Genomic DNA, 59,485 nt, shown 5'->3' with positions numbered 1-59,485 from the left:
AATGGACACTTATTAAGGGACAGCCCAAAATGGAATAATGGACTCTAAAAAAGGGACGGAGGGAGTACAATATAATTAACAGAGATTGACATATTACACTAAAGTCCTCTGATTACAAGAATATGGCCCTTTAGGGCTTCTTCCTATCATTCCCCACCCCCATAAAAGAGATTTGACATATTACACTAAAGTCCTCTTATTAGAAGAATATGACCCTTTAGGGTTTCTTCCCATCATTCCCCACCCTATAAAAGAGACATTGTCCGCAAGGTGGTAAACGAGGAAAGGGATTCGACAAGTCAAATCAAGATTCTCTAGTTGCATCTCAAAAATGGCATTGAACCACTTCACCAAGACCATAGTATGAGCATAACTCTTTATTCACCAATATCTTGTCTAAAATAGCTACTAGTTCCAATAGAACAAGTCCTTCAGCCTCAGTATGTGGTAGTTTGTGTAGAGACCCATAATAAATTTTGTTAAATTTTAATGTTCGAAATGTGTTTGAGGCATTTAAATGTGTAACAATATTGTGGAAATGCATTTGGGGTTTTAGTAAAATTGTATGGAAATTGTGGGAATGAGTATAATGTATTACTCCTTCCGTCCCTTTTTAAGTGTCCTGCTTCGTAATTCCAACTTATTAAAAAGACATCATCATTATACCTTTCACATCAACTTTTTCCTCTACTTTTCTTACTTACCCATCATCATTACACTTTTACTCACTTACTTTTTAAAATGGAATCTACTTTTAGGGACAAAATAGACAATTCACCAACTTTTACCCACTAACTTTACAAAATGGACACTTATTAAGAGACAGCCCAAAATGGAATACCGGACTATAAATAAGGGACGGAGGGAGTATTAGTTTAGGGTGCAATGTGTATTTGGTCCTATAAAAGTGATGAAAATGGTCCATCAGGAGGAAGTATTACACTTTCCCCTTTTCCCCACCTAACACCCACGTCCCTCTCTCATCTTGGACGCTCTCTCTCATACTCTCTCACTCTCACTCTCACTTGTATTCTCAGCAAACATCTCAAACCCACACCACAAAGATGTACTTCCTCTCCACCATATACTCACATTCTAGACCTTGAGATTCGCTCATTCAAGTTTGGTGGAGGTGTTTTTGGTTGCAATCAAATTTGGGATTCTAAGGCTTGCTTGATCTTGGAGTTTGGCTCTTTGAGGTTAGAGGTAGGGATTTTTCACCTATGTCATGTGTTTACGAGTAGATTTGGTACTTATGGTCTTTAAAGATGCATGGTTTTGGATGGTCTCAAAGGGTGCTCCGTTGTCAAAGAGTGTCGACCCTCTTGCCAACCCATTATAAGTGACAATTGAGTGACTCCCTTTTTGATATACCACTGAGGTACTGGTGATTGTGGAGTTTTGCTTGAACCCTTAAAATAGACATGCCGGGATATTAGGTGAATTAAACGTCGGTTGCCCGTTCGATGCACATGCAAAGAATTGAACTTTCCCTTGAATAAAACAACAATTAATTTTATGTTGAATTTTTTGCTTATGGCTCTCATGTCCCCAGCAGAGTCGCCAAAACTGTGGACACCCCCTCAGAGAGGAATCTCCACACATTGGTCTTGGGGAAATTTATATAAATGGTCCTCCTAATTTCATCTGAGTCTCATTTTCTTCCTCCAAATATCAATTACAACTCTTTTGATTTTAAAGTTTGGTTTTCGTACCAAATTGGTCCAATTGATAACTTCTATTAGCCAAACTAGACGGAAAAAATCAAATTGAAAGCAGACGTCAATTGAATTGAACCAACTTGGTACGAACTGCAACGTCCAAACTGCCATCAATTTGATTTTTTCCATCCAGTTTGACTGATAGATGTTATCAATTAGACCAACTTGGTACAAAAACCAAATTTAAATGTCAAAAGAGTTGCAATTGATATTTGAAGGACAAAAATGAGACTCCGGTGAAACTAGGAGAATCATTTCTATAAATTTCCCTTGATCTTGCTACGTGTTTCTTTGATTTGACCAAAACCAAGGATATTCTCATTGTCATGCCCTTGATTTTCAGCATGAATATAAATAGTTTTCCATGATAAAGTCGTCAAAGTAGACCATATGATACCCCAAAAGAGTTTGTCATTTCCATGTCAGTGAAACACAATTCCAAACCTAGGGATTTCAAAGTATTACATCAATGCCACACCGGCCCAAAATAACATAGTGTGGGTTAAGGAAAAGAGTTAAGTGTTTACATATATCCTTAGTCAAAAGAATGATAAAAAGTTACATTACATCTTCAAAATGAAATTTACAAAAGATGCTAAGTAACTCCTCTTGTCAGCTTTCAAAAGAATTGTGACTCTATGCACATCAACCACACAATGCTACTATCTAAGGCTCGCACCTGAAATGGATGAAGGGATGAACGGGTCAACCAGTAGAGAAATCATACCCAATCTATGTGTTAATGCGATGATCAATGCACCAAGAGGACTTGAATTCAACAAAGACACCTCAAGTAAATATAAAGTTATACCAAAGAGCGAAAGTATCCCATGGCAAGATAGAATAAGCAAATATCAAGTTCTCAATCATCTACATGGTGTCATGCATTTCATTTCCAACGTGTCATGTGTTTCAAGTACGATTTCTGGGTATTTGGGACCCTGTGCGTCCCCTGCTAGCATCACACTGATTGGTGGACCCGTTCATCCCTCAGGTATTTGGGACCCTGTGCGTTCCCTGCCAGCATCACACCGATTAGTGGACCTGTTAATGTTCGTTATATCGTTTGATTATTTGTTCTTTTTCAATTTCCAATGAACAACCAATCATTCCATCACGTGTGTCATTTAACAAGTCCATATCATCCATATTAACATGTCACAATGTTCCACATAACTAGCCAAACACATAAGTAAAGTATCGGTACAATTCCTTTCAAAGATAAACTAGGATTCCAAATAACGAGAGCCAAAGGGATGGGGCAATAATTGAATCATAGGGACACGAATAACCATGTTTGGAGGTGGTTTAGAGATGTTTAGAATGTGTTAAAAGTGATCGAGAGTCCAAACAATTAAAATTAAAATGTTTCTAAAATTTCAAAATTGATTTCAGAAGTCCAAAAAAGCAGTTTTGAAAGGGAACAAACAGACCCAGTTAGTTCTAGAAGTCCAAAAATGTGGACGCGATTCCAAAAGAGAACAAACAGACCCAGTTAGTTCCGAAAGCCCAAAAAAATGGACGCAGGTCCGAAAGAGAACAAACAGACCCAGTTCTGAGAGTCCAAAAATGCAGTTCTGGAATTGAATGACAGATTTTGGGCGATTTTTCATATTTTGACAAATTTGATCAAGGCTCAAAATAAACAATCAAACGCAACTTATTGGCACCAAATTAACTCAAAAACATGTAGAGAAGGCAAGATATCCCTACCTCAAGTCCAAGGGCCAAAATCAAGAGTTCCAAGCAAGCCCTAAACCCGAAAGCTCAAATCCACCAAAAATACTCCACTCCAAACTCAAACCCACGAGATTTAAGGCTTGTTAACGGTATGGTCAATTTTGGTTGTTTCTTTTATCGTTTAAGCTCGTGTCAAGCATTTGTTGAGATGGCTGCAGATTGACGATTGGGAGGTGATGGGCATATCTTAGCTGTTGTTTATTTGTTTCTGTTGTAGCTAAGGTTTGCCACACGCTCATGTGCTTTGATTTGTATTATGTAAGTTGAAACCCTTCTTATACTCTTTTCTTTTCATATTTATGAGCCTCCTCTTCTCTTTTTTCCTTGTTTTTCTTTCCTTTTTTCCCTTTTTCCTTTGCTTTCTCTCCTAATAATGCTAAGCCCTATCATCGTTCGCCGTCAAGATTGACGCATTGTTTGAAGATGGTGCCAATGACGTCGATGGTATTGACGTCTCTAATGGCTCGAATCTTGTTGACGGCATCATCATCTGTCCGGCTAACAGCGTCGACACCTGTGACGAGGGGTTTGATCTCGGGTTCACTGTTCACCTATCTCTGATCCCAGCCCAACCCTCCGCTCTAGTAGAATCGCTCACAATCTGGTCGTACCAGCCATGCATGTTCCCCTCTTCTCCTACTGCTCGATTCCCCTCCCTTCGAGCAACAAGGTTCTTCCCCCCTCTGGTATCCCTTTCCCTTGTCCTATTGGTTGTCCTTTTCTATCCCAATTGACCCCTCTTTTCTGGCTTCCTCCTCCCCGTTCGATTAGGACTCTCTTTGTTCTTCCCTCTCCATTCTTTCCTTTCCGATCGGATCTGGCTTCCCTCTCCATTCTCCCCTTCCCTGTCTGATCCGATCCGATTGGCTTTCTCAGGTCTTGTCTGCTTATGCTGTGGGTTTGCTTGGTTTTGTGTTGCAGGTTGAAGTTCGGGCCTCTTGTCACCGGTGTTTGATGCTGGTGAGGTTTTTTGCTAGTGGGCTTGGTTTTCTCACAATGGTGAACTGATCTGTGTCAGCCGCCGTTAAAAATGGGCGTGATCCAGCCAGAGGTATGATCGATTTTGGTTGTTTATTTTACCGTTTAAGCTCCTGTCAAGCGTTTGTTGAGATGGCTACAGATTGACGATTAGGAGGCGATGCGCGTAGCTTAGTTGTTGTTTATTTGTTTCTGTTGTAGCTTAGGTTTGTCGCATGCTCATGTGCTTTGATTTGTATTATGTAAGAGCATCCACAGTAGAATAACCAAAATCATAAGGTTGCTACAGTTAGCAATGTTTCCTAAAAAAAAGTGCTCACAGTAGCATAACCAAATGTAATAACCTCTTAGTAACTTATCAAATTTTGGCCCTTGGATAATCAAAACCAATAACTTTTGCCAATAACCAAAACCTTCTCTCTCTCTCTCTCTCAACAATGTTTCTAAGAAAAATGTCACGTCCTCGATTTTTAACATAAATATAAAAGATTTTTCATAAATAAATCCTCACAATATTCCATACAATACCCCAAAAGATTACTGTATATCTATTTTCATAATAATACTTCCAAGTCCATAAGATTTCAAAATATTACATCATCGGCTCAACGCCCCAAATTAACATAAGTAATCCAATGTCATAAGAGTTTAGAGTTACAAATATTTTGAAGTCAAAAGGATTATAATTTAAGCTACAAATACATCTTTTAAAAGAAATTTACAAAGATGAAATAGTAACTCCTTTAGATAGCTTTCAAATGGGTATGTCTGCTTCGTTCTTCGATATATCAAATAAGATCACCCCAAGCGTAGGGTATAAGTGTCCAATTGAAGCATAATAATCCGGAAGACCGGAATCGTACCCACGGGAAGAATTAATACGGCTTGGTTGGATTTGTAGAAGTAAGCAAGGTTTTCGACTTTTAGTCAGCTAACTTTGTTTTACGTATGCGGTGGAAAGTAAAAAGGCTAAATTAAACGGGAATAAACTAGGATAAAAAGCAGGTTAGGTTTAGGAATTACTAACACCCACGACTTGAGTTAAATCACATTTTCACCCAATTACGCTGTTTAAGATACTCAATTAATGTTCCTAAATCGGAAGATAAGATGGTTCAATTACCAAGCTAGCTCCAGAACTTATTTAGCAAACGCCTCGTGCGACAGAGCTCCAAGCATCATGTGTGGTAAGTAGGCGATGCTCTTACCTACACATGATCAAGGAGGTTAACACCTTAGCAATTTGACAAACAAACCCGAACCCCACATCAATTTTCGAAACAAAGATTCAAACTTTATGGTGAAAAACGCAATTTTACTAGAGCCATAAGGTGCTAATCACTCCATGACCTAACCTTGAAAAACTACTCACACATATCTATGAAGATAAGAGCAAGCAAAAATCTACTAAGCATAATGAAATAACAACACTAGAAGAAAACTAGATTAAACGATAGATCGGAGTAGCGGCTACAACTTTAATGAAGACAAAAATAGCAAAAACTAATTAACTAAAGCAGAAAATTAGAATTAAAGTGCTGGAAATGAAGAACGATCAAGAACAATTCAAAAAGCAAACAAATCTAATTCTAGATCTAAAAATGGGTAAATTTCAATCCAAATTGTGCAAATGTGACATAATGGGGTATTTATATTCCCCAAGGTTTGCGCACGAAATATCCCAAAGATGTTCTGAAGATTCTGCTCTAAAGGCCCTCGGTACTGATAGAATGGATCAGGTGGTACCGGTACCGAGCTTGATAACTGCTGTCATTGAGGTCCTGCTAATGTACTCGATACCGATAGAAGAAAACAATAGGTACCGATACCGAGATCTTTAGGTCCAGCTTCAGCTTCACAGCTCCCATCAACTTCCACAGCACCCAATAGCTTTCACAGCATCTTATTTTCATTCTCTAAACTTAAGTAAAGATTGTATTTTAAACTTTTTTTTTACATTTTCTTTACTTTAATTTATTTAATGAAAATAAGGAAGTACCCCCCATTTGGAAACAATGGCATTACCAGAATTTTGAGATTTCAATCCAATCAAAATGTTGACCCCCAGCTTTTAGTGTAAAACAAAAAACAACATGCTTTTCTATAGATGAAATGGATCAAAACATGACCTTACTCTTCGAAAAAAACCTTGCAAATTTGAAGATGCTCTTAGAAAAATTCAATGATCAATTACCGCCATTTTTTTATCTTGAAAATTGATACTTTTTTGAAAAGTCATTTTTCCATACTTATACAGATTTTCGGGGGCTGATAGGGTCTTCATTGATTCATCGGGTACTTGGACGCACTCAGGCCATCCATGATGTCAAAATATGCCTTATTCACACGATTTACCTGAAAGCACTAAAAACATACCTTACGTGTAAAAGTAAATAAAAATAACTAAATTAACTACGAAATTGAAGAAAACTAGATAACTAGCGCACCCTACGTTGCATTATCAAGTGCTTATCAATGTCCACACTCCAAGCATTCCAATCATGCAAGCTACTGTTCCGGGGTAGTATCTGAAAATGATATAAGGCTTGAGTTATACTAGCCCAGTAGAAAAGTCTACACAAACTCTATATGCAAATGAGCAATACGGATGAACAAATGATAGAAACCAAATAACAACAGAGATAAGCATAACTATCATGATCAAGTATCCAACTATCGTCAATCCATATTCTTATACAGTATCACGTTCTTTCTCATTTCCCCTTCGTTCGTCGTCGAACCCTTCATCAAGAAACTTTTTCTTTTGATATCAAACAATTTAGAGAAAACTCAAGACCAATGTAGGTCGAGCTCCGTTGATTCGGGCTGAATACCGGAGTCCGTGATTTGTGCCCAAATATCGAAAGATTTTCATCAAAATACTTTAACCAAAACTAAAATCCTTTCATTAACTTCATAAACCAATTACGTATCGTTAAGAGTCTGAGCCGATGCTCCTGTCAGACACTTACTCGATAACGAGCCCTGAAGACAAATGATATGAGCATTTAGCTTCTGCCAGGCATTTACTCATTTAAGAGCCCTGAAGTATATGATATGAGCATTTAGCTCCTGCCAGGCATTTACTCATTCAAGAGTCCTGAAAGTATATGATATGAGCATTTAGCTCTTGCCAGGCATTTACTCATTCAAGAGCCCTTAAAGTATTCCTTGTGTCTATTTGTTACCCACATTTATTCCATGTTCCCACTTCATAAACATCCAATCATTCAATCGAGTCCAAAGCCATTTATTTAATCACATGATATTATGAAATCAACAATCTACTACAATGCATACAAGCAAATACACACATTCTCACCGTACCTCGAAGTACACCCCCGTATCTTCACATATCACATATCAACTCACGACGAGACTCTGCGATGTCCGATCTTCTAGTTTCTATACTTGGAGTCCGCGAATTGTACGCTAAAGAAATCAAAAGATCCTACGTGTCGAGAGTTCTACCCATTGGATCACCAGGCATGCTCATGTGTGTCGTTCGTGTTTCAACATGCAATAACTTGTATTCCTCATCTCTTAACTCAATGAGTTCATTCTAGTCCACTGGATACCACTCTAGGTGTGAAACAAGTAATACTCTCCAAAACACTTAGAAGAATGCATAAATAAACTCATTAGAGTCGACGAGAAGCTTCAAAAGTGATTTGGAAGAACGTAGGATAAGCTGCTGAAAGACACTGCAGCAACTCAATCACCTATTGGTAGGTGAATGAGTTCTACCGGTAGGAGAGGAGAATTCTGCACTCCTACCGGTAGAAACTAGAGACAGAAAAGCCAATAATTTTCATGGAACAACTAAGCCAATAATTTTCATGGAACATATCATCGTATCGTTAATGATCTTTTGAATTATATATAATAAGCAGAATCTATTTTTTCAGTTCTATGGGGCTAGAACTAAAAAAAATTTATCCTAAAAACCCGTGGAGGTACCAAAAAATGCCAAAAATTGGAAAAATACTACAGGCGATAGCCAGCTGGATCAATATCAACCAAAAGGAAATATTGAAAGTCCTATGGACTATAGTCCTATGGAGTCGCGGACTAATCGTAATTTCTTTTATTTTGGTTTTTAATTACATATCAATGAATTTGTCGAATCGCTCCTCATACAAATTAATCCTGCGTCAGGAACCAGATTTGAACTGGCGACACGAGAATTTTCAGTCCTCTGCTCTACCAGCTGAGCTATCCTGACCATTCCCGATGCATCATTCTCATTTTACTAGTGATTTGGGTCTATGTCAATTAAAAGAATGAAAAGGGTATTCCAAAGTCTTATACAGGCCTTGGAATTTCTTGGATTTGCAAAAATAAAACTTGTTTTGAGTTTCAGTTCGAATTCCGAATAATGATATAGATCATGAATCATTCAAATGTAGATTCGTTGCTCAAAGATGTAGCTTGTTCTACTGGTAGGTGGATGAATATGCTTGAGCTTGTCCTACCGGTGGGTGAAAAGTTCTTACGGCAGGTGAATGAATACGTTTGAGCTGCTGCTGCTGTACGTTTGAGCTGGTTATATCGGTAAAGGTTCCTACCGGTAGAAACTGGAGACAGAGAAAAGCTGCACGTTTGAGCTGGTTATATCGGTAAAGGTTCCTACCGGTAGAAACTGGAGACAGAGAAGCCAATGATTTTCATGGAACAACTTTGTACTCGTCCGACCGGTAGGTGGATGAACTGCTTTTGAGCTGCTGCAGTACGTTTGAGCTGGTTATAAAGAATTTCTCACTTGTCCTATCGGTAGGTGAAAGGTTTCTACCAGTAGGGGAAATACGTTTTCTGGCGATTTGACAGAATATTTTTAGATTTCGATCCGATCTCAATAATAATCAATACAAGCTCAAAGATGGTATAAGAACACTCAAATAACCTATAAAGAGAGGTAGAATTTCCTACCTCATGGGTTTTGAGTAAAACCCAACTGTTTGTCTAAGTCAACCGAAGCTCCACGTGGTTCGATCATGAATTTTCTTGGATTTTCTGAAAGCCCGTGCTCCGTATAGCAACTTTAATCCTCGGACTTCGTTCGGAATCACGCTCTAAGGTGTTGAGATTGAAGAGAGGAGAGAAGAGGGAGTTTTGGAGAGTGAGATGAGAGAATTTGGAGAGAGAGCCGAGAGAGAGAAAGTGAGAGAATAGTCTCTCCTGGGAAAATTATTGAGGTGGGGGAGTAATCCCCTACTTCTCGCACCACACACTCTCACGTGCACCTCTCGCTCAATTACCCTTATATCCTTCCACGAATACGCCACACCAAATATCCGCACCGTCTATCTCGACGGGCCGTACGTTTACAAGAGACAAATTCGGCCTAAAAAATATGGGTCTCTACAAAAAATATTTTTAAAAGAAGTTTTCTTTTTTGCAAAAATAGTTAAACTATTTTTCAAAAATTGTTTTTTACTAAAAATTGTTTTTTTAAACTTGTCTTTTTTTTTTTTTCAAAAACTATTTTTTAAAACTTTTTTGGAAAAGTGTTTTTTCAAAATTAAAGTTTTCAAAAATTTATTTTCTATTTCTAATATTTTTATTAGTTTGAAAACTATTTAAAAAATTATTTTATATGGTAACAATTTTTAGATTTTTACAGGTTGAAAAGGTGGTTTGATAAGTTTTGATTATTCAATATTGATTATATCACTGTGGACATCTACATTTCTAATCTTAGCAACCCCTTAATTAAATGGATAATCAAAAGGTGATGTGATAACTTTTGATTATCTAATTGGCAAAAGTACATAACACCCTCTCAACCATCACTTTTTTCCATGGAGACCCCCTCACATTTAAAAGCGCTCATACAGACCCCCTCAATTACTGAAGACGAAAAAAATGCTAACTCCGTTAACGGAATGGATGAAATGACTAAGGTGCCATTTTTTTATAAGGTGAAAGTATATAAACATCCCCATCAACTATCACTTTATTCTACGTAGAACCCCTAATATTTATATTATACCCTTATTCTATTAGTCGTTGTTTTAATCATTTTTTTTGTTTTATACAATTACTTTTTTCCTTACATCAATCATTTTAAAGAGAACCTTATGTATATAACCATAAAAAATAGCTCGAAAACTGTGGCGCGATGGCGGCAGGTGCCGCGGTGGTTCTTTTGCTGATAAGAAATGAGAAGGGAAGAAGACGAGGGAAAGGAGAGAGGTGTGGGAGAAGAGAAGTCAAGGAGAATGGTGGTGGCAGTTGACAGCAGCTGCTGTGTTGCTTTTCCCATATCTATTTTTTTAATTTTTCTTTAGAGAGAGTGTGTGTATGTATTGGAGGAAAGAGAAAAATAGCTCACCAGAACCAGCGGTTAGTTTATTAGGGTATAGAGAGAGAATAGCTTGGATGGAGAGGGAGAGATTACTTGTGATTGAGAGGGGGGAAGAGAATACAGTCTTTTTAAGTTTTAATCCAACCATTGATTTTAATAGTTGAGATGGAGTGTTTTTTAAAAAAAAATTGTGTGGGTGGAACCGGCCCATATATATATAAACTAAAGTTTCAAATCTGTTTGCTGATTTTGGGTTTTGATTGGAGGCTGTTTGTAGAGGGAAGAAAGAGAAGGGTTAGAGGGGTATATGTATGTAATGCAATAAGGGTATTTTTGTCCGATTTATGGATGAGGGGGTTCATCACAAACGGTTTAGAGACGGAAGGGTGTCACTTGGGTAACGGAGATTAGTTGATGGGGTCTGTATGGGCGCTTTTAAATGTGATGGGGTCTTCATGAGAAAAAATGATAGTTGAGAGGTGTTTATGTACTTTCATCAATCCAATTTTAATTAGGCCACCGTGGATGCTCTAAGTTGAAACCCTTTTTGTACTCTTTTCTATCTATATTATAAAACGGAGAGGGTGTTTTTTTTTTTGAAAATGTCTAGGCATACAAGTGAAACCAACATTTATATCTATCAAATTATTCTTCATTAAAATAGTAGCTATTTTATTAGAAAATCTATATTATAAAACAGAGGGGTTTTTTTTTTTAATGTATAAGCATACAAGTTAGAGCAACATTTATATATATATATATATATATATATATATCTATATATATCAGATTACTCTTTATTAAGATAGTAGCTATGTGATTAGAAAATGAACAAAAAAGAAAAACCTAATTATTGCTTTCATTTATCTTTGTCATTTTTTTCGTAATATTTATTAATTTTTCCCCTCTATCTCTATCTTTATCAAGTTGGATTACTCTTTGTTAAAATAGTAGTTATTTGATTAGAAAATAAACAAAAAAGAAAAACCTAAATTATTATTTTTCTAAGTTTTTTTTACCAAATCTCTCTCTCTCTCTCTCTCTCTCTCTCTCTCTCTCTCTCTCTCTCTCTCTTTGTTTTCATAACATTTGCTTCCCCTCTCTCTAACTTGATTTTTTCATAACATTTGCTTCCCCTCTCTCCAACTTGATAAAGATAGAGACAGAGAGGGAAATCAAATATTACGGAAAAAAAGAAGAGAGAGATTTAATAAGAAAAGCATAATTAGTTTTTTTTTCTAATTAAATGGCTACTATTTTAATGAAAAATGATTCGATAGCGATAAATGTTGCTCTCATTTGTATGCCCATTGTTTGCCCATAAATAGAGAAATTTCCTTTGAAAATGTATATGCATACAAGTGAGAGCAACATTTATTGCTATCGAATTATTTTTTTGTTAAAATAGTAAATAAAGTAGTTTTCTTTGAAAATGCCTATAAATAGAGCATTTTCTTTGAATATGTCTAGGCATATAAATGAGAGCAACATTTATAGCCGTTGAATTATTTTTTGTTAAAATAGTAGCCATGTGACTTGAAAAGAAACAAAAAAGAAAAAGAAAAAGAAAACTAATTATTGCTTTCCTTACCAAATCTCTCTCTCTTTTTTAGTAATATCTATTAATTTTTTTCTCTCTATCTCTATCTTTATCAAGTTGGATTAATACTATCTTTTTTATCGACAAAAGCAACATTTTATTGAGGAGAGGGGGAAAGACATTTCCAACCAAGGTTGAAAAGTACAGCCAGATGAGACAAGCCCATACACTCTGAAGGGCAAAGTTCAAAATACCAAAAGGCCTCAAAGTCCAGATATTACAAATGAAGCTCAAAAACACCAGATGGCCAAAAGCCTAAATATTATAATTAAGCACAGACAAAAGAACCTAACCAACTAAAGTGGGCCAAGTTCAGTCCCTAAAACCCAAAACAAACCCTAATGATGCAAATCTTCATACAGCAGCCAAACCCAAACTGCCGATCATGCGCCACCGATCACCACCAAGCCACCTCTAGCCAACCCAAACGGAGAGAGAGCAAGTTGGATTACTCTTCGTTAAAATAGTTGCCATGTGATTAGAAAAGAAACAAAAAAGAAAAACCTAATTATTGCTTTCCGTACCAAATTTTTCTCCCCTTTTTTTTTGTAACATTTTCTTCCTCTCTCAATTTCTCTCAAATGTTATAGAGATTGGGAGAAAGAGAGTAAATATTATGGGAAAAAAGAGATAGATTTAGTAAGGAAAGCAATAATTAGATTTTTTTTTGTTTATTTTTCTAATCACATGACTATTATTTTAGTGAAAAAAAATCAATGGCGATAAATGTTGCTCTTATTTGTATTTTTAGACATTTTTAATTTGTATATTTAGACATTTTTAAAGAAAACCACTCTTTTTATAACAGATTTAGGATAATGTATTAATGTGTGCGGAAATTAAAAAAATGAGATGATTATTAGAAGTGTCTTTAGGCATCAGTAGATGTGTTATTTTTAAACATTCTTTAATGTTGCATTGAATTGATGTGTATCATTGTTATTTAATTTATTTTAAAACATTCTTTAATGTAACTTCAAAGAGACGTCAATTTGGTTGGCGGAACAGCCAACAATAGAGAAGGAGAATTCATTCAAACTGTATTCAGAACTTGTTACGTCGTGTATTTAAGCACGGACAATCACTAGTTCATATATATGATGTTCTTCTTTGATGCTAAAAAATAAATTTCTAATCAATTCTGTTCAACTTTCTACCGAAGCGGCTTCTAATTTTTGCCAAGTATTAATGCAAATCTGTGATTATTAGTTTTTCAGGGTTTTGGTTTGGTCTGAGAGTGTAGGTGAAAGAGAAGCAAGAATGGAGGTGTAATGTCAGGAGCTTCTCCGTTCAGCTTCTGGCCTTCTAAACGGCGTCGTTTTGTCGAAAAAAAGGAGTACCGGATTGACAACCGTTGGATCCTTTCATTAAGGGAGTTTATAAATGCAACTGCGAATTTACTGCACGTAACATTTTACTAACTTAAACCACAAATCTTATAAAAATTGTTATCATACAACCCCAAAATAGGCATGAACTTCCAAAATTATCCCTCCCCAATCCATCGGCCAATTTTTTTTGAAAACCCTCCATTCCCCTCTCGGCCTCTCTCTGTTTTCTGAAAAACCCACAACCCTCGCTCCAATTCTGAAACCCACCCAAAACACCATCACTTCCCTTCCCCCTTCTCCCCGTTCTTCTCCCTCACTACCTCTGTTGTCTCCATTGTCGAACCACCACCGCTACACATCAGCAAGCACCACCACGGTGGCATCCCTTCCGTCGTCCAACCCAACTCCTTGAAAAGGTAATTTTTGAATCCCTAACTGATACAATCAGATATTAGAACTTGATTTTAGGTTTTCTGTTCAATTATTAGAGTCCGAAAATCTGGTGCCATATTCAGACATATAAACTTGAAATTTTCAATTTATTTCAGATGTTTGAAATTGATTTCTGTGACAGATTTCGAACTTAAGAATCTGATTTTTTAAATTTATTTGAGATGTTTGAATCTGAAACAGATTGAAAATTATAGTGGTTCCTCTATGTTCGTTTTATATGTTTCTAATCAACTGTAAATAACTTTGAACACCATGTGTTCGCTGAAATTCCTGAGAGAAAAACCAATGTAGAAAAGAGGACTAGTTGATCCGATTAGTTTCTATCAAAGAGTTTCGCTAAAGGACGGAGTGCATTTATCAAAGAAGGGATTGGAAATCACTACCTTTGTTTGTTTTTCTTAATAACTCTATTGAATAGGCGTTGGTTCTATAGCAATTGTAATTCAGCAGCTCATTGTTCCAAACTTTAGGAGTTAGTTTCTCATTAATGGATAATCTAGCTGCGATTAAAAATGTAGTAATGATGATCGGTACTTTAGTTGTATAATCATCCGTAGTTATATGTGAAAACCTTTAGGCGGGAAAAAACCCAATTCTCATGTTAATCTTTAGTCCACTGCACTCCAGTTCAAACATTCAATCTCTAAAAGTTGTACATGGAGCAAATTTGGAATATAAAGGTTCTCTCACACTAAGACACATTGTGGAAGTTTACATTTCTTACGTTGGGTCGTTTGACTCATTTGTGTTTGGTCCTGGAAGTACTTATTTGACAACTTTGTTGCTATTTGAGCAATACCTAAATCTTATGGAATGTTGTTAACTTAGGATATTATTGTCTTTTCTTTTTTCAAATTTTTGTTAGCATGTTGAAAAGCCTAGTTACTATGGTGCTTGGGAGAGTGATAGAATGAATAACCATTTTGGTAATTGTTGCTTGTGAGTCATGCATGGGAATTATGATGGAGAGCATAAAAATAAACATGTTGCAATCTAGTCATCCACATTATTCAGTTCCTAAGATGGATTAGATGGAAAGAATTACAGCTACGAAGTGGATAGATAAAACACTATGGAAATAAGTTACGTGACTGTCCAACTTTTCATGGGTTTCAGCCTAAGCCTAGAACACATCCTAGGTTGGGAAAACACAAAGAAGGCAAACGAATCCACCAACGTCATGCAATCTAAAAATGCATTGTGCGTAAGATAGATTCACAGACGATATCCACATTCGGAAATTCAAAGAATAATGAAAGTAAACAATAGAGCAGTAAGATACGAAGTCTAATGGTATGAAGGCAATAATATTGCTTGTGAGTTTCATATTATTTATTTTTTCCTTTTCATGGTATAACACTTATATGCGCAAATTATTTTTTTTGGACAATAAATAAAGGTCTTTTCCACTTGAGTACTGGTTTTTCTATGTTTCTTTCTTATAATATTTTTTCAAGAATGGGTCTTATTTGCTTATACTATGTGAGATGTTCTATCATTTTAGATGTTTAAAATCGATTTTTTTTGACAGAAAATGTAGAGGAATCCATGTGCTAAAGGTTGATTGCTCTGAATTGGTGAATACAAGGAAATGAAGAGGACTCGTCCTACTATTTCAGCAAGAAAGAGGAAGGCTGACCAAACTTTAACTTCAGAAGTTGGAGAAGTTGGAGGGAGAGGACGACGACAAAGGCAGAAGAAGGTTGTTAGAGAGGTCGGGGAGGAGGGGAACAGGCCTGAGGCAGAGCAACAAGTGGAGGAGAATGCTATAGAGGCGGAGGAGGAGGCTAGGCATAATGCACAGGCGGAGGAGGTCCAGGAGGAGGCCAGGCCGGATGCACAGGCGGAAGAGGATGGTCGTGTATTAACTCAAGCGGTAGGGGGATATTTTTCGTCTTGCAAGGAGCAATCTCATGAGCGCAAGGTAAACCATGGGTGTACCTCAAAGCACATTCGCACACATGGTTCGATTCCACAATCCATTCCACTTGACGAGACGCGGCCAGAACATGTGTCATGCCATTCTTCGAAACAACTCCCCTCAAAATCTCAAATAGAGGACTCCTAAATTCATGTGGGATAGAAGTAAGACTCTTCTCCATAGAAGCTTTGACTTCAGTTTCTTGTAACAAAATAAGTCGGTGCATTTTCTCCCATATATTGTCAAAGTTACATTGGGAGTGCTCTAGCTGATGTTTTAGTGCAGCATGTGCACTCTCCGCCCTACGAAAAAATAAATATATCTAGACATTAGCCATATCAAATAACATATATGGATTTTACTTGAAATGCAAAAAGAAAGTGCTTAAATTGCGAATAAAACATTTACCTATTACTTGTTAGGTTACCAAAATGCATGACTTTATCTGTCCAAGCTCCAACAAACCTCTCCTTATAAGGTATTAACCAATTTTTCTCCACATAATCAAGTGCTGCAGGAAACATTTGAAAATCACGCTTCAAAGCACGAAGGCGCTCCTCATACTGTGTAACACTCGCTGAAAGGACAACTAGGCCCCAGCTACAACTAAACTCCTCCCACGTCTTGTCATCAAACATCTTCCTACACTTAGCTAAGACGTTCTTTGAGATATGAAACCTACATAGGAGATTGGTAGCATGAGGGAAAACACTTCTGATGGCATTCATAAGCGCCAACTCCCTATCCGTAACTATAACAACCGAAAGTGCATCAGCATCCATCATTCCCTTTAACTTCTCCAACACCCAAGTGTAGTTTTCCTCCTTTTCACACTCAATGAAAGCAAAGGCTACATTAAAAGTCAACTCCGTACATGTTACGCCAACAATTTGCAGCAATGGAAACCTGTACCTATTTGTCTTGTACGTGCAATCCATCATTAACACTCGAGGGAAAGCACGTAACATCTCGCCAGCGCAAGGGGGAGCCCAAAACAAGTCTGTGACATTCCCATCCTTGTTCGAACGATCCCAATTCACATAGCTAAAATGTTGTAGCCGAGCCATTAGATGTTGCATTTGAGTTCTCCCGGCTTTCTCTATCACTCGGTACTTATGTCGTGCATTGTACACATGTCTGATTGTCGTGACGTTCGAAGGATCATTGCCCTTTAATTGACTTAGAATTTGTTTGGGTTTAACCATAGCGACTGACAAATCCACCAACGTGGCAGTTTGCTCCGCCGACAACCTTCCAGGATACGAATGCCCCTCCAAGTACACCGCTGGGGGATGATTGTGAGTGCCATTATGGACAGAGACAGTCCAACCATCATTGCCCTTTACACCTTTCAATAGAAATGGGCATTCAATTTTCTTTGTGCCCGTGGAACGCGTCGCCCTTTTCTTCACAGCCACCTCCTCCCCCAAATACTTCTTCACAAACTTCCTATACTTCCCGCTCCTTTCGCATGAAAACCTCATCCTCGGTTTGCGATTCTTAATAAACTTCTCCGAGGCCTTAATGATAATGACAAAGCCGTATCGTTTACCCGTAGATCTTGTCCACTCTACCAATTCTTTCTCGGACAAAAATACCTGTACAAAAGTAAAAAAAAAATAATCATAACCTGCACCATAAGGTTGAACATGAAAAAAACTCCATGGTTTGAAACACTCACCTTGTCCGTTGTGAAATGCTCCGTATAATCATATATTGTAGGAGTGGGAGTAGGATTAGTTGCGGGTCCTACATGACTACCAAATGTTGAAGTGTCACCCTAGAACACCAAAAGAAAAATCAATTAAACACACTCTGCACAATATTCGAACTCTAAAGTTTAAAAGTTTGGCAACATTTCAAGTTTTAGAATATGATATTATCAGCAAGTCTCGAACTCATTTTGTGATAAGTTCAAGATTTAGAATATGATATAAGTTTCAAACTTTAGAGTTTACAAATTTAGCATAATTTTGAATTTTAGAATCTGAACACATCGGGACAAAACCAGCTTAAAAATGGGAGAGTGATTATTGTCTACAAATTCAAACTCTAGAGTTTGAAATTTTGGCAACATTTCGAGTTTTAGAATATGATATATCTGCAATTTTCAAATTCTAGAGTTTGAAATGTTGGCCTAATTTCAAGTTTTATAATCTGACAATGTCGTGCCAGAACCAAATTTAAAATGGAGGAGTGATAATTGTCGACAAGTTTCGAACTCTAGAGTTTGAAATTTTGGCATAATTTCGAGTTTTAGAATATGATATTGTTTTCAATTTTCAAACTCTAGAGTTTGAAATTGTGGTGTAATTTCAATTTTTAGAATATGATAATGTCGGGACAGAACCAGGCTTAGGAGTGATGAGTTACCTCGTGCTGTGATTTTGGCTCTGAAACTGCAACATCGATGGCTCCCTCTTCCTTGTCAACTTCCATTTCCATTGCACAATCTTCCAATCCCCAATCAAAATGCACATTGCTCTCATATGTTGGGCTCAAGACTTCTTCTTTACCAATGGAGGGAGAGGAAGCAATGGAGGTTTCCATTGAGAGTTAGAAGATGTGAAGCGAGAGTTCGAAGGCAGATGTCGACTGGGTTTATGATGGCAACAATGGTGGGAGCTCAACAATGGTGGTTTGGAATGGAACCAGAGAACCAGATGGTTTCCCCTGGAAGGAGATGGAAAAAAATGGAGGGAAACGTGGGTGGGTTATGGACTTACGTGGTTGTATGTTTGTGGTTGTATGTAATAAAAGTAGGGGTATTTTTGTCCATTTTTATAAGGGCATTTTTGTCCGAATATTATTTACTTAAAAACAAGTTACATGCAGTAAATTCGCAGTTGTATTTATAAACTCCCTTCATTAATGAGACTACACTTCCACGTGAAAAACCTCACACGATTCCTTAAGGCTCCGTTCAGCTGCCAGGACAGTACAGGAAAAGATGGAAAAATCAATTTTCCCATAACTTTCCTAATGTTTAGTTGGCAGGAAAATTCTAGGACTTACCAATTTAAGTTTTCCTGCAATAATTACTTTCCTGCAAAAGTGATCCTGCAAAAAACACATGATTTTGAATCGCGGGAAAAGGAAATGGGTGAACACTCACAAAATTTTTCCGAAAGTTTCTTTTTCCTGACAAATGAACAACTAAACCTTAATTTTTTTTGCAAAATTCTTTTGTTAAATGAACACTCACAGGAAAATAATTTTTTTTTTCTTTTACTTCACCTCACTTCACTTGTTCTGGGAACCAATTTCTCACACAACTTTCTCGACAACTGAACGGAGCCTAAGAAAATCCGATTCTTTGGGAAAATTTTCACAGAAAATCCGGATCCAATGAAATGAGATAGGATTACACACACTGGATACAACCCCCCATGGACGTATTAAAACAATATTGTACCGAGTTGATAAGGGAGTCCAGATGCAGATGCAGATGCGGACGACGCGGATAATTGACATCTATCTATAAATGTACAGTAATTGGAGTGATCTCCAGTAAAAACGCAGAGAGAGAGAGAGAGAGAGAGAGATATGGCTACAGAGGTGGTGGTGCTGAAATATGGATCGATCGAAGAGGAGGAGGTGAAAGGGAAAAATGGGTGCTGCAAACAAGGGGGACCTGGCTACGCAACTCCACTCGAGGCCATGTCTGGTCCCAGGGAATCTCTCATCTATGTCACTTGTGTCTACTCTGGTACGTTCTCTCTCTCTCTCACTCTCTCTCTCTCTCTCTCTCTCTCTCTCTCTCTCTCTCTCTCTCTCTCTCCAGTTTCCTGTATCCACCAAATCGCCCAATGTGTGCTCTGTCATCTACATCGCAGTTTACCATGAAATTCTGTCCCCGTGTTTGATTTACAAGTTTAAACTAGTAATAAATTCCTGTATTACTCGGAAGAAATTTCTTGGTGAAGTTACTCATAAAGGTGAAAAAAATATTAACCCTGATTCTGACTTGGCTGGCGTCCCAATTTAGCCCTCTTGATGGTCAAATCTTTGAGAATAAAGCAAAATATTTTGCAACTATGAATTTTGAATTAGCACATTTTTTTGAGGAGGCTCTTTTGTTGCGTCTATACTCCAGTGTTCTATTGATCTCCCGTATCGCCTTCCTACTAAGAGCATTGACATTAATCTCTACAAATTTTGAGCTAAATTATACCTCGAAAGCCTCATTTTCTACTTTAACTAGTAAGTTTTTTGAAATTCTTATTTTGCTCTCCAATCAGTCAACAAGCAAAATACTAATAGGAAACAAAGAACAACATCGCACACACCGACATACGCGGAAAACCCCTGTATGGGTAAAAACCACGGGAAAGTATGAAAGATCGTGCAGTTACAAACGGCCTTAAAAAAAATATGTGAATCCTCATTGATTCACCAAAGACCGATTTGTCAAGGATTCGACACCGCACTAAGTGTTTGATTGCCGAACGCCTTGAATCCTCAGGCCTTCCGAGATACTTCAGAAATCCACCGGAAGCAAAACACTAACTTGAATCAATGTTTGGAGGAACTTCTTGGAGTTGTAATTCTTGCTCAAAGATCCTTTGATATCATGGGTTGTAGATTGATTCGGTTCCCGTTTTATTGGAAGATTTTCCTTTCAAGTCCTCATTCATCATTGTGTTATTGGGTTGCTGCAAGGACAGCACACTTCAGAACGGGATGGTCAAATTATGGTTTGATCACTTTCCAACTAATTCCCATAATTGTTAGCCCCAACCAAGCCATCAAGATTACTTGGTCTTGCAAAGCCCTTTTTGATTGCTAGGATTGCATGTGAAATGCCAACATAAAAAGGAAAATAAGAGGGAAAGAGCTTATTCCCGATAAGTTACATTGTGTACAAAAGTCAGTAAGGTTCTTAATTGGGGTCAGAAGACAAAGAACTCAGAAGTAGTATTCTGTTCTCTAATGTTTTTTCCCTTCCTTTCGGGTTTACCGAGTTTTGCTGGGTTGTTCCTTGGACTCAGGGTCCACATCAGAATCCCGATAGTAGTTATCTCTCCAATGAAATCTGAAGTGATCTTGCTCATGTTGATTCATCTTCATGTTAGATTTGTTTTACTTCAATAAAGGTAAGGAAATGAAGGACTTAGATTCTCATGACTAAGGATCAAACCTTCAGCATATGTATGTTAACTTGAACCAAGCATTTTGATGGCCTCCTAAAATTTGACATATAGAGAGGAACGTACGGTTATTCATGCATAATCGCGCTGCTTTATTTATGATCAACTGACTTCGGCATGCTTTCTTTTATTTGTCCACCACTGTTGCTGGAAGATTTCTTCCATGTTTGTCTTATTCTATATTCTCATGATGATTTATTGTACAGGAACAGGGCGGGAGAAGCCTGACTACCTTGCCACTGTGGATGTAGATCCAAACTCTCCAACTTTTTCAAAAGTCATCCACCGGCTGCCGGTGCCTTATCTTGGTGATGAGTTACATCACTCTGGGTGGAATGCATGTAGCTCTTGCTATGGAGATCCATCAGCAGCTCGGCGTTACCTTGTCTTGCCCTGTCTAATGTGAGTCAATATCATGTTGCCTAGACTCTGATGATGTTTATTTGACCTCAGTTATTGTGATACTGCCAACAATATATGGGTTGACATCTAAAACTTAATGTTAAATAAGGATTTTGTATTTTGGGTTTCCGCCAAATGCATTTGACGCCGCACCACCCTTCATGGTGACTCATCAAAAACACTGATATGTCCGTTTTGTGCCGACAAACAAATCATCATATAGTCCAATTACATAACTACACAAAAGGGGCATATAATCAACTATTCTACTCTCTTTCCCCACCGTAGCATTCCATTTATTTATTTCTATTGAAGCGCTTTTGTCATTAATTTCCACCGATTGTCCCCAATAATGTCTACTTGGAATGACACCATGCTTGTGTAAAGATCTTTTTTATTAACGTGCTGTCGATTTGTTTTTTATTTTTATTTTGTGGCAATTACATGGTTACCCTTCATTTGAAGGGAGGGTTTTTGGTCTGATATAGGTAAAAGCCCAATGTGGCATATGATCTACTTTGATCAGATCCTTTAAATGCCCTCAGTTTGATAGTTTGTCATTAGATCGTTGGTAAACTTTGATAGATAGTTCATCCATTTGCTAAAATACCTCAGATTTTGATTGTGTACTCCAGTAGTTCAGTTTATGAGGACAAAGAAACTCATGCACCCTGATTGTCGTTACCTTTTTTAACTACTTTAGATCAGGGCGTATATATGCAATTGATACAAAACAAAATCCAAGGGCCCCCAGTTTGCATAAAGTTGTTGAGCCGTCAGATATTTTACAGAAGACTGGATTAGCATATCCACACACAGCACATTGTCTTGCTTCGGGTGATATGATGGTCTCATGCCTCGGAGATAAAGATGGAAAAGCTGAGGGAAATGGATTTCTTCTTCTTGACTCAGACTTTAACGTAAAAGGAAGGTAATGCCATTATCTCATTGGTGTACTCCTGCAAATCATATCGGTAGAAAATTTATAGAGAGTTCTGCCAATTTCATGCCTTCTTTCACTGCATAGTTGCTTCTAACAAAATATGGAAAACATAAATGTTCTTCGTAGTAGTCAAGGATCAGGGATATCATATGGTTAAGAGATTTGGTGATAGTTGATCAATATGCATGCTCGTATTTGATTGTTGATTGTTAGCTATAGTGTCATCTTTCACTATAATGGAAGTATCTCAAATATAGGGCTCTCAATTTGGATTGATTGGAATTTCCATAGCAATACTTGTCAAAAAAAAAAAAAAAAAATCTATAGCAATACATTCTCGAAGGGAAGTTCAATGTACATTAAGTCTTTCTATTTCATATCCATCAGAACCATGTGGGTGATTTGGCGTGAAAGGAATTCAAGATGCTTTGAAGGGGTTGAAAAGCCTTTATTTAGAATCAAAAGTTTTTTGTTAAATAGCTTGTATAGTTGGGACAAGAATGATTGTTTTCTATCTCTTGACCAATTCTTAGATTGGTTTGAGCTTTTTCAGTCGCATAGGAGTGCAAGTGTATAGGGCCTTTTTGTCTTGTGGCCTTTTACTATATACGGGTGGCATTCCCTTAATGCTTTTTGGTAATATAATCTTTTACTTATAAAAAGAGAGAGAGAGATATGGTTCTGATGGATGTGATATGTGTTTTCAGATCATGTTGTAGTGTCACATCAATTTGCAGATTAATTCTCCAATCTCGACTTTTTTGGTCAATTAATTCATGTTGGAGCTCAAAATGCGAGTAATGACGTGCAAATATTATCATATTCTTTTCGAGTGCCCAATGAGATGAGAACAATTACTTTTTATGAGTTTAAAATCTTATCGATAGCCAAAAGTCGTGTCTCAGAATTTATTTTTGCAATCATTCTACAACCACGAACACTTACACAAACCCACTCACATTGGGGCCCACACACACTACACCTCCAGTGTGTGGGCCCCACCAAAAGATGTCAGTGTGTGTGTAAAGTGTTTGTGGTTATATAATTATTGTTATTTTTGGGGATCAACCTATTGAATCTAATCTGCAAACTGTATTCTACATAATCTTGAAGCTCATGTTAAACTATTTAGGTGGGAGAAACCAGGGCACAGTCCACTCTTCGGCTATGATTTCTGGTACCAACCGCGGCACAAGACCATGATCAGCACAGCGTGGGGAGCCCCTAAAGCTTTCACCTCTGGTTTCAACCTTCAGCATGTCTCAGATGGCCTTTATGGGCGCCATTTGCATGTTTATAGCTGGCCTGATGGTGAATTGAAACAGACTTTAGATCTTGGGAATACAGGACTACTACCCTTAGAGGTGCGTGTGGGGAAAAATATCACCTGATGTTTCTTTGTTTTATGGCTTCAAAATGGGACTTGTTAAGAGCTTGTCCTACATTGGTTAATTATAACCTCCAAAACTAGTATATGAGCCCGGGCTGCATCTCTATACATTGCCAATTAGTTTTGATTTGGATGCTTTAACAGGACTTATTTCACAGTATTTTTCTTTTACATTCTTCTAATGCACTCGAGACATTTTGTTGCATTGATTCCATCAGGCATCAGCGGGGGATCGAATTAAAGGCCCAGTCCTTAATTCCTTCTTCTGGGTTTAAAATTGCTTTTCTATCTCCATTTATGAAGCCTTTCTTCTAATTTCCCCTCCATAATTTATATTTCCCCTTCAATTTCCTATAATCCCTCTTTTTATTGCCCCTAGTTTTGCCATAAAATCTCTAGGAATTGCTCTTTCATACCAGATTTTTCCTGTACTCTTTCCTTTTCAACCAATGTTTACCAGCGTTGTGCCACTTGTGGCTTCGCGACTATTGACGATCATTCAGCATATGTATATTGACGAATTGCTATCCTCTGGCTCCATAATGTGTAATAATTGGTTCTCCATCTTATGGCTTAAGCATTCATCAAGCTAACTTGCCCCTCCTTATTGACCTTTGGCTCGGCAACTGTATTTCATTCTATATGTCAATACAATATTAACGAGTGAACACCCCAATTGGGCGTGTAACTGGAAAGCTATGATGAGTTTTTCCGAGAAAACTGCTTCAGTTTTTCTCAACTTCTCACATGCTTTAGTTTTTGATACAGGAGATTTAATTAACCGCTACAATTTCAGAAATCTTCAGAATAAAGACTTGCTCGTGAAATACTCTAGTGTTTTGTAGATAGGTGTACGTCTATCTCAACTGAACTTGTTTACAGATACGGTTCTTGCATGACCCATCTAAAGATACTGGGTTTGTTGGGTGTGCCTTAACAAGCAACATGGTTCGATTTTTCAAGACCCCGGATGGATCATGGAGCCATGAGGTGAGTAATTATCAGTGATTCCCTTTTCACACGGTCTTCAAAAAAGATAACACTGTCATATACTACATTACAGGTGGCAATTTCAGAGAAACCGTTGAAGGTGCAAAACTGGATCCTACCGGAAATGCCTGGACTTATAACTGATTTTCTGATTTCTCTTGATGATCGCTATCTCTACTTGGCGAATTGGCTCCATGGAGATGTAAGACAGTATAACATCGAGGACCCTCAGAATCCTGTACTTGCAGGACAATTATGGGTTGGGGGCCTGATTCAGAAAGGAAGCTCTGTATTGGCTGAGGCGGACAATGGTACAACATACCAGTTTGATGTCCCAGAGGTCAAGGTATGTACAATACAAATATCCACCTTAGAATAACTGAACACTTAAAATAACTGAATCAAGAGGTTTATCATGATGCTGTTTTCAACATTGGAAAAGGAAGAATCAGAAATTTTTTATTTTTTTTGCACGTAACATCTGTTTTATCATTCATTGATGCAATCCTCCCAATTTCATGGATCTCCCATTTCATCTATCTCTAATACGCATTTCATGATCGATGGGTCTGAATCAGATAGGTTATCGAGAATTTATTGCAAACTCTGAAGCAGTAAAGGACTCGTCCTATGTTGCAGTTATTATTGCAAATTTGAGGTCTGATGATGTGCCTCAACTTTTCAATTTAAGTGGAGATGTGAGGACTCAAATTCGTGTTTCATGTGGACATTGCATGTTTATAGTCTCACTGCTCAAACCAATGGCCCTTGAACATTTTCATTGGAAAGTACTGTGCCCGAGATCTGTAGTTGTGATTAATTGGTTCATTTGATGGGGTAAATACTAAATTGTTGTATGGCCATGTTAACTGGCCGATTTGTTTTATGTTCTGTGAGTCTATTTCACGATTCGTCATGTAATGGCAAGTAAAATCACGACATATTGTGTTCAATAGATGGCACGTATCTCAGATACCCCTCATTTTTCAGTGTAGAAACATTGATCAAATAAGCTTATTTGTCTTTTATTTTTTCCCCAGGGAAATCGGTTGAGAGGAGGGCCGCAGATGATCCAGTTAAGCTTAGATGGGAAGCGGCTTTATGTCACCAACTCACTCTTCAGCACGTGGGACCGTCAGTTCTATCCTGATCTCGTGGAGAAAGGCTCTCACATGCTGCAGATTGATGTGGACACTGAGAAAGGTGGTCTCGCAATAAACCCTGATTTCTTTGTTGATTTTGGATCTGAGCCTGAGGGCCCTTCCCTTGCCCATGAGATGAGATATCCGGGTGGTGACTGTACCTCGGATATTTGGATTTGAGCAGTGAGTTTGATATTTCGGAATAAAGGGTCACATTTTGACGTCTTAGTGACAGAAATTGTGATCATGCCGTCTCTGGTAAGAGAATTTTAACTCATCCCTTACTCGAAGAACACGAAGCTTTAAGTTCTGTTAAGATGTGTACCGCTTGATGTAACAGTTATACCGGGAATTTTCAGTTTTTGGGCGTTGAAAAAGGCACTTTCATCTATTTCTGTTTGCTTACAATGTTTCTTCCTGTTATGTGCAACTCATATTTAGGTATTCTTGCTGGTAGACATTTGCGCCGTCCTCATTCTTGGGGGTGATAGATTTGGATACTGCCAGCATCAGTTAAAAAGGTTGACGTGAGATTCTTAAAGAAATTGGAACTAACAACTGACTGGATTCGTTGGATACATCGATGAGTTTATGACAATCACGTTGAATCTATAACCAAAAGCCTTGAAAGTTTCAACCTATTTCCTGCAAAAGCCGTTCTCAAGATAGTTGTTATCCACAATTTGGATAGAGAGAAACCTACAATTTGTGATTTCGATTCCTCTCTCTCTCTCTCTCTCTCTCTCTCTCTCTCTCATAAAGTAAGTTTTTGAAAGCTATTTTTTTTGCCTGAAATGATATGGTACTATGCCACAATTACCATATGGCATTTTTTTTGCCTGAAACAATAGTGAAATACTCTCACAGACAAGATAACGGTAGGATATGTCTACACTGTGCAGTTGAAATGAATTGGTAAGAACACAAAAAGAAAAAATTGATCGCCACACTGTCTTACAACTTTCAATGTACGTAACCCCACGATACAAAAATATTTTAGGCAAACCATTCAACGTCAGCAATATTTTTTTTTTTTTTGGAACTAAGTATTTCTATGGTCTGGTGCATGATTCCCTCTGGCTGGGAACTCACCATTACCAGACATTGCAGCATTGCAAGAACTAGCATTGGCCTGAGGTAACCCAACGCGGAACTCAATAGTGTTTGGCAATGCGTTCTGAATGCTCTCGATCAAATTTTTTACAGAGAAACCATGGCGTTTCTTTTTGGTTGGGCCAAGACGATGATCATTAATTTCTGTTACAATTCCCCTTCGCTGCAAAGCCAATGCATACTCGAGGCTTGTCGCCACTTCAGCCATTGTTGGCCGTTGCGGGGGGCGATCACGTAAACAGTTGCTTGCTACTTCCACAAAGTACTTCAGAGAATCAGGCGATATTTGGCCCCTCAAAGAGGGATCAATGATATGATGAAGACTACCCTCTTGGATGCATTGCTTAACCCAAAAGACTAGACTGATTTGCTCTTCCTCGAGTCTTGTATCCACGGCCGGCCTCCCGCACAGAACTTCTAACATCACCACTCCAAAGGCATACACATCGGACTTTTTGGTTAGCCTTTGAGTCAAGAAGTAATCCGGATCCAAATATCCAAACGTTCCTTTCACGGCTGTGCTGACATGAGTTTGTGATTGGCTTGCAGTGTCCTTTGACAACCCAAAATCCGAAATCTTTGCTACCCATCTCTCGTCTAACAAAACATTTGTGGTTTTCACATCTCGGTGTATGAAACTTTGCTCGGTACCTGTATGAAGGTAGTCTAACCCGCGTGCAGCACCGATGCAAATATTTAGCCTTTGCTCCCACGTAAGACTATATCCATAATTTCCATCGGCTCCTCTTCCACCACTTTTGTACAGATGATGAGCAAGGGTTCCGTTGGCTATGTATTCGTAAACAAGGATCATTTCTTCTCCTTCGTTGCAGTACCCGAAAAGAGCGACAAGATGAGCGTGTCGAAGCTCGGAAAGCATCCTCACCTCCATCCAGAACTCTACCGCCCCTTGCTTGGACTCCGAATTCAACCGCTTTACGGCAACAGTCGTGGCACCACCGTCGATGAACCCTTTATATACCTTGCCGAATCCTCCGGTTCCGATGACGGAGTTGTCATCGAAATTGTTAGTCGCCGATTCTATTTCAGCAAGCGAAAACCAACGGCACAGTGGTTCGTATTGTACCTCAGATTTTCCAGTTGAATTATCGCTGTCTGGAGTAGAAAACATGTTTCTTTAGTTTTCTCAGAGAGAAAAATGGAGTTAATGGGGGAATAAGACTTATTAAGAGAAATGAGAAATGAATATGTTCTTCTTCTTCATCATTTGGGAAATATCGGTAGGCAACAACCAGTCAATGGCGATGGCGCAGAATGTTCAACGAAGTGAGAAGATTGAATTGGCCAAAGTTATTGGCAGCTGCTACCATTCTATGTTTTGAAGGGTCAACTTATTCGGTGGAATAAAAAGAACGAACTTTAAATTCCATGTTTTTTTTTATGGGCAAAAGTAATTTTTAATTAATGAAAACTGACCGGGTCGCGTCCACGGTCTTTGAGCGACTGGACCGACCTCAAGCCAAACCAAACTGGAGGGGGAGCGATAGTGGCAGAATGACCCGTGGGTCGTAGGGTTGAAGCGGAATGGCTCACTGATCAATGCTCAAGCGACTTATTCGAATATGAAAAGCTAATTTCCTTAATCGGCGAAAAAATGAATTTGTTTTTGTTGTTGAAAAAAGCTGACTTCCAAGAAGAAAGAATGGCCTTGGAAAGGGTAAAAGCCTACCTCCAAGAATTAGAAGACAAAATGGATTTGGAATAATGCTTAGGCGTAGAAGAGGGATTAGACTGGTGGGAAACAAAGACGATTCCGACTTAGAAGAAGAAGACTTTGAAGAAAAAGGAATCTACTACGAAATTAAATCTACCTTTGAAAGATGATCAGCAGTGCTTTTCGGTCGTTCGATGCTGTTTAGGCCTCCGAAAGGCCTCTTTTGTCGTTTATAGTAATATTTAGATTGCTAATAACTTTTGATAGGAAATTCTGTTTTAATTGTTGTTTGTTTTGGTAACCTTATATTTCGTCCTAGTATTTGATTTTCTAGTTAGTGTAGAATTTTCCGTTGTTGGTAGTTTTCGTAATTTATGTGATTAGGGTTTGATTCTCGGCCCTAATTATTTCCTAAGTTGTTTAGGGATTCTACCGCCCTATTTATATTCATTGTAAGCTTTAGGGCTCGACAGTTTTTTGATACTGAATTAATAAAAATATAATCAAGATTTATCTCAAATTCGTTTGCTCTGTTCGTGTATTTTCTTGCAAACAATTTCGTAAAAGGAGACTATTCTGCATCAAAAACTTGACCAGAGTACATCAAGTTAGGGGAGGAGAGAAAAATCCAACGAAAGATTGGATGGAAGAAAAAAAATGGAAAAAAACACTTGTTGGGAGAACACACCCTAAGGGCTACGCCCCTAACAATCAAAACGATCCTCATTTAAAAGGGAAATTTTTAGAAATGATCCTTCTAGTTTTACCTGAGTCTCATTTTCATCCTCCAAGTATCAATTGCAACTCTTTTGACCTTTAAGTTTGGTTTTCGTACTAAGTTAGTCCAATTGATAATGTTTGTCAGCCAAATTGGACGGAAAAGATCAGATTGAGAGCAGACGTCATCAATTGGACCAACTTGGTACGAATTGCAACGTCCTAACTGCTATCAATTTGATTTTTTTTTTATCCAGTTTGGCTTATAGAAGTTATCAATTAGACTAATTTGGTACAAAAACCAAACTTGAAGGTCAAAAGAGTTGTAATTGATACTTGGAGGACGGAAAATGAGACTCTGATGAAACTAAGAGGATCATTTGTATAAATTTCCCCATTTAAAACGAACCTCTAAAAATCAAAATGACCGGATACCAGTAAAAATGAAGTCACGCGATACTCAGATCTAGACTTCATTTATTATTTTTGATAAGGGAAGAAATTTTATTAACTCCATCTGAATGAACAAATGGAAGATTGGATCGAGAACCTATATATATCGGACTGAGTTGATTTTTCATGGATTCGCTCGTTTTTTAAAAAAAAATTATTGAACGGTTCGGATCATCCGGGTGGGATTCAAAGTGGTGGTGTCATCGTTCGGTGATGGTTTGTGTCTGGTGGTGGTGAGGTGGATGTGGCCCCCATAGCTGGGTGTTCTAATCGTTTTGTATGCCGAAGTTCGGTTGGTGACCAATCGGAGCTCTCAATCGGGCGTGGGACTGACAGTTCATTGCTTCTGGGTTGCTGCTCTTGCTGTTGATGTCTGTGCTGCCGGGGAGGTGCTGATGATGGTGGTGGTTTGGCCCCATGGCTCTGATTGCTACAGTTACTGTTTTCGTAGGCCGGTTCGTTTCCGCCACCGGTCTCTTCTTCTGGGAGAGACTGGCTCGGCTTAATGGCGAGGCGGGGCGCCGGTGGTTTGTATGGAGGCGGTGGCCATAGTGGTTAGGGTTTTGGGGATGGATTGGGCAGGCCAGTCCAGGTTTGGACCGGATTGGGTGTTTTTAGGGCTTATTGTTTTATTTGGGTTTTGGATCGAGCTTTAATGTTTTATCTGGTTTGGATCCTTGTTGACCCTTGGGTGGTTTGGGCTTTGCCCCTGTGGTGTATCTTCCAACTTTTTGTTGGATCTCCTTCCCCTCTCCCCGTTTTTTAATAAATTTTATCTTTTGCCGATCAAAAAAAAAAGTGGGCCCCATGTGCCCATCGGTTCAGGATTGACGTTGGCTGGTCGGTGGCCGTCACAGCGTTGTTTTTTCCTCTTAGGGATGCAACATCCATGTTGCATATTCCAACACTTGAACATGGCAGGGCTCTGATACCATTTATAACAACCTGATCTTGTTGACCATGAACCCCCTTTCACCGTAAACACTTGGCCTTAAAAGGTATATATCTAAGAAGGTGACATGCAATCCTAACCAATGTGGAACTAAGCACTCACTCCGCAAATCTAGGGAACTACATCGGCAACCATGTGATCGGAAGACATTTAATGTGTCCAGGGCATTAAAGTCTTGTAGTGCACCACTCGAGCCCTACCTGAGGTCTTCCTTCTCTATCAAAATTGTCCATCTGTTATATAGTATGGAGTAGATCAATCGTACCAAGAATGAAATTGATCGGTAGACCCTTGATCGAACGGAAAGCATTATTTTAATAATCAATTGCGTGCCGACAAAGGGCTTTCTAAACCCAATCCAACCAACAATTTACGTGATTGATTTCATCAACACAACAAAATCATTGATCTCAATCATCAAAATAAACGGCTCATTGCGGTCCTTTACATGTTAGTATCGAAGATAACTGGAAAATGCATGCCAAAAATGTATTGTTGGCGGAATATAGACCATTGATTAGGTGGATATGGTATTCTTTTTGTTTTTTGCTTTGGGGATACCATTGAATTTCCCTCATAATTTTTTTTTTTTAATTAGAAGCCTGTCTAAAGTTCGACGTATAATCATGAAAGTCTCTCTCTCTCTCTAAGTTTGGCTAAGTTGGGTTTCTATGCTGCTAGTGTGGCTTCCACTAACTCCCCTTTTAAAAAGTTTGATGCTCCTCCATTATTAATGTCCTTCAAAGTAGAAAGAGAGCTAGCCATAGTAACAATTGAAAAGAGCTCCGCCATGATCTTCCCCCAACTCTCAATTCTTCTATTCCTCCTTATCCTGTTAAGTCATGGCGGATTTGTCTCCGTCACGACGACCACGACCCATGATGCACCTGTAAAATGCATCGGTTCGATAGCAGAATGTAACGCAGATTTGGAGATATTAATGGAGTCGGAGGTGACCAGAAGGTTCTTGGCGACCAAGTACATATCGCCCGGGGCTTTAAAGAGAGATGAGCCAGTATGTCGCGGTGGTGCTAGTGGTGAAGCTTATAGCAAGACTGGTGGTTGTCTCCCGCCGCAGTCCAACCCTTATAACAGAGGCTGCTCAAAATATTACCGTTGTAGAAGCGATGCATGATTCCCCAGGATCTCTGTGTGTGTGTTTATGTGTGTGTTTGTGTGCGTGCACGCGTGAAAATCAGTTGTTGATCTCGTTTTTCCAATCAAGTAAATGGATAGAAGTGGGTACTATGTAATTCAGCTTTCGGATATATTTCGTGAGAACGTAGTAATTTAGTTGCACAGCATTCAAAAGTCCAGTGGACTAACTTCTCAGCAAAGCCCTTAGTGAAGAAATACAGCAAACCCCTTATTCATGCTTTATCCTTTCTATTTTGCAGAAGAAATACAGCCGACAATTTACGATTTGTTCACACATCTGAAAAGGTTATTTCTGTTTACTTCTATTTGGTATTCATACCAGAGAGAGAGAGAGAGAGAGAGAGAGAGAGCAACATATCCTCATCCTGCTGCTAGACTATGTAACGGTAAAATGTGTATCAAAATTAGTTTTCTCTGCCAAAAACAAACATATGTTTTACTTACCAAAAAAAATAAAATAAAACATTTGTTTTGTGTGCTATCTAAACTTTCCAAAAGAACAAAAATAGCAAAAGTGAAACACTTTGCAAACAGTTAAAGTATATTTACAAACAATCAGTTGATCAGATCAAAGACTTATTATGAACTTTAATTGTGACTCTTGCTGTCCCGGGATAAATATGTCACCTTCCCTAGAGGAGGTGGGTACGGAAATTGTCTGAAGGCAAATAGTATGACTAAAAACAAAACCAAAACCATAATGGAAAAGATCAACAACACCACATTTCTAGCTAAATCACTTATCAGATGGACGGCCTCACACCGTATGTGTAGGTGCAGGATGCATCAGCTTGTTGGTAGCATTGAAGGCTAGACGGTTACCACTACAAGATATACCTTGTATGTAGCATTGTAGGCTAGATGTACGGTAACTACAAAATATCATGTATGTAGCTTTTTAGGTAACGTAATTTCATCAATAAACAAACCAAGCAACCTGGACAAATTGAATATCGGCGAGAGTCCTAACAGCAGCAGAAAACAATACCAGAACGAAGACTACAAACACCAGCTAAAACCTCAACAGCCAAAAAAAGATAAGTTAACCGAGGTTTCACATATCAACCACTCTTTCAGGCCAAACTCTATTTGAGATCCATGGCAAATTGAGAGAGAGAGAGAGAGAGAGAGAGAGAGAGAGAGAGAGAGAGAGAGAGAGTACTTTAGTCACTTGAAAAAATACATTTCAATGTCAGGGTAGCTAGATGGATCATGTTGCTCCAATCCAAAATGTGAATCAGCTAGAACATTACGTTATTCTAGAGCTAGAGTAAACCATAATATACAGTCCGATCAGAAAGCATGCATCAATTTTGTGCTCTACCACTGAAACTAACTGAAAATTTGAAGAGACAACCTTCACCTGAAATCAAAATCTACTTATAATGAAGTTTGCATACCTCTCATACATTCGTGGAACCATCGGCTACTTCAGCAAGCAGGCACCCTTCCATAACACCTGGAGAAAAGAGGATCATCTCATCAACACACTAGACCACACAAGCTAACAATAAAAGAATTGCCATGACGTTCAGCACAAACAAAACTTGTGTGCTTCACATAGCCCGTGTCTTGTGTTCTCTTACTCTTTCGATCCTAACCTACTTTGTGTTTGTACCCACTTCGTGTCTGATATAATAGGAAAGTACTGATTCTTACTCGCCTGCTTTTACAACGGGGAGAGTCCCTCTTTTATAGGCATAAAAGGGTCTCTCGCTTACATCATCGCTTATGTCATTTATACAAATAAGTCACACACCTACACACATATAACATTACTCCTGACAACCTACCTTTTCACCTTTCGTACTATTATACAAATACAACCACTTATGGACAGTACAACAATAATATTCCTTTAGGCCTTACACCAGAATCCAGCAACGTTTGGACAAACAATATGATCATGGACAAAAAGGATTCAATTATAGACTTCATCATTACATAACCTGCTCAAGATTTGAGCAACAAGTTGATAAACGTACACCTGCCTTGATGCTCAGACATCACAACACAAGGGAGCAAAACAAACTGCAATGCATTTTCCCGATTAAACATTTTTTGGGCGTAAATGCCTGCACAATATCAGCTTAATAACAAATATATGCATCTCCAAAGGAAGATGCGTTTTACCCTGTGATAAATTCGACCTAATAAATACAAAATCTGTTCAAATGGTCCAAAACTTATGTATATCCACATGTCATTGCTGGTCTCTTTTCACTATTTCAGATCTCTCAAAGAATTCTTACATTTTGTATATGCAATATGGATCTTGTTTGATTGATCTCAATTAGTTTTGCTAGAGAAAGTTTTGAAAATCGATAAAACATTATAGATTGTGTAATATAGGCAATTTTTTAAGTGGGATGACTGCCCAAAAAGGACAAGCAATTTGGGACGGAGGGAGTATTAGTTTTCCTTCTTGCTCTATCGCATATGCAAACTTGGACAACAAAAGCAATGCTCTACGACAAATTGCCCATCTCTAATTGAAACACAGAGTTAACTACTGTACAAATCAGATGTCTTGTGCTATTTCTTTAAGTGTTAAAAATACAACACTTAATTGGTGCAGTACAGAGGAAAAGAAAAACAAGACCTACTAAGAACATCATACTAATGAAGTTTTCACCATCTTTCTCCACCAAAGAGAGAAATCGCCTCGATCCTCCTCCTAAGCTGAAGTAATGCTTCTTAGCTGCAATGTAGACAACTCCACTTGGATTCAAGCATGACAAACAGATCATTTTAGAGCCCAAGTAGCAAGACCAAACGTTGTATTGGTTTTATGGAGTTGAAATGAATGGATTCTGCATCACTTCGTTCAATAAGTATAACGTATCACCCGCGGTTGTATTTTTGGTTAAATTTCAAGATGGATTGAGAGCTTTAATGCATGTTTCTAACCTAAGAAGCACAGATATGACATGGCCTTGCGGACACGTTATTGCTCTAAAATGTTGGACACGGATACGTTTAGGATACATTCAACGTAGACCTAACATTTAACACACCATTTAACATTACATCTCTGCCATTGAAATGTGGCTGAGATCAAACCAAAAAAAGAATTGGGTCTCTCTCTCTCTCCATCTCATCTCATGTTCTCTCTCCCTCTCTCTCCCCTTCCCCACTCTAGCAAATCACCTTTTGCCTTCCCCACTCTGGCGACCTTTCTCCGGCGAGCCCCTTCCCCAATGACCCATTTAGGCATTTACTCTCTCTTTCCCTCTCCCATATACTCTATTGAACGGTTCAAACAAAAAGTGCTCGGATGAAGGTCATTTTTTTTGCCAATTTCTCCAGGGTACTTTTAGAATCACATTCTGAACACATTGAGCGGCTCGAATCATCGAAATTCGATCAGGAAATGAGGAGGTCCGCAGGACCACCTCATTTGAGACTAACTCTGTGTGTGTGTGTATATATATATATTATAGCATGCGTCCTCATTTTAAATAAAATGCGGATGTCCCCTTTTCTCATCCTTCCCGATCAAATTTCGATGATCCGAGCTGCTCAATGTGTTCAAAATGTGATTTTAAAGGTACCCATGAGAAATCAGCAAAAAGAATGACCAAGAAGGGCTTAATTTGAGCAGTTTTTATTTGAACCGTTCGATAAAAAACAAACAAAAATTGCTCGGATCAAGCCCTTCCCGGTCTTTTTTTTTGCTGATTTCTCACAGGTACCTTTAAAATCACATTCTGAACATATTGAGCAGCTTGGATCATCGCAAATTGGTCGGGAAAGGAGACGTCCTTAACTTAACAGTTAAGGGCGTCCTTACTTGAAGTTTTATATATATATATATATATATATATATATATATATAGAGGAATTTTCAAGTGAGGGATCCCTCATTTTGTTAAAATGAGGGACTTTCATTTCCCGATCAAATTTTGAAAATCCAAACCGTTCAATGTGTGCAGAACATAATTTTAAGGGTCCACGCGAGAAATCAGCAAAAAAAATGACCGGGAAGGGCGTCATCCGAGCAGTTTTTTTTGAACCGTTCAATGAAAACTGCTCGGATGAAGCCCTTCCCGGTCATTTTTTTTGCTGATTTCTCGCGGGGACCCTTAAAATCACGTTCTGATCACTTTGAGCGGCTTGGATCATCGAAATTTGATCGGGAAGGGGAGTCCCTCATTTTAATAAAATGAGGGATCCCTCACCGGAACCTAATTCTATATATCTATAGTAACATCAATTGGGGCTGTTCCAGGGACACATAAGAAAATACCTCAAAGTTTCCAATCAAATTTTGATGGTACGAGCCGTTCAATGTATTTAAAACGTGTTATTAAGGGTACTCGCGAGAAATCAGCTCAAAATATGACTGAAAAGTGCTTCATCCAAATAGTTTTTCATAAAACTATATATATAGACATTTATGAAAAACTGTTTGGATAAAACACTTTAAAGTCATATTTTGAGTTGACTTCTTGCAAGTACTCTTAAAAACATGTTTTAAACACATTGAACGGTTCGGATCATCAAAAATTGATCAGGAACTATGAGATTGATTTGAGGTGTTTTTTTAGATGTTTTTTTAAGTGTCCCCGGAACCACCCCGAACATAAATATATATAATTTTAATATTATGTATGTATAACACTATAGGCATACATCCCAAATTACATGATAGATAAGATAAAGTTTTGAAGTATTTAATTGACATGGGCCTCAGGAAACGCTTCAAAAATAGACATGGGGACGGCTAGGAACCCTGAAGATATCCTTGGGGTCTGTTCGGAAATTGAGGAAAGAAAGAGAAAGGAAGAGAAAATGTTTAAGGGAAGATAGAGAACATTGGGAGAAAAAATTACCGTTTCTTCTTTCTACTTTTTCCTGTTTCTTCTCTCTTTCCACCATCAACCAAACAAGAGAAAGGATTTTTTTTTAATTCTCTCTTCTTTCTTTCCACAGCTTCCAAACACACCCTTAACAAATTCAAATTCAAATTTTTTATCAACAAAAAAAGAAATTCCAAGTGAATTTAATATGATAAATTGTAAGACTTACTGTCTTCCCAACGTCTATTTATTGTGATGTGACTCATGTGACATGTCAAATTCCAATATCATTGATAGTCACATGTTAGCAAGTGTTTAAGAAGTGTGGATGGCATATTTATTTCTTACTCAAAGACACCAAATAAGTGCCAGAAAAGTTGCAGATAGAGTGGGGGACATGTGTCCAAATTAATATTTTTATTTCTGAATATGGACATGGAAAAAGAGTATCAAACATGAGTCCGAAGGTGTCCGAGGAGTGTCGCTGTTCGACAGGGACACACCACCTTCTTTTAAGTTTCCGTGCTAACTATTGCTATCTCGTGACCTTTCATATATATTCCTACTTGTACACGGAGCTTAGCAAAATATCTATTTACCATCTCCATGCAATCCACCATCCAAAAGGAGCGTTACCAATTTGAAAAGAATTGGACAGTAAATAACAAACTACCTTTATAATGAGCACATAAAATTGGGGAAGAGCAGATAGTGAATAAACTGCCTCTGCCACAAGGATAATATCATAACCAACAGGCTGATCCAGCGATGGGCAACAGTTCTGCTCTTTTTCATTGGTCCATGTATAAGGAAGTATTTGATGGACTTCACTCCAATCACCAGCAAAAAAACGCAAATTTTCCATCTGTATTCCACTCTCACATCTGTAGCCAAAGTTGAAGACTTCTTTAGACAATTAGCACATACATTGGGAATAGTGAGACATCAGGACCTCAGCATTAAAATCCTGGAAATGAATGACAGCAGCACATAGTCGCTTCTTTAGTAGCCCTCCAAATTTTAGGCCTTACTATGTTCAAAGTTACGCATTCTTGTTCAATACGATATAGTCAGTCATGTGATAATTTTCTTCACTACTTAAAATGTTCTACCTCAGAGGAGAGGGGAGCATAGAGGAAATCCATGACTCAGAAGTTTTTCACCGTGTCTTGTCTTCTGCAGAAAAGGAAGGCTTTGTCCTTGCTGTCGTCATAAAAAATACAACATTATCAATCAACTTGAGATTACATGGGCCATGAGTCAATAAAAGGATTGATATTTTTTTTCTTATGACAACAAAAGCTACATACCAACTGAGCTACTTGTATCAGCATCTTGGGAAGTCGACATGGCAGGGGCTCTTAACCCGTGTTGCGACGCATCCATCTCACAAACAATTTAGTAAACTTCACGCATATGTTAGCAGAAAAAAAAAAGACAATATAATTAAAAAATGGCATTAAATAATCATGGATGCTGGAAGGACTAACAATGGAGATAGACCTAACCTTTAGCATTACTTGAAAATAAGAAGTTGCTCTGAGACTCAAACAAATATGCACAGGATCAACAACTACAGAACTCAATATGGCGCCAAGTGATGCCCCTTGACAGCAGCATAGTGATCAATATTCAGTAGTATCTTTTTAAGATGACTTCATCAATAGTATCTACGTACTTCATCCCTTTCACAGCTCAATGTCTTGAGAGCGTGCACTATCTCTTCAATTCTCGAATGTGAAAAATCACCAATTGTGAACTTCTCAACAACTCCCTTCACTTCAATCAGACTATGGCCAGGCTCCTTCTTCAATCCACTAGCATTCAGCATTTTTCTAGCCTTAGCAACACAATTCCACATCCCATCTGAAGCATACATATTGGACAATAGGACATAGGGTGAAGTAGTAACAGGTTGAAGTTTCAGAAGGTTTCTTGCCAAACGTTCCCCAATTAATACATCTCCATGCAGTCTACACGCAGAAAGAATACTCCCTAAAACAATTGGATCTTGCCTAAACAGAAACTTTTCCATGTACTCTTCAGCCTCCTTAAGTCTCCCAGCTCGTCCAAGCATATCTATGAGGCAAGATAAATGCTCAATTTCAGGGGCAATCCCATAGATTTCATCCATAGAATTGAAGTACGTTTGACCCTCATCAACAAGCCCTGCATGATTGCATGCTACAAGAACTGCAACAAATGTAACAGAATCTGGCTCCAAACCAATTTCTTTCATTTGATGAAACAATTCTAGGGCCTTTGAGCCATGCCCATGATTTCCGAATCCAGCTATGATACTATTCCATGATATAATATTATGGCAGTCCATTTGGCTGAAAACAGTATAAGCGTTTCCAATGCATCCACATTTAGCGTACATGTTTAGGAGCGCATTATCAAGACCAACATCTCTATCCAACTTTGCTCTGATCAGATGACCATGAATCTGCTTGCCATGGCGTATAGAAGCCAACCAAGCACATGAAGCAAGAGCACTAGCATACGTGAAGTCATCGAGCCACAAACTATCTCCATTGGCCATCTCTTTGAAAATACTCAAACCCTTTTCATGATCATCGCAGTGGCAACAAGTAGCAATAATTGTATTCCATGAAATGACATCTTTCTCTTTGATCAATCTGAAGGTCTTCTCTGCTTCTTCTATCATGGCGTACTTCGAGTACATTGTCATTATAACATTTCCAGTAAAAGGGGTGGAGTCAAGGTTGAGTTTGATTGTTTGGCAATGCAATGCCATTCCTCTCCTCAAATCCTCTGTTGTGCTACAAGTTCCCCATATGCCCACAAAAGTTAAACGGTCTGGGAGCAGACCTTGTCGGCACATTTCTCTGTAGACTTCAAACCCTTTGTCTGGTTGTTCATTTTCTACCAACCCAGCAATAAGGCCATTATAAGACACCAAGTCCGGCTCAGACAAAGTACTGAAAACACACAAGGCATCGTTACATTGACCACATTTCATGTACATTGTGATTAGGGAGTTGGCAACGAAAGAAACACCAGAGTAGCTAAATTTTAGGGAAAGTGCATGAATTTGCTGGCCTTGTGTCAAAGCCAAGAGACTAGCACAGGCACTAACAGCACTAGCAAGTACATATTCATTCGAGTAGTGAAGCCTCGTCATCTTAGAGAAAATCTCAATAGCCATTCTGGGTTGTTTAGATTGGGCATAGCCAGATATCATAGCAGACCAAGAAACAAGGTTTCTCCTCTCGGACATTTCATCGAACACCTTGCGTGCAGACGTGATTCTCCCACACTTGGCGTACATGTTTAGAATGTGATTGGAGACAACAACATCAATTTGCATACCTGATTTGACAACGGCAGCATGTAAGGAAAGCCCATATCGAATCGCTTTGGTTATGGAACAACAGTGCAAAAGTGGACCAATAGTTTCCGATGCAATTTGAGAGACAAGCCCCATGAACAACAACTAGAGAGAGATAGGTATACACATGAAGCAGGGTCTCATCTCTGCCTAATTAATGTATGGTTCATCTAATAGGTCAAATTCTTGGCTTGTGAGTGTGTCTTGCATGGCTACGGAGTGCTAAAAATAGCAACCATCAAAATCGATGGTAGTCTGACACACAACCAGTAGCATTTGCATCAGCTGACTGCTCACGCCCTTTTGAATCACTCGACAAGAAGAATCAAGAAAAAGCTCTCAATCTGTCAATCCTAACTATGTCCGGACCTGGTAAGTTTCCCGTGATGAGTCAAATTAAGCCACAGGCTCCACTTTGAGTCAAATTAAGCCACAAGCTCCACTGTACGGCAAAGCCTACTTGGCTAATGGTCTTTGATTCCGAATGCTAGGGTGCGTAACCCCGGAGATGCCTCCTTGTTTCATGGGTATTTCGGTCTTTTTTCCTAGCATTACTGACATGATGTGTTTTCAAGGGTATCTGAGGCCAAAGCCGCCAAACGGCCAAAAATTACCTGATAGAGTCTTGCTTTGCGCGACCGCTGCGCCCTCCTACTCATGTCTTGCTTTGCGCGACCGCTGCGCCCTCCTACTCATCGAGGCCTGGCATTTGCTCGACGACCAGGTATAGGTCGCGCGCTTAAGCGCCATCCATTTTCAGGGCTAGTTGATTCGGCAGGTGAGTCCTAAACCCGTCGGCGGTCGATGAACTGCTCGAGCTGCACCCACGACGAGAGCGGGTCGTCACGTGCCGGCCGAGGGACAGACTGGGAACGGCTCTTCACGGGGTCTTCTCCGAGTGTTGGAATGGGCTAAAACCCGGTCCGCCAATCAACTCGGGGTGTGGTTTGGTGCGGATTGGGACAAAGACTAAAGCCCAAGATGTCGTTAAGCCTGTGGAGACGCCTAATTATTGTGTAGTTCTTTTATAATTTTTCGTGATTTTTTAATACTTTTTTTATAGGGCAAAGCAAAACTATATTGGGCAATTCTTGGCCGTTTGGCCTCGGATACCCCTGGAAACAGTACCCGCGAAAGTGAAATACCACTACTTTTAACGTTATTTTACTTATTCCGTGAATCGGAGGCGGGGCAATGCCCCACTTTTTGGACCGAAGGCTTGCTTATGTGGGCTGATCCAGACTGTCCTTTCAGTAACCTTCCTTGATGACGCATTGGTGTTTCCTTCGAGGGATGCCTTATTGTTGGGAGGTAAACTCGTCGCTTAAGTGGTGAGCGCCGGCTGATGTATATCCGTTGGCTATGGCACAATCCCGATGATGCATTGGTGTCTCCGCACGGAAAAGCATACATCCCCGGGGCTACACACCCTGGCATTAGGAATCAAAGACCATTAGCCAGGTACGCTTTGCCGTGCGGAGACGCCAATGCATCATCGGGAAGGTGTCCCCGCACGGAAAAACGTAACTGGCTAACGGTCTTTGATTCCTAATGCCATCATGGAGGATGTGAGTCTGCAAGCATTACCGACGGGATGTGAAAGCACGAGCATTTGAGACCAAACGGCCATGAAATTCTAGTTTCTGCTCCTCCTTGTTAAGGGAGAAGCCTGTCGCCTAAGCAGCGAGCGCCGGTCGATGAGTTACCTAGCATATTATTTGCCGTTACCTAACAACTTTTAGCTGTTACTCGGCAACTTTTTAGCCGTTTTCCCGGCAACCACCTGTGCGATGGATGTGTTGTGCAGGCCACCTAAAAAGTTGCTGGGTAACGGCAAACAAGTTGTCGGGTAACGCTGGGTATCGGCTAAAAAGTTGCTGGGTAACGGCAAGCAATTTGTTGGGTAACGGCTAAAAAGTTGCTAGGTAACGGTTAAGAAGTTGCTGGGTAATGGGCCGAGCTTGGGAAAGTTGGGGCCCGGACAGTAAGGAAAACTTAGTAAACGCTGACCAAAACGGTAATCATACTGGGCTAGGCAAAAGCTTTGGGTTAGTAGCATATTGAGAAGTGTTTGTGTTTGCGATTGAAGCATATCTGTTCTTTTATTCATTCTAATAACTGATACATTGGAGTACAATACTGCCAAGCACTTCTCTAAAGCAATAGCCTAAGTTGTTAAGAGGAAATCGGTAGCCGTGTGAAGACACACAGCTCTCTATCAAGCCAAATTATTTTGTAAGAGAGTAAATTCCATCCACCTTAGGTGGAAAACCCAAGTTTTCCACCACCATCATTTGTGGGTCCCACTGTACTTATATTATAGTAATCTGAACTGTTCATCATATAGAGTTCGCATAATAGTATATCTTTACAAAAAATCAAATTTATCGGACTTGGATAGGTATATAAAAAATTGAAGTTTGATTTAAAAAATCGATGGTAGATAAGTTTAAAGTTAAACTATCCATAGCCGTCTATTTTATAAACTAAGATTTAATTTTTAATATACCTATCGATATCCAATAAATATGATTTTTTATGTGAATGTACTACTATGCGGGTCCTACAAAACGAACAATTCAGATTATTGAAAAAAGTACACGGCGGGGCCTGCAATGCGTGGTGGAAACCCATGCTTTCCACCTAAGTTGGAAATAATTTTTTCTCATTTCGTAAACCAATTACAATCAAGGGGCAAAGTCCACTCTCTCCCCCTGTGGTTTGAACTATGTGCGGATACACTCCCTATAGTTCAAAAAAGTGCACATAACTCCCTATGATTTTGAAAATGTGCGGATAGACCCACTGCCGTCATATTTTCCATCCATATTAACAGAGATGTATCTCATACACCTCTAAAATCTAATCTGAACCGTTTATAATGTATTAAATAAAGAATAGAGTAGCTCTATAAAAAATCATCTAGATCAGACATCAATAACTTAGTGATCGAATTCTTGGTAAATTCAAATTTAAAATTTTAATTTCATAATAAATTCGATTCGACCATGAGATTTTCATTTTTTGATCGACTTGAATTTTGGCATTGATGTAGTACTCGTCAAACAATATCAACGGCTCGGAACCAATTTTTGGCATAAGGGATGAATGGTTAGATTTAAGGAAGAAGAAGAATCAAGGGAGAGGATGAGGATGAGGACATATCGGTCTTTCAATATTTTATCTGTTAATATAGATGGAAAACATGACGGTAGGAGGTCTATTCGCACATTTTCAAAACCATACGAGGTTATGTGCACACTTTTGAACCATAGGGGGTGTATTCGCACATGGTGCAAATCATAGGGGGTCAAAGTGGACTTTGCCCTACAATCAACGCCGATCCAACGAGGGAGGTGGCCAAATCTCGTCGGTGACATTGAACATTGACAATTGTTAGTATGCTATCTCGACGAAGGGTTAGGGTGAAGAGTGAAGGAGGAAGAGGGGTATTTGAAGGAAGTTTGATGGCTGGTGGAGGTGGTGAGAGAGGAGCCATGTCGACCGACAAAGGGCGAGGTCACCTGAAAAATAGGGGAGTGGAGGTGGCCAGGTTACTTGTAGGATTGACTGAGCTTAAACTTGGGGATGGAAGGAGAAAAGAAGAGAAAGTAATACTCCAATAAGAAAAATGAGAGAGAAACCTCAGAAGAAATTGGAAAGAAAATTGAACTTTGTTGTTCAAACTTTCTCTTCGCTTTTTATAAGAAAAATCAAAGAATGGGAAGAAGGTTTTTGAAAATTTCTCTTCCTTTTTCTTATTTTTTTCCAAATTCAAAACACACCCTAACGACCCCTTTGGATGGAGGATTTTCGGGAGAAAAGATAAGAAATGGTGAGGACGAGTTTTCTCTCCCTTGTTAGGATGCACGGTTAAAGAGGTGAGAGAGGATGGAAATCAAGAATCCCTTAGATGACCTCCAATCTTGACCCATTTTAAGACCTAATTCAAAATTTGGGCAAGAACCGCAAAAATCTCTCTTTAATTCTTTATCCAAGCTCTTTCCCATTTTGTGCTTTACCCATTTTTTGCCCAAATCTAGAACAACCAAAAGCCTTGACCCATTTTCCAACGGCTAGTTAGAGAGAGAGAGAGAGAGGACCTAGCCGGAGCTACTGAGTTTTGTCAGAGCCGACTGATCGTTGTCGAAGTTGCTAAGTTGCCGATCGTTGCTAAGCTTTCTTTGCTGGAGCTTTGTTCATTGGATATTTGCATTGCGTTGTGCTGTCGGATCTTTGTTCGCCAGAGCTCTATGTTGCCTGAGCTGTGTTCGTCGGAACTTTGAAACAGTTTAGAGAGCGCTCTCTCTCTCTCTCTCTCTCTCTCTCTCTCCACCAAATCAAATTTGTTCCTCTCTTTTATTTTCATAAATGCCATTGGATATTTAAAAATAATAAATTCGAGTCGAAATAGGGTTTTGCCATTAGAGATGCTTTGACCCAAATTTGGGGAAGGAAAAAGGTAAGGACCAGAGATGCTCTTATTAGGGAGCCATTTTTGTTTTTTCACCAAAAGTGGTGAGATTTGGTGAGAAGAGAAAGTGGAAAGTCTATACAAATGAGATGGTGAGAAAATATACTCTTTTCTTTTCTTTTCTCATCATTAAAAAAAACCACACTCCTCTCTTTTCATTTCTCACCCAAGTAGCCGAAGGGGCTGAAAGTTTTAGGTTAGGCCATCCACAGTGGTATAATCAAAAATAGATAACTAAAAGTTGATACATCAGCTTTTGATTTTTCATTGAAGAGATTGTTAAACTTAACAATGTTGAGATCCACAATAGTCACTTCTAGTCCATAACCAAAATAATGGGTCCACTAAAATTTCACACACACACACACACACACTCTCTCTCTCTCTCTCTCTCTCTCTCTCTCTCTCTCTCTCTCTCTCTCTCTCTCTCTCTCTCACACACACACACATCATTTACTTCCCTACATTTACGTTTTTTTTGGGCAAACATATATCGATTCCCTCCCTTAATTTTAGGAAAAAAATCGGTGACTTCCTTATCTCCTATTATGATTTCTTTTTTTGGAGGGGGGAATAGAAACAGAAAAAAAGAGTGAAATATCTTAATCCGGCGACGATGGGTTGAATTGTAGATGATCGAGAGATATGAGCTTCACTTTTGGAAGAAGAGAAAAAGAAACAGTTTGAAGGTGAAGTGAAGAAGATATAAAACAGGCGAAGAAGAGAAGAAGAAAATACTGGAGTAGTTGAAATACGCGTGTATACAAAATTTTGGAACCAGTTAACTTATGTGGTGTTGGGTCTATAAATTTTGATTATTGAAAAAGGTTATTAGTTTTAGTTATTCAAAGCCCAAAATTTGATTATTTCTAAGAATGTTGCTAAGTTTGATTATACCATTGTGAGCCATCTTTTGCACAAACATTGTTAACTTTAAAAATAATTGACTTTTGATTATACTACTGTGGATGGCCTTAGGCTTCGTTTTTTTGAACTTAATTTAAATCCATTTTGTCCTTATTTGAATTTTTTTTCGCATTTATTAGTTTTGCGCCAAATTTTTGTGGGTTATTGATTCGTCTTGACGAGAAGAATCATAAAAGTAATTTTTTTTTTTACTTTTACCCAAATTTTTTGAGAAATAACCATTTTTGCGCTAAAAAATGGTTATTTCTCAAAAAAACTTGGGTAAAAGTGTCAAAATTTTACTTTGTCGATTCCTCTCGTCGAAGACAAATCAACAACCCAAAAAAGTTTGACGCAAAATTAAAAAAAGCGAAAAAAATTCAAATAAAGACAATTTTCAGATATAAGTTAAGGCCAAAAGAACGCAGCCTTAATATAATGATGTTTTAGATATTCAATACTAGTATTTGGTATTACTGCTATCCGTACACGTAATTAGTTGTATGCGAGTACACATACACCCGCCCACATATAATTTTACACAAATGAAAGATCATGAAAAAAGTTCCAAAAAAGAAAAAGAAAAAAAGAAAGATCATCAGAAAGGACCTTGTGAGGTATTTGATTTTGTGCAATTTATGCGCGTGGAACTTGCAGAGGGACAATGGCCATCAATCGCTGCACATACTCATATGTCCATTTCGGCCAATAAAACATTTCTTGGAGGCCAAGAAGAGGCACAAATAAATCAATTCACATACTCATCTGTCCATACCCTGAAAGTCTTCTCCTCCGACTAAGGCTGCATTCTTGTAAATTTATAAATCTGAAACTTATTTTGGTATTTTTTATTTTTTGCAACTTTTTAATTTAGCTTTTCGTCGTAATTTTTGAGGTTAATCTCGGAAAAGTATAACAATATAGACGGATTTTAAAAAATTCAAATAAGACGGCACTTTAAACAAATAAGACAGTTGTTTGATACTTTTTTCGTCTTTAGTGAACTTTTTTTGTTTTTGGTCATAATTTTGTACTATTTAGACTGCTCTCGTTGAAACGGATGATTAACCTAAAAAATATCACGCAAATCTTACAAAAATCAGAAAAGACAAATAAAACACACAAAACCAATAAATAAATTAAGTTTACAAGAACCACCCTAATTTCTTGCCCCAGAGAAAAGGACTTCCAATTTCAGGCTTAACTGGCCATTAATTAATCTCCAGTTCCTATGAATATATACTCATGATAAATGTCCAATTACAATATAAGCAAGTCTTCAGAGATTCGGATAAACACCTCAAGAAAAATGTTAGGACATAGCCGCTATGAAGCATACGGTCAGGGTGGTCATGGGTGGGAACACCCCACCTGCGATGGACTTCATCCACATGGTGGCGGCGGCCTAGGTTGTCACGGTGGTGGACACCAGACTCACGGATGAGGTTTTTATGTTCGTCCCCGCAGCCACGACTGGAGACACTTTTTCCATTCACATGGTCACATGGCACGAGGTCGTGGGGTCCACATCGATAGCGGGCACCTTATCCAGTGGCATGGTCACATTGTTGAAGATTGGGCCGGTCCACCTAATATCTGCCACAAATGATGCATACAAGGCCTTGGTGGCTGAGAAGATCATAACCATGGGGCGGCACATAGTGGCGACCGTGGTGGTTTTCAAGGCGAAGGATATTGCGAACATGACAGGGGCCATGGTGGTTTTGACCATTGTGGTCCTCGGGGTCATGGCAGTCGCGGAGGTCATGTGATGAGGGAACACGATCTTGATGTGTTCACCAGCACCCCTTTTAATTTGGGGTGGAGCTATGTTGAGGTCTGGGGGCTGGGCCCGGCTCCCTGCGTATCCGAGTTTTAAAATTTTTGTTTTGTATAAATCTGATTTTGAATATTATTTATGTATAGCTACTATAATCTTAATAATTTTGGTTCGCTTTGATAAAAACCGATTGTTTTACATTCTTATTTCTTAATTTCTTTTATAAATAAAAAATAAGCATGTGATAATTTTTTTTTTGATAGGAAACAAAGATTTATTAAGAAACTTATGAAATAATAAGTATACGTTTCGATAAAAAATATATGTCTATTAAGCCGGTCCGCCTAAGATTAAAATCCTGGCTCCGCCACTAATCCTAATATTGTCACACATTTTGAATAGATACAATATACTCTCTATCTAAGCATCTGAGCCGCTCATTGTCGAAATGAAATATGAACCATTAGATTGTCGAACGGACGACTCGAGTGTGCTTGGTGCCGCACAGCACTATCCCCGATTTAGAATCGTAATGTCCAAGGAGTACAATATCCCTTCTTAAAACCTTTACAAAATTTTAGGGACCTATTCTCCACTCAAATAGAAGCATTACAGGGCCTTCCGTTACATCTCCCATCAAGCACTCGGAATAGAAAAATAGGACGAGTTTTCCGGTTTTCCCTTTTCAATATATTTTCAAATAGTCAGCTTAAACATCTTTGCACGACTCCAATTGGTTGGCCAATTAATTTAATTTTCCCATTTTTTTTAAAAAACACAATCACCCCAATGTATATTTAGGTTTTAATGCAATATATGAGGACAGCAATGTCTTTTGACCAATAAACCTCTTTTCTTGGTGGCCAAGAAGAGGTGTACACATCACTCAATTTATACACTCAAATTCACACCTAAAAGTCTTCAAATTCACACCTAAAAGTCTTCTATCCCTAGTAGCTTGCTGCCCAAGAGAAAAGGACTTCAGAGTAAAAGCTAAACCAACCATTAAAATCTCGTTTTCTCTATAAATAGATAGCTCTCATCGTCATTTTGACAAAAAGCACATCAACAAAATGAAAGGACACGGCGGATATCATCCACATTGTCACGGTTGGGGACTCCACATCCCCGGAGGACGTCACGGACACGGCGGCGGCGGCGGCGGCAGAGGTTGTCTCGATGGAGGACATCACGGTCACGGCTGGAGACTTCGTGTTCATCCACATGGTCAAGTGGACAAAGGTCGGGGGCACCACCATAGCCGTGGCGGACATCACATACTTCGCAGCGGCTGCGGTGGTTGTCACGGCCACGATGGTGGTAGCTTTGGTCATCAGGGTGGACATCATGCTCATAGAAGGGGGCCTCATGATCACAGCGGAGGTGGCCTCGGCTGCCATGGCAGGAAGAAGCATCATAGGCATGGTGGTCATGGACAGCGGCGTCGGGGCCACGATCCTGATATGGTCGTCGATCGCAACACCAACCCTGAAATCGATGCGACCACTGAAGCCGTCCCTGAAATCGGTGCGACTAATGGAGCCAACCCAGAAATTGGTGCGACTGCTGGAGAGATTCCACCAAATGCCTCTTAATTCGAAGCCATCCCGAGTATAAGACGGGTTTTATGTATTGAGATTTGGGAGGACAAAGTGTATTTTCTCCTTTAATTTAGCAAGTGTGTTTTTCTCTGTCTTGATCGGAATTTTGGCAAGTGTATTGTGCCAAATATTGTACTCGTTTGAGTTGTTCATTGCACTGAACAACAAACTGCTCTGCAGAAATATATAGTAATATAGATTTACAGTACACATTACAAGGTTCTGAATACCGTATCGGAGAATATACCGATTTTTTTATTAGTACGATAAGTATCGGTACCGATCAAATACCTGCTACCGTTTCGAATTTAGCTTTACTACTATTATATAAAGTTATAAATACATTTCTGATACCATCCCCAATTCATCATACGTACCTGAAACAATAAAATAATATTATATATAGTTATAAATACATAATTTTTCTGATACCATCCAATTCATCATATGTACCTGAAACAAAAAAAATAGTAACACTTTCGTAATATTATCTATATTTTATTAAAAAATATCAATATAACTTAATTACCGAAGGCTTAGAGTTCCAACACAGTTAGCACAGGCCATTTAAACGGAAGATTAGTAAAAGGGTAATTTCATCATTGTGGTATTTTAGGGCTCTCATTAACTTCTCTACCTCTGCGAGCATCTCCAGCAGCCACATCAAATTTCTAGCCACTTTGGCAAGGAAAAGTGGAATTGTAGCGTTTGCCTTGCCACCAAACAAATGGAACGCCCAACAGTCTAAGCATCCCACTCAACAAAATCACACACATATATACAAACTCACCGACCAAAATCACCGACCACCACCACCGTTAACTAGGGTTTGTCAAAAAATCCGGTGAACCGTGAAACTGGACCAAATCGATCTGTACATTTTGGATTTTGTTCGTGGATTAATGGTCCGGACACGGATTTAAAAATTAAAAAACCGTAAGATATGGATTATGATTGGATTTTCATTTGAAAACCATGGATTATCCAAACCGAGCCGTATGATATTTAAAAAAATAAAAATATATAATATATATGTAACATATAGTAAATAATAATAATTTTACACCTATTTTTATAAATTATTTCTAACTATTTGACATTTTGGTATATCATTATAAACTCTTAAACCTAAGGGGGGTTAAGCTGCAACTTTATTGTGTTTTTTTGCATTTCAGGTCTATAACATCTAAAAGCTTTGTATTTCATTTTACTATGATCTAATTTAGTTTCACTCATATCATTACAATTGCACCTCTAGAAAAGGTTTCTCTTAAGTACTTTGGTGTGTTTTCTTTTTTATTTAAGTACTTTGTACGAACTGTTTTTTATTTTTTTTTAATTGAAGTATTTTAATGTGTAATGTGTCTAGTTTTATGTAATGACTTGATGTAAAGTGTAATATGTTTAGTTTTTTTTTTAATTGAAGTACTTTAATGTGTTTTCTTTGCTGGAAATTATTGAATTAATGAGCTACTGTAATGTGTTTACTTTTAATGTAGGGGTAGTACCTTTTTTTAGTTTGCTTGGACCTATTGAATTACACAAAAATTTGAAAATTCAGGTTTTTTGGTTGTTGGTTTATGCAATCCGTAGATAAAACTGGAACCGAATTGTGACACTTTTAGTCTGGACACATATTTCATTTTCAAAAACCCATGACTCACAAATTAGAATTGGATTAATAGGAATCCGATCTGATCCGATTCAATCCGGACTGTACACAACCCAACCGCTAACCACCATCTATTAAAATCAGGCCAAAATCACCAACCACCACCACCGCCTAAACATGACTTCTAAACTTCCAATTTACGTTGGGGTCAAACATGACTTCTGAACTTCCAATATTGAACTTTTGAAATTAATAAATGCTTGCAGATTTGCAAAAGTAGTATATATGCAGGAAGACCCAATTGACGTTCAAACATGACTTCTGAACTTCCAATATTGTACTCCATCTGCTTCCAATTCCATTCCTTACGTGTCCCCCCCCCCCCCCCCCCCCCCCCCCCTCTCTCCAATCGACCATGGCAGAACACAGAACACAGTTGGGTTTTTCTATCTGGTTCTGATCTGATCGATTCCTTTCTCTCTTCTCTCCGATCAATCTTCTCCCATTAATTACTCAGTTGGTAGTGTTGCCGGAGAAGTAGAAAACACCGTAGGCGGTGATTTTTGGAGTTAGTGACAGAAAATCTGGTGCAACATATAGGATGGAATCAACAATATCTGCTTCTCGGCAGAAATTTCTTGAAATCGCTGGTATTCTCCGGTAAGCGCCGGTATTGAGGCCGGAATGAAATCAATTTGGGGTTCAAGGTACCGGATTCTGTCCAAAACGGTGCGTACCGGCTGATACGGAACGGTATTAACAACCTTTGATACGCAACTCTCTCTCTCTCTCACTCACACAAACACAGAGGTATATAGAATCCATACTTGCAATAACCAATACTCGATCAAGTCAAACAACCATTCAAAATCTTAGCATATGCATGCTCTTCATAATTCTCCAGGTAAACAAAAATATACCTATCGATCAGACAAAAAAAAAAATTCCTTCTTCGGAAACTCAACGTACGTTTGTAGCAATGTCTTGTTGGAAGGGGAGGGTATCTAGTATATATTTGAACAAGATTTTTAAAGGGAAAGAGTACTTGTATTTCACTTAGAACTTGAACTTTTTGACATTGTACATAATGAGTAGAATCCATCCATATTTATAGTGTTCTATGGAAGGTTCTAGATATCTTTTACAAGATAGTTTATAGGTACATTCTAGATTTTATACATGTGACTCAAATATCTAGATATTTTCTAGGGATATTCTAGAACTCTTCTAGAAACTAGATCTTCTAGAAACAAGATATTAATTTATACTCCTCTAATAATATCTTTTATTTGGGCTTCTTTATTGGGCTTGTATAGCATTTTATTTTTCTTGTACCAAAATACCAAATCAAGTGTATGCTCCAACATGTCTCTCTTGGTTGGCTGCAACATCTTTAAGCATTTCTTTCAGCTCGCATTCTATAAAATACTCCAATAACAAATAACCAAACCTTTAAAGTCATGATGAGTCATGCATATCTCATATGGTTTAGAATACTGTTTCTAAATGTGCGTGTTAGAACAATGAGTCATGCATGTATCATATGGTTTAGGTTGTCTATATATATAATAAAACAGCTCAGCATTTGAATCATATGTACATAAATCTAACGGTCCAAATTTATTCCTCATAAATCCTATGGTTGAGAAGAGTCCTAGGGCTGAAAAATCCTATTTTCAATCTTTTCTAACATTTTCATATTCCAACTCTCTTTTGTCATGGAAAGATAGAAAGCAATAAAATTTCATTGCAAAAAAGAGAGCCAGATTTAATTATTTGAAATAAGAAAGAGAATTAATTTTTGAAACCTTAGCACTCTATCTCTCTCTCCGAAGTAAGGCGAAATCTTCTCTAACTTTTTCTATCCCAGCTCTCATTTGTTATGGGAAGATAGAAAGTGATAAAATTTAATGTATAAAATTAGTCCAATGCAAATTGTAAACTAAACAAAAGGGTAAGAAATATTTTTGTTTATTCGTTGATCAATTTCAATTTCTTTGGCGTGTGTTTTTTTTTTTTTTGTAAACTAAACAAATGTTAGAAAAAAATAATTTGTAATCTTCTAGAATAATGTAGAATAAGTATCTAAGTTTAAAATAATTAGAAGTGTGTAGAAGTAATAATTACACTTATAAGTATGTAGAAGTAATAAAAACACTAGAAGATATTTGTATTTAGGCACATGGAATAGTCTAGAAGTTGTGAGAGATGTTTTGTAATTACTTACATAGGTTTTAACTAGACTATTCTAGAATTGAGTAGGTCGGCAAAATGGCTCTATAAATAGAGCTAAGTTGTACTCACTGTTGTGTCTGAATTGAAAATCACCTCTATAAAGCCTTATCACCATTTGCGCCTATAACAACAATCTCTCCTTTCTTTAATTTCCATTTTCCTTGTCCAATATTCTTCCAAATCTAACTAAGCAGCCCAACAACAAAAGGGTAAAAAAAAAAAATTTTGTTTGATCATAATTTAAGAAAAATCTTTCCATATAAATCAGTTTTGTTGGCAGGGTGGTTAATAGTTTTGGAATTCATTTTAGTTGTGTTCAAAATGCGTTGCACCGTGCCTGAAGGCACAAGAAAATTCTAGTGCTTTCATAACTTGAGTGTTTATGTGTTAGAGAAATGAGATATGTTTCATATATTGTCATAACTAGAGACATGCTCAATTGTTTTCAATTTTGAATTTGAGTGATCCAGAACAACTGGGACATGTCGTAAGGAGAATTTCATGACATAAATATTTCATTCTACAATGAAGGTAATTGATGTGTATGCCAAAACACTCGTCCACGGCTCAACAGCACCACAAAATGCCAGGTCCTATGTATGGATGTTTTATAATCATATCCTCAAATTCCACATTTAGTTTCACCGATAACCAGCAAAAAGAAGTGGTGTTTGAACTATCTTTCATATACACGAGTGATATATACACCAGGGTACAAAGCCAAATAGTGCTGACAAGAAAATACCTTATTAGCTGCTGATCAAATAAATATACAAATAGTGGTTGACCATATTCGGGGACCAAATCATCTTTTTACAGACCCTCGAACTCGAGAGCGTTTCGAGTATGAGTTGACATTTGAGAACCAGAATCCATCGTAAATGGTGTTCTCATCAGGTGCTTGTTGCTGTAACTTTACTAACTAGGGTTCACGAAGAAAAACAACGAAAGAAAGAAGAGAATTTGGGTGCGAAAATAGGACAAAGAAATGGCCTTACGTACCTACGATGACGCAAAGTACACCACTTTCCGACGCCTGAAGAAGTTCTTCGAGAGAGAGAGACGATGCCTGAAGAAGTTCTGAGAGATCGAGAGAGAGGGATGTGGGAGGGAGATGAAAAGGCTGTGGGTTTTCAAATATTTGAAATTCTATACATATAACAGTCAAACAATGCAGAGTACACCATTTTCCGTCATCCGAAGAAGTTATGGAGAGAGAGAGAGAGAGAGAGAGAGCGGGGGGGGGGGGGGTATGGGAGGGAGATGAAAAGGCATGGCCGCGTGGGTTTTCAATAACCGCCACTTATTTGAATTGAACCAATAACGGTCAGTTACTGGAATTGAACCAAGTGTGAGGAGTGAGAGAGAGCATGCCATTTTGTTTCTTCAAGTGGGGCTGCTTCGTCATCTATATATATATGAATGAGAACACCCCAAGCGTACGGTTTATACATCGAAAGAAGCATAATAATCCGGAAGACCAGGTATCGTACCCAAGGGAATAGTACTATAGCTTGAATGGATTTATAGATGTGAGAGTCTCAGCGTTAAGACGACCAACTTTTTGGTGATTTGAAACGGAGAAAATAAATGCAATAATAATGAGTTTTAAACTATTTAAACTACGCGGTTAGTCCTAGGGGATCTCAACACCCATAACTCAAGTCAATCATTTTTTCTCTCGATTTTATTCAGTTTGAGATACGTGTCTCAAACCGAAGGGTTTATCATTAAAACCATTTTTGTAACAGCCCTGATTTTTGGAAGGTAAAAATTTCGTTAAATATTTGAATTTTATTTGAATTACTTATTTTTACTTTCAGTAATCCGCCGTAATTAGATTCTAGTTCTTCGGGGCCAATCGAATTAGATTCCAACCGACTACTTGGAGGAACCGAGCAACCAAACTCACCTAGTTACTAGATGAACCTTTTGAACCTCTTGAACCATTTTGCCTTTACCCATTGGTCAATAGAAGTTAGGGTAATCTTTGTCCATTGGACAATAGGTCTCCTATTAAAATATGTTGATTAAGTACATAGATATAGTATTATATGGGTTTATAAACACATGTGCAAAGGACATTTATTCTTTGTTTATTGGGTATTCTCCCACCCCTCTATTATCTATTGGTTATTAACCGCTAGAGAATTTATTATCCATTGGGTAATAGCTCAAATCTTCCAACAAGGTACAAGGTTTTATTTAAATAATCAAGTATGGATTTTCCATGTGATTTTATGCATTAAAATATTGAGGTATATCTAAACCATAGATTTCCAAAATACTTTATTGAATAAAATAGTACTTGCACTTTATTATTACTTTAATGGGGAGAATCCTAGCCTTTTATTTAATTGGGGTACTTGGTACCACATCTATATTTAAATATTGGGCATTTGTACACATGTATCAAAACCCTAGATTTGTTTAGTACAACATATATTTGTTTAATCAAAACATGTGCCTAATTAGAATTCTTTATTAGGGTATTTGATTGTGGAAATCTAGTCCTTTGTACTTTTGTATTTTTGTATTTTATATATATATATATATAGTGTACTAGGAGAGAGAGAGAGAGAGAGGGAGAGAGAGAGAGTAGCCGAGAGAGAGAGAGGAAGAAGGAAAGAAGAAAGATTTGGTTGTACCTTCCATGATCTTTTTCATCCTTTCAAATCCATGGGTAAATATTCTTCCTAGCCAAAATCTATCTCCCCATTGTACTTCTATTATTGTTTAATACCAAATCTTGTACAATATATCTTACCCTCCATCAAATCTTCCAAAAATCTTTCAAATCCAATCCTTGGTACAAATCTTAGCTATGCAAGCCTAGGGTTAGGTCTTGATCTTCCAAGATTGCATGACAAGTGTCAAAAATTGAGAGATGGGGAAAGAGGGGGGGCCAGCCTTGAGAGAGGAGAGAGAGCCAAAGTTTTGGCTATAAATAAAGCCACCCTCATGCCATTCAACTCACACCTTCACTCCTTTGCTCTCATTTCTCTCTAGAAACCATTCCATTTTCCAGACAGCCTACTGCCCTTCACAAATCTTCATTGTTCTCCTGTTTAATGTAGTTTTTAGAGCCAACTCCCTTCAAGAAAGTTGTAGAGCACTTCGAGACCTTTAAGTTAGATCCAAGAACCACCCCAATCGGTGAAGAAATGACAAAGATATTGGCATCCGAAGTTCAGTAAAAATCTCGGATTTCCATTTCCAGACAGCACACTGTCTCTTCCTTTATCACCATTTTTCTCCTACCTAAAGTAGTTTCTAGGATCAACTTTCTTCACAAAAGTTGTAGAGCGCTTCTAGAGCTTCGCTTTTGACCCAAGAACGATAATATTTGGCCAGAAATTGACCGAGTTACTGCCATCCAAAGTTCAGTCCAGATTTGCGAGTTTCACCACCCGTAGGATTTTCCAACTAGCTTATTCGGCCCCGACTAGTTTCGGATCAAGGTAGATAAATCTCTACTCATTCTCCCTAGTATAACTTTAGTTATTTTTGTCTATGATAAGGCAAGTTGAAGTATTAGAAGTAATTAGCAAGCTCGTTTTACTAATATGTTGAAATGCATGATAATTAATAAATTTGCTTGATAAGAGTAATAAGAGCATGTTGAATGTTTGATTTATGTTTACGTATGTGATATGTCCTACCGCGGAGTCGTTGCATGAAAACGAGACACAAAAATCAAGGAAGATAGAAACATGACACCTAGGGTGTGTTAATGACAAGGTGTGTTTTGAAATCGCAATGTGGCCGGACTTGCCCATTGTGGGAATGTGTGTGTGTGTTCCAATGGAAATCCGGATCAGCGGAACCATTGTGAGGTTGTGTGTGTTCCAATGGGAATCCGGAAAAAGCGAAACCATTGTGAGGTTGTGTGTGTTCCAATGGGATTCCGGATCAACAGAACCATTGTGAGGTTGTGTGCGTTCCCATGGGAACCCGGAGCGGCGAAACCATGGTGAGGAATGGCTTGATTATCCGTGGAGAGGAGTCAATGCAAGTTTTGTGTGCCAATGGGAACCCGGTGCAGCGGAACCATTGTGAGGATACTCGGGAACCCGGAACGGCGGAACCGAGGTTGGGTGTGTTAAAAACTATTTTGGAAATGTTGATTTGGAAAAGTAAAGTGAAAACGATGACACGGTCTACGATGAGTCGCGTAGGAGAAACCAAGAGAATCATGGACACCTACGATAGTTTGAATAGCGAATGTGGATGTGTTATTGTTACTGTCTGTTGTATATGATCTATTGTTTGTAAGTTATGGGTTAGCAGGTATGGGATTGTTCTACTGAGCTTTTGTAGCTCATGGTGTTACCTTTGGTGACCCTGACATATTATATCGGTGGCGACGCTGGTATAATGTGTCAGACTTTGTAGATGATCGAGGTGAACTGTACACCTTGGAGGCCTTTGGAGCTGAAGAGCTGGCTCAGATGGAGGAACAGGCGGAGCTGTAGTTAGGAACCTTAGTTCCCTTCCCTTGTGTAATAAAGGTGCTCTCATGAGAGTTATGATGTAATAATGAGCCAGACTCCATTTAAGTTTTCAATAAAATTGTCTATTTAACGTACCCAAAATTGGGGGCGTTACAATTTTAAACTAGAAACGGAGTTTGATTACCAAGCGAGTTCTCGAATTCATTTAGCAAATATAAGGTGTTAGCCCAAAGATTTCTATGAAAACCTTATTTATTTTGATGATAACAAAGTAAATTTTATTGAAGAGAAATATAATTAGTATTATTTGCTATTGATTTGAATAATGTTTATTTTGTAGAATTTGATTGAGCTACACAAGGAAAGACTCTACATCAAAACTCCTATCTCCAATGGTCAAGATTGAAATTAAAAGGAAGAAGATTAAAGACAAACCTTCTCCTAATTTTTGATTGGCTATAAGGACTCCTATGGAAAGCAAATATTAATTAAGGAGGAACATAGAAGATTACTTGGAGCTTAGTTATGTCTAACGGCTAAATGATGGGAACAAGTCAAGTGGATCGGAGTATGGCTTCCTAATGGGTTCAACGGCTAGTACACAAAAGGAATGGATTTGTGTGGTCTTGGATATGTTTCCAATCAAAGGCATAATGTATCAGAGTATTTCCAATTGTGATTGAATGCTTCCAACGTTCATATGTTGAAGACTATATACAAGGCCAAGGAAGAAAAAAGGAAAAGACTAGTGAGCTTCATGGAAATATTCTAAGGAATACACCAATCTCTCAATACTCTATTCTTTCATCTTGATATCCATACGCTTGTGTGAGAGAGTTCTTATTTTGATCTTTATTGTAAAAGCGATTGTACACCCTTATTCATACTCTTGTGAGTGATTACTTTTTGTGAGTGATTTTGGAGAGAAAATCACTTGGTGGTTAGGTGTTACTAGCACCAGAGTCAAAACTAGTTGGGTTAGGTGTGACTAACACCGGAGTCAAAATTAGTCAGACCGACTGGGGATAGATTGCTCGTTGTAAAGATTGTCTAGCACCCACGAAGCTAGAAGATTGTAACTATTGGAGATAGTGCAGCAAATCCCGAGTTAGACACTTGGGGAGTGGACTAGGCCGTGAAGTTGCATACCGAACCACTATAAATCCTTGCGTTCAATTCTCTCTTCCCTACTCTCTTTACTTTCCGCTTTGCATATCAATATTGCATGAGTAGAATAGTATATCATTGAAATTGAAATTGTAGTTGAATAGATTGCAATTAGTTTTTTTTAAAATTCCGTGTTATATTTGAGATACCCAATTCACCCCTCCTTTTTGGTTGTTATTTGGACCAACATAAGGGATGACATAACTCCAAGCATCATGTGTGGCAAGCAACACGCTCTTGCCTACACATGATAAAAAAGGTTAACACCGCCAAGTTTTAATAGACAAAAAGCGAACTAACTTGATTTTCAAGCTAACATGAAGATCTATTGAGAGAAAAACATAATCAACCCAGGCCATGGAGTGCTAATCACCCCATGACCAAGCCTAATTAACTGCTCACTCACGCTAGGAATTGAAACAACAAAGCTAATTATGCAAAACATATTTAACCAACGGAATTCGAAATAAACTTGAGATTAGTAAAGATCGAGAGTGTATAGCTACAACTTTAATGAAGGAGGAAATAACAAACTAAGATTAGCTAAGGTAGAAAGTGCAGAATTAAGCTAGGAACAATGAAGAACAAAGTAAGAGTAGAAACAAGTAATGAAAATCTATCCTAGATCTAGAACAAAGTGTACTACTAGATATTTATGAGGTATGAGGTTATTTATACAAGCCCCTTTCGCTCTCATAATATCTCAAAACGCCCTAAAAAGCTGCCACGAAGCCCTTCGGTATTGATACATTTGGCTGTATCAATACCGAGCAGCTTTGAACTAAATCCATTGGGCCGCCATAGCTACTCGGTATCGATACAACAGAAGTGTTGTATCGATACCCAATGGCTACAACCCCACTGGAATCTGCTTCCAAACGAAGCCCTTCGATATTGATACAACCAAAGGGTGTATTAATACCGAGCAGCTTTGAACTAAATCCATTGGGCCGCAATAGCTAC

General features: G+C 38.3%; 5 protein-coding genes, 1 long non-coding RNA gene and 1 other non-coding gene across 10 annotated transcripts; 2 read left to right on the top strand and 5 right to left on the bottom strand.

The window, feature by feature from the left end:
- Positions 1–8,591: 8,591 nt before the first annotated feature.
- On the bottom strand, positions 8,592–8,664 carry TRNAF-GAA (transfer RNA phenylalanine (anticodon GAA)). The gene has a single exon. It is a non-coding gene; the product is annotated as a tRNA-Phe (tRNA).
- Positions 8,665–13,955: 5,291 nt separating this feature from the next.
- Positions 13,956–18,645, bottom strand: LOC131299608 (PKS-NRPS hybrid synthetase cheA-like). Its single transcript, XM_058325195.1, has 5 exons — positions 18,425–18,645; positions 17,733–17,831; positions 16,460–17,649; positions 15,933–16,353; positions 13,956–14,108 (listed from the first exon to the last, which is right to left on the bottom strand). Exons 1-5 carry the CDS (start codon positions 18,599–18,601, stop codon positions 13,956–13,958), a joined length of 2,040 nt encoding a protein of 679 aa, XP_058181178.1. The 5' UTR covers positions 18,602–18,645.
- Positions 18,646–19,386: 741 nt separating this feature from the next.
- LOC131299475 (selenium-binding protein 1-like) lies at positions 19,387–26,459 on the top strand. Of its 2 annotated transcripts, none has more exons than XM_058325029.1 (7): positions 19,387–19,760; positions 21,408–21,603; positions 22,307–22,534; positions 23,679–23,910; positions 24,819–24,926; positions 25,000–25,272; positions 25,967–26,459. In XM_058325029.1, exons 1-7 carry the CDS (start codon positions 19,598–19,600, stop codon positions 26,246–26,248), a joined length of 1,482 nt encoding a protein of 493 aa, XP_058181012.1. In that variant the 5' UTR covers positions 19,387–19,597; the 3' UTR covers positions 26,249–26,459. The 2 variants fall into 2 exon arrangements, with proteins under 2 accessions (XP_058181012.1, XP_058181013.1); XM_058325030.1 differs by having other exon boundaries at positions 19,483–19,760; positions 21,414–21,603.
- LOC131299478 (uncharacterized) lies at positions 19,584–21,119 on the bottom strand. The gene is made up of 2 exons (XR_009190790.1): positions 19,923–21,119; positions 19,584–19,787 (listed from the first exon to the last, which is right to left on the bottom strand). It is a non-coding gene; the product is annotated as an uncharacterized LOC131299478 (long non-coding RNA).
- Positions 26,460–26,970: 511 nt separating the features above from the next.
- Positions 26,971–28,512, bottom strand: LOC131299476 (receptor-like protein kinase FERONIA). The gene has a single exon (XM_058325031.1). It carries the CDS (start codon positions 28,311–28,313, stop codon positions 27,111–27,113), a length of 1,203 nt encoding a protein of 400 aa, XP_058181014.1. The 5' UTR covers positions 28,314–28,512; the 3' UTR covers positions 26,971–27,110.
- Positions 28,513–31,711: 3,199 nt separating this feature from the next.
- Positions 31,712–32,289, top strand: LOC131299477 (protein RALF-like 32). Its single transcript, XM_058325032.1, has one exon. It carries the CDS (start codon positions 31,712–31,714, stop codon positions 32,111–32,113), a length of 402 nt encoding a protein of 133 aa, XP_058181015.1. The 3' UTR covers positions 32,114–32,289.
- Positions 31,714–40,723, bottom strand: LOC131299473 (pentatricopeptide repeat-containing protein At2g13600-like). 3 transcript variants are annotated; one of them, XM_058325027.1, is made up of 5 exons: positions 38,447–40,723; positions 38,249–38,344; positions 38,051–38,141; positions 37,612–37,822; positions 31,714–33,595 (listed from the first exon to the last, which is right to left on the bottom strand). In XM_058325027.1, exon 1 carries the CDS (start codon positions 40,387–40,389, stop codon positions 38,599–38,601), a length of 1,791 nt encoding a protein of 596 aa, XP_058181010.1. In that variant the 5' UTR covers positions 40,390–40,723; the 3' UTR covers positions 31,714–33,595; positions 37,612–37,822; positions 38,051–38,141; positions 38,249–38,344; positions 38,447–38,598. The 3 variants fall into 3 exon arrangements, with proteins under 3 accessions (XP_058181010.1, XP_058181009.1, XP_058181011.1); XM_058325026.1 differs by having other exon boundaries at positions 37,612–37,905; positions 38,447–40,696; XM_058325028.1 differs by lacking the exon at positions 31,714–33,595 and adding an exon at positions 36,823–37,006 and having other exon boundaries at positions 37,605–38,141; positions 38,447–40,696.
- Between the last annotated feature and the right edge of the window lie 18,762 nt (positions 40,724–59,485).

Source organism: Rhododendron vialii, chromosome 9a, assembly GCF_030253575.1.
Source record: "Rhododendron vialii isolate Sample 1 chromosome 9a, ASM3025357v1".
Lineage (NCBI taxonomy): Eukaryota > Viridiplantae > Streptophyta > Magnoliopsida > Ericales > Ericaceae > Rhododendron > Rhododendron vialii.
The sequence above is the reverse complement of the archived record's forward strand: the minus strand, read 5'-3'. Positions and strand labels throughout refer to the sequence as shown.

Excerpts from the sequence above, each read along its gene's own strand:
- LOC131299608 (XM_058325195.1), bottom strand. The coding sequence starts at position 18,601 with ATGGAAACCTCCATTGCTTCCTCTCCCTCCATTGGTAAAGAAGAAGTC. Across the intron at positions 17,832-18,424 it reads AGCCAAAATCACAGCACGAG|GGTGACACTTCAACATTTGG; the intron begins GTAACTCATCAC and ends TTGGTGTTCTAG. Across the intron at positions 17,650-17,732 it reads AGCATTTCACAACGGACAAG|GTATTTTTGTCCGAGAAAGA; the intron begins GTGAGTGTTTCA and ends ACTTTTGTACAG.
- LOC131299475 (XM_058325029.1), top strand. The coding sequence starts at position 19,598 with ATGGCTACAGAGGTGGTGGTGCTGAAATATGGATCGATCGAAGAGGAG. Across the intron at positions 21,604-22,306 it reads CTTGTCTTGCCCTGTCTAAT|ATCAGGGCGTATATATGCAA; the intron begins GTGAGTCAATAT and ends TAACTACTTTAG. Across the intron at positions 24,927-24,999 it reads ATGGATCATGGAGCCATGAG|GTGGCAATTTCAGAGAAACC; the intron begins GTGAGTAATTAT and ends ACTACATTACAG.
- LOC131299476 (XM_058325031.1), bottom strand. The coding sequence starts at position 28,313 with ATGTTTTCTACTCCAGACAGCGATAATTCAACTGGAAAATCTGAGGTA.
- LOC131299477 (XM_058325032.1), top strand. The coding sequence starts at position 31,712 with ATGTCCTTCAAAGTAGAAAGAGAGCTAGCCATAGTAACAATTGAAAAG.
- LOC131299473 (XM_058325027.1), bottom strand. The coding sequence starts at position 40,389 with ATGGGGCTTGTCTCTCAAATTGCATCGGAAACTATTGGTCCACTTTTG.